The sequence below is a fragment of the Lichenostomus cassidix genome, chromosome 3 (genome assembly GCF_008360975.1).
Source record: "Lichenostomus cassidix isolate B80296 chromosome 3, HeHo_3.0, whole genome shotgun sequence".
NCBI classification, from domain to species: domain Eukaryota; kingdom Metazoa; phylum Chordata; class Aves; order Passeriformes; family Meliphagidae; genus Lichenostomus; species Lichenostomus cassidix.
In genome coordinates this window covers 33,021,328-33,093,416 of record NC_139483.1, presented here as the reverse complement: position 1 = coordinate 33,093,416, position 72,089 = coordinate 33,021,328, and the positions used below count along the sequence as shown (strand labels likewise).

The 72,089-nt window shown below is 38.7% G+C and overlaps 1 long non-coding RNA gene across 1 annotated transcript; it reads right to left on the bottom strand.

Annotated features, from left to right (window-relative positions):
- Nucleotides 1–26,529: 26,529 nt before the first annotated feature.
- LOC146439425 (uncharacterized) lies at nt 26,530–60,724 on the bottom strand. The gene is made up of 3 exons (XR_014850795.1): nt 60,440–60,724; nt 32,053–32,132; nt 26,530–29,875 (listed from the first exon to the last, which is right to left on the bottom strand). It is a non-coding gene; the product is annotated as an uncharacterized LOC146439425 (long non-coding RNA).
- Nucleotides 60,725–72,089: the final 11,365 nt, after the last annotated feature.

Below are 72,089 nucleotides of genomic sequence, written 5' to 3'. Positions count from 1 at the left end.
AGAATCAAGTGTCCTTCTCTATCATTTCAGAGCATGGAAAAGTCATCAATACATTTAAGAACTGCCTCTCATCCCCTTTGCAGCACTGAAGGAAATGGATTCTCTTGAATTCTATATGCACTGTTTTCTACATCCAGATTTCTACAAGTTTGATAATAAGAATTTCCTTGGTGTGTGGAGAAAAAAAAAAAAAGCCAAACAAAAAGGGAAAACACCACTGCCACAAAAAAATGACACAAACAAAACAGAACCACAAGCCACCTTCCACAGAGGCCTTTTTCTGGCCTCTCAAATTGGGTAGTCAGAGATTGAGGCATACAAAATTGTTAGTAATTTCTGAAAACACTGACTCACTGAGCTAGTAATGAGCAGTTGCATTGCTGAGTGACTATTGAAACAAAAGACATAATTCACCTCCCTCAGTGATACTTAGTAGCAATAAATCTATTCTCTATGGAAAGAGAAAAGGCAAAATCCAGCCCTATTCTGTATTTATAGTGTTGCCAAATGAACATTTAATGTAGTATCATCAGAATTAATAAACAGAAAACCATGGAGCTCATCCAGACATATGACTTGCTCTCCAAATCATTAGTTGTTCAGGAACAATGGATGTAGTAAGCGTCTTGTGATTTTTGCCACGATACATTTTCTCTTAACAGGCTGACAAATTCTCAGTACTTCCACTGACTTTCCAAAACAGAAAAAAATTCTCGTGAGATCTGAAAAAGTATAAAAATTTCACTATTTATCCAGTTTACATTTATATTTATCTATTTTAAAATACATCTTTTTCAGGTTTCCTTTGTCACTTGGGCTCATTACCAATAGCAAGTCTGCTAGAGTTCCAGCATTTCTTCTGAAGCTTTTCTGTCTTTCTCTACCTTTTGCTGCTGCTTTTATCCCAGGCTGAAATTCAAGGTCCTCCTCAAGCCTGATGAAATGAAGGCAGTTCAGTGTTCGGAGAACAAGCCAATGTGGATTAGAGCACCATGATTGTCTGCTTTATAGCAGTAGGTGTAGGAAGCCCAAAGTAACTACTAATTTCAATTGAGATCATTATTTGCACAGGGCCTGGACAACTTCAGTTTCTAATATCCAGCTTACATTGAACAAAGTCAGTGGAAAAAAAAGAGGTAGAGCTCTGAAAATACAAGAGCTTTTTTTGCTGGCAGAGTCTCCACACAAAAACAAGATAGCAGCACATTGTATCTCAAAGCTTCTGGCATTGTTTTAACTTATATATCATATGCTAAAGCCATTATTATGGTATTTTTACTGCACTAGTAGATCAAAATAAAGCAAATTGGGAAAGTTCTCATGGGAATAAAAGTGATTTTAAAACAGAAAGAGAAATTTTTCACCTCAAAGTAAAAGCTTTTACCTTTAACTTAGTGCCAGAGAATTTTTGATGGTGGGAGAATTTGTGAAATTTTGTAATATGCAAAATAATAAACTCTCCAAAAGTAAAATGTATGAAGCAAAGATTGTTGAGGAAAATTGGTTTAAAACACACTGGCAGTATGCATGCTTGCACATAATAAGCACACAGACTCACAGTCTAAAGCCTAGCACACAAAGACCTATTGATACAACTCTTTCTTAAAAGCATGAAAAGGGGATGTTTCACAGTTTCTCAAAAACTTCATCAGTTGTGTGGAATCAGAGCACTTCAGAGGTGGCATCAAAACATAGGGTCCAAGTCTGGAATCAAGTAGAAATAAATACAGGAAACATTCCTGTAAGTCCAGAAGCCACAAAATAATATGAAAAAAATTAAATTCTCCTCTTCTTAACAACTAAATGAGTGAACACTTCAGAATAAACTCTGTTAGTTCTGCTGTTACTGCTCCAGTGAACAGCTTCATGGCTGGATTGGGGAAGTAATGGTTTCTGAGACACCAAGTGCTACTGACTCATTCTAGAAAGGTGTTTGCACCTTGTTTCCAGTTTTTCCTCAGACTCATCCATTTCCAAAGCAAGATACTGGTACCAAGAACAGGTTTTACATGCAAAATCACTCACAATAACACTGTGATAAATGGGCAAAGCCTTGCTCCAAAGTGCTTGGTTGTTTCTTCCCTCTTTCCTAACTAGATCAGATCAACCCTATTGCTTTCTACCATGTGATCTTGCCCCCTACTCTTGGACAGCCTTTGCAATGCTGAAATCAACAAAATATTACATCTGCAGTTCATTACGAAGCCTGGTTGCAGCAGTTGTGCTGGGAGGGAATAGGTCTGGTTTTCTTCCCTTCCCAATTTAGACACACATAGGCAGCCAGGCACAGCCCAGGCCAGACTACACAACATCATATTTTACCTGAGCTAATGGGCTATAGCTAATGCCACATGTGTTTTGTAGTAGGGCCAGATGCATTCAAACAAAATACATTTTGGTCTCTGGTGCTGCTTGTTTAATCAGAGTTGTTTTTCTCACTTCTCTAAAAACAATTTAGTCAAAACATTATTTTATCCTGTATCTAGTCAACCTCTGCTACGCCATAATCAAAATATACCAAATCAATACCTCTGAAACTTTCATTTTATTTGTTTAGCCTATAACAGGCTCATCAAGCTCCCCTATATCAAATCCAATGACTGGATTAACAAATTAATCATCATCATCACACAACATCCAGCATAGCACAACACTATTATCCTGCTTTCTTTCAGCGAGCAAAACAGAAATCCACATGATCACATAATGAAGCACAAGTGAGATACAAAGCACTGAGCATATTATTTGATATTATTCTGCAGAGAGCATGTGTGTTCAGTTGTCTTCCAAGCAACGAAGCAGGGTTTTTGTGTCTGACTTGTTATCCTATCACATTGCATAATTCTAACAGGAAACTTGAGATTAAAATAGGCAAGCAAGGAACTGGACCATTTCCCAGAATGTTCTCTGAAGGCAATCTATCCTTCTTAGCAACTAGTTAGCAACCAAGGGATGATTACTGTGGATTAAAGAGTTAGCTAATAAAGCAAAAGTCTAATAAAAAACACTATTACCAGCATTTTACTGACACAGGGTCCATATGAATAAATTTTTTTTTTAAAGCTCTAAAATTATTTTCATTTAGTCACAAAGTTAATGCAAGGAATAGAAAAAGAGAAGCACGACAAAGATGGAAGAAATACAAACTACTGAAAATCTTTCAAGGAAAAAGTAGAAAAGATCAGTACTTTTTAGCAGTTTAATGGCTTGGCTAAATTTAAACCAGTCAACTGCATTTTGCATTTGTGGACACTGTAACAACTCGCTCATTTAGAAGAGCTGGGAAAAATTCAGACCTAGTTCAAGCAAGCAAAATTCTCTTTAAGTTAGAAGATCCTCGTTCCCTTTCACTGAGGACAAATCCAGCCTGTTGGCCTCACAAAAGCCAGAAAAAGTGAGTTACAGATTACATTTTGAACCCTAAAATCTTAGATTCTACCCTAGTTTTCTAGGCAACTGGCAGTGTCATCATAGGAATATATTAGGTGAGCCATGTAATCCAGTGCAGAAGACCAAAGGAATCACAGGAATAAAATGCATTTATGCAGATCCTATAACACCTATGCTACTCTCCATTATTCCACTCCATTCAGTGGAGCAACAAAGGGCAGGATGTCAGTCCAGAAACTCTGACCCTGGGTTCAAATGGGATAAATACTTGAAATTTCTTGGTAGACCAAATTTTAGTCTCTGATGAAAGGAAAATTTCAAAACGGTGTCAAAATTCAAGAAGCACCTAATCAAATAGTCTTAAGGCTAAAGAATTTGTCTGGCACCCTCTAAACTTCATGGGATGCCAGCATCCCATGAAAGCTCCAGAAGCTTTCTTTGAAGTTTTCCTTCACTGATTCTTACTCCCATGGGAAAAATAGAAATTTAATTACTGACAAATTAAGAAGGCTAAACAATCAAACCAATAGAGTTCGGGGAATTCCAGACAATAGGTTAACCAAACTTCCACAGTGCCCCTATATGTGTGTGTTTGCACACAGTTCATAATGTACAGTGACCACAAACTCATACCAATCAACCTGCATTAGATTTCAGGGGGGTTATGCAAACATATAGGCTTCCAAGGAATTTTACCACTTGTTTATTCCGTTTTAATAGGTGGTTGAATAATAGTCATTACAAACCCAACATTCTCTTTTGGTCTTTCAAAGTATTTTTATTTTAAACATTTCCTTTCAGCTTCATCTTAAAAGGGATTATATAATCACAATTAGTTCAGACTATTACATACACAATCTGACATATCAGCTATTTGCATCCCTTTGGATACTAAATATTGTAACTAAAAAAGGAATAATTTATTTTAGCATAATTACTTCTGTCTTATTTCCATTAAGAACATCAGGCTTCCAGTATGTTACTATTTCTTCTAGACTAACTGTGATATTAGCTAGAGTTTTTTAACAGTCCTAAATTACCAGGTAGGAGGTCAATAGCTACATATTTCATTCATCTTTAAAATTCTTAGGAAAATTGGAAATTGAATGAAATATACAGCTTAAAATTACAAAACATGCTATCACTACAACAATGTAGGACACGTGAGTTTATTAGTCTGTTGACAGACAGTACTAAGTTCTGGCTAAGAACTGCAATATCAAGAACTATCACAAAACAAAGATTTTTCCGAAAGACGAATCCCTTTCCCAAGGTCAACACAGACTTAATGAAGTTTATGAAGGTCAACAGAGACTTAGTGAAAAGTTTATGGGATTGACTTCACAAAAATAAATAGAAAAATTAATTTTAAAAAAACCAACCAAACAACAGCAACCAAAAAAGCCTTCCAACTTGAAACTCTATCCAAAGTTGAAAATTACAAGCCAAGATCTTCACATTCTAAGTTTAATCTTAAGTCTAAGAAACTTAACAACCCTAAATTTTTTAAGGGTTTTCCCTTCAGGCAGAATAAACATGTTAAATTTTTCTAACCAATACAGATTTGTGATCACTCTTAATGCTTTGAAACTAAAGCACCGAAAATGCTTATGTTCTCCAGCACCAAGGAAGCGCCATTAGTTCAGCAAGTTAAGAACAAATATAACTGCACAAGTAGGCCAATTACTTTTATCATATACAAAAATTAAATTTCCTATTATTTTTGCAGCTAATATGTTATCTATGCTAATTTTCCAAAGTAAATCTGGAAAATTTGGGTTTTTTCTTACCCATTTTTCAAAGTTTTGTTAGTAGCTCAGCATTTTCCCATATTAACTCATGCATTCACAAAGTCTTCTGCATTTAGCATCATCTGCATATTTAACTAATACGTTGTTTACTTGACTTCTTATATCCTTAATAAATACGTTAAGCAAAATGCATTTAATGTTTATTTCCAGAGGATTATTGGACATCTCTCCACAATCCACTGCTTTTTCACCTATCAATTTTAAAGGATTCCTTTTCTGTGCAATCCAATTTGGAGTTGGGATCCTAGTGAAAACCCAAATTTTCATTCAGAATGCACATGACTGACTACAGCATGTTTCATTTGAGTTGCCCTAATTCATCTGTAATAGGACCATATTGTAGAGATTATATTAAATGTTGTGTCCACTGCTCTTCATGAAATTTATTCTTGATTACTTCAGAGAGTTGCTCAAGAATACTTTCATGAATTCATTAAGGTAGATTAAGATCTCTGAAATTTAAAGTTGGCAAGTTGGGAGGAGAACAGAAGTGGAAACCCCAATATCACTCATTCACCTGTAGAATACATCAGAACAAGCACAGATTGGGCAAAAGCATTTAGATTTCTTCTTGGGTATGAAAACAATGAGAACATAAGAGTGAGTAAGCACACAAGAGGTATTGCAATGACTTTTCCTGCACAGAAAATAACTAACATGAAAATACAAGCAGCCCAGGTAAAGAGATGCAGGAAAAATCTAAACTGATGTTCTCCCAGGTTTGGGCCATCATATGTTAAGAAACTTCTACTCAGCCCAGAGGCAAATCCATCAGATAGCAGGAAGACAGTTCTGAAACACAGAAAATCTCATTTTCAGTGGTTATTTCCTATGGTCCTGATATATTACGGTACAGTGTTTCCAATTAAAATAATGAAGACAAATGATTTACAGAGACACCTGAGAGCTACGAAAGAAGTAATGATTTTAACACCTACACTTTTACATTGACTTCTGTCAGTTGTGTGTCACATGCACACAACCAGCCTTACTGAAAACTATCTGATAGAATGCAAAAAAGGAATTCTATGCCTAGGTGCCAGATACTTTGTTGTAAAATTCTGGAATTTTAATTAATAGAAAATATTTGCCAAGATTCAGAAGGCTAAAGAACCAGAGTCACATTTAAAACACAGCCCTTAAAAATTGATCCATTATGGGCTGACCTGGCTCTGAATGTTCTTTTCCATGTACTAATTAAAACATGTTGAGAGCTTATGGTGAGCAAGGCACTGGAAAAGCACTAAAAACTGCTAATCTCTCAATACCTACAAAAAGTTAGCAAATTATCTTAATTGACTGCTACCCCAAAGCTATGTTGGTATTTTCAATGAGAGCACAAATGCTATTCCTATAACACAGTTTAGCAGAACCACATGCCATTGGCATCATCCCAAATAATTTGAGATAATCACACTTTGGGACGATTAGAGAAGTAGCAGAAGATATAGCTCCTCTGGTCAAGTTCACACCTAAACCTCATCCCAAGGCAAATAAAGACACAAATTAGCCCTTATGCACTCTGCTTTTCTCCCCAGTGCAACACAAACCACACACAAAAAAAGAGATCCACAGCAACAGCTGAAGGATAATCATGCCAAGATGATAAAAAAATAGTTCATACTAGAAGCAGCCAAGCTATTTCAGCCAGAAGCCACTCCATGGGGAGAAGCACTCAGCCATGCAGCTTCCATGAAGCCAGTATGCCTCTAGCAGTAAAAGCATCCCAGAGCAGCTCTGGAAGGCTCACACCAGAGAGATTACAGTGCATGCAACTGCACTCACATACATCTCAGTCTACTGGCCGAAGGGGAAGAATAAGCAACCTGTCAACTTGTCTTTCAAACAGTTTGTAATTAGCCATTACCCACACTCTAGAGGCCTTTTTGCTTTTCACTGCCTCCTCTCCATAGTGCAAACAGAGAAAGAAGGATGAAGGCTCCTATCTCCCTTTCTGAGCCAAGCCTAGCGAATGCCCTAGAACTCTCTTCTCAGCAACCAGACAAGAGCAAGTGAACAAGACCAAAGACTTTGTTCAGACATCTCTGTCACAAACTAAACTGTTAATTCATTTTGTATCAAAAGTGGTAAACTTCAGAACACTCTCTGACAGGAGACTTGCCAGAAAATCATTAGATTCAACAACATACAAGAGAGTGCATTACAGCTTTCAACTATTACCCAAGAGCCTCAAAGAGCACAGTACCATCGGGATGGCCACAATGACAAGTCTCTTCCCTGAGTACTCCCTTTATCATGGCCATAGCAGCTCAGCCACAAGTTTAATTCTGTACATACAGCAGGTAGGTTTCACATGTACCCCCTCCAATGAGTAGAAATACTAAAACTTATTAGCTTCCTTCCTCTGCACACAGAGATAAACTAGTAGGACTTTCTGAGATCGTAGGTGGATATATTTAGAAACAATATCCTTCTGAATAGCAGAAATAAGAACAACAGTTATAGTTCCCTTGGGGCAGCCTCTTACCCATCACATCAAACTGGGTTTTACAAAAACACAATCAGGTCTGTCATAATGTAATGGTACAGGACAAATTCAGGGACTTTTGTCATACATAAGATAGCCCTAAGCAGCATAAGAGATTCTCAGCAATGGAAAAATAGGGTAAAAATACACTTCCCTTGCTCAGAGGGGCTCTACCACTGGAAATCATCTCCAGCAAAACAAGAAGTTAACTGCAGGGCTGGAGTTGGCTTTATATGACAGAACATCAGAAAAAATACCCAGGTGACAATCAAGAGAAAGGTGTCAGGGTTTTGGAGTAACATACCGTTGACTGGCACAAACTTTTTGGAGAAGGTAAAATTGTACATTCAGCCTATCTGTACTTTAGAAAAACGTGACGTAGTACCACATGAGATCAGCTAAAATATACGAGAGAGGAATTAGTGTGGTGTAGCAGGGACTGACTGTGAGGAGTTGTGCTGAAAAGCAGAAGTAAAAGGCTGGAAGTGGATTAGCAATGTACTTTGCTCAGGCCCAGTCTTGGAACTGATATTGTTCACTATATTCACTGGCAACCTTAAAGAATCAATCTTGCCACAACCCACACACGTTTCTTTCTCAAGCAAATGTTTGAATAAAATCTTTTGTGTGTGCCCGAAAACTCAGCAAAATTTCCCTTCAGAACACCAAAAAAAAAAAAAAGCAATACTAAAAAATATGTGTTCCTGTCCCCATCTAGAAAGCTATCACTTATTTGCCTATTTTGGAAAGCAAACTCTAGCTAAAATGTTTGTCAAGCACAGCAGGAAGTTCCAAACTCTGAACTCCCCAAGGTCTTCAAGATTAAGCCTAACTGAATATTAACCATTCAATCAAAGCTAAAAGGATTTAGAATTACAACTGAAAAGTTTTAAAAGTCTTTAAATTTTAACACATTTCCACAAGTTAAACAAAAGTGTTTGTGATTCTGTGAAAGGAAGTGCAAGTCCCAATGTCATTGAAAAACTTTCCTACCTGAAAACTAAAGCTTATCACAAAAATGTCAACAGAACTTTAATTGAACAACCCCAGTCACTGCAGCGATAAACAAATTCATCAGCTATCATATGTCATTTCACAGGTAACGGTTTCCAAATATATATATGTTGTTTTCACATTTAGAGGCAAACAGGAAAGCAGATAAAAATGCAGAGAGAATTGTATCTGATATCAAGGATGCCAAAACAAGCTATTAAAAGCTGCAAAAAGAGCAAAGCTGGAGAAGCTTGAACTGGTCTGCAGCACATAAGCTCTACAAAGAAAACACTGCAGGCTAAATTAAGTGATTTAATTCTTTTCTTGTATATCAAGTGAACAAAGGCAAGTGAACTATTAATTCCCCAAATATATTCTTATTTTTCCTTATTGTTCAAAACCATACATGTCAATCTCACAGGTGAGGCCAAATCATTAATTTATGATCAGGAAAAAAAATATTTCAAAGAAGTGTTACTACATTTATACAAGCAAATTCAATTTATTATGAAAGACACAGAGAGTAGGAATAATAGATAAGGAAGAAGCTTTTAAAGTCAAAGACACTACTTTAAAGAATAAGTCTTAACTTAGATCTACTGACAAGTCATATGTTAAAGACAATTATCTCTTTTACATCCTCCTTTATTTACTTAAAACTTTTAAGCGGACTTGACCTTTTCCTTTTCCCACAGAATAAATGAAACACATTTTTCCTATCACTTAACAAAATAGTTAAGCAATCAGAAACTCAGCAGTATGTTTTTTCTGGCAAATGTGGCTGTTAACACACAGAGCTAAGTTATCCTAAGTGCATGGACAAAGAATTATGGGACACGTTCTCACATCGCTTCTACAAGCAGAGTTGTTAGGAATATTCCCTAACTGACACACTCTGCTTAAGACCACAAGTGTTAGCAAAATTAATCCACGTACTTGTATGATGACACTGTAGATTTACACAGCTCCTGCTCCAGCAAGGACATGCAGTTGCTTTTTTTGGTGAGCAAGTTGAAATCTGGGATTCCTTTACTCCAAGAGCTGAAAATATAGACTCAGTAAAGTTCAAGTGAAGCACACAGACAATACCTAATCCAGAAGTCCTGGTACATATTATAGACTTACCCATTCAAATTTTTGAATAGTTGAATTGGCAGAACAAGTTAATGACATAAGTGCTTTTCATTATGTAGCTCCACTGTTTTGATCCTTAGTAGGTACCCTTAATCCAGACTTAATTTATCTGGGAAAGACAGTCTTGGGACGATATCCCACAGAATTTAGAATGATCTTGGGCAAGCTCAATTTTAGCCCAAAACCCTGCAACAGCAATTTTCTCCATCAAACATGCTTTTTCTTTTCTGTGCCAGATAGACCGTGAGGAAGGCAGAATGGAATTTTCCATCAGTGCTGGGAACATCACGATTCTTCCTCAAAACCTAGATCTCCTACCCACTCTACCAACAGCTCAACTGTCCGGTTGTGTAGATTCTGTTCGCCAAAAAATGTTCTCTAAAGTCCATTGGTTCACATGTTTCACAGCAGCACAAAACTGGATCTTAAGCCTTTCTGACTTTTGTCCAAAATCAGTGTCTCAGAGAATCCTGCAGTTTCCAGTCCTGTCATGCTGCACATATGACCAACCAGCTAACACCATGTTCAGCACCTTTGGGAAAAGAGAGAATTGAACTGCTGGGAGCACAAAACAGAAACTGTTCAAAGCTTATCAGTGAAGAACTCCCACTGCTCTTCTTCCCACTGGGAAGTCTCCTGCACCAGGCTGGTAAAGTCATTTTTGCCATTCTGCCCTACAGTTAGTCTTCAAGACAAAAGACTGGAGCAGAATGAGAGTGAGAATCCTTGTGCATCTGTGATGTACCATCATGAGCTGTCCTGGCAGCACAGACTCATTGGGCTGCAGCCAGTTCCTCTGACTCCCTCCAATTTCACACTGCAGGATAACCCAGGATGGTTGTCTGACTTGAGTTGTACCAAAAGATTTTCCATCGAAACTTATAATTTTATCTTTTATTTTCAAATCCAGAAATTTCCAGTGCAAAGGAGTTCTCAAGGTTTAGTCATATTCCAGATTATGCATCTCAAATCTCCTTATATATAATTAACTATTATTTTCTGCTAGTTAAAAATAAATTGGCCATGTATTCCACTTAGAGTAGTTCAGTAGCTGTGTAATTTACATAATTTTAAATTATACAACCAATAACATACTAATTATTGTACTTTTCTGTTATATTTGAATTTGCAATACAAAGGTCAAAGGCTGTAATTAGTATAAAATCAAGTCTTTCAACTGCAGGTTTAGAACATGGTATAATTATGATAAAATCAAACTACATAATACTTTCAAAAGGTGGTTAGGTTATATTAAAGTAGATTTATAAAAGCTATGCTGATTTAATTGCAAGTGAACAAAATTTTATTAATATGGACATATTAAGAATCCATGTACTCTCTGGAGGGAGAAATATATTTTATGGTTTAATAGAAACTTTTGGCAACAGTACTTCAAACAGTACGTTTATAAAATAAATTCACTTGGCACAGGAAAATGTTTGCTGTCTCAGAGACTGACATTGCTTTTTTCAGCTCCCAAATGATCCAGAGCTGAATCCAGGGCTGGTACAAGCAGCTGATCTTCTTGTACAATACATATCCTTGGCATCTCTTCTAAAAGCTCTCCCAGGGACAGGCATAGCTTAGCAAATTATTTTCATGACAGTTCTCATGCCAATACTCCCTCTCACTCCTAAGTTTCCATCTACATTTATATAGTTTAAAAAAAATAATAATTTTTTAAAATAGTATGTCAGTGAGTGGCCTGGGCTAGTTGATGGCTCAACAGACCCACGAGAGAAGCACAGCCAAAGGTCACTCTCAGGCAGCAATACCTGTCAGTCCTCCTTACACAAACAGGGAATGCCAATGAACGACACAGGGTAGGAACCCCAAAGCAAAGAGCTCCCATGATTTTGGCAAACAGTTCTCTGTGTTCAACTGAGAGTTTATTATATTATTTCTGTAGTTATTATTATATTCTGATTTATTATTTCTGAATTTATACAAGTTTAAGACCATGCCTTTTACACTCACAATTTTGGCATTACCCAGATTTCCAGCCAGCTGATTACTCCTAATTTTTGTATTTTTCCCGTTTCTTTGAAATTCTGTTACATCTATGTGTCAAAAACATGCATAATGCTTTTGCCTCTTTCTCTGTACCCCTGTTACACTTGGCTGGTAAGCCTTGCAAAGATGTTAGTCTCTGCAGGAACAGCCAGACTTGTTTTTCCTAAAAGTGTTGATAGCAGCTACCCCTCAAACATATTCAAAAGCTCAGAGACAAGGAAGGAAGGTTTTCTGCACAGCAACAATCTAACAATTGTGCTTATTTTAATTATTTATGTTTGAGTAAGAGGGGTTTATTAGTACTGGAACAGGTAATTTTATTCATTTCTAAGCCACTTCTCAGCAGTAGCAATTAATGCTGTGAAGTACATTCTGAAACGGCTTCTAAAAATGTTTTAACCAATTTTACTAGCAAAATTTGGAACAGCCCTACCAAAACAAACAGACAAAAAGCAATCCTGTGCAGACAAGTCTTAAAATATTTGTCCCCTCACTCCAAAATATTCCTTTTAGCCACTTTCCAACATTTGCATTGTGTGGATACACACAGATTGCAGTACTGTTTACAGCTCTATAACCATAATGATGTAATTCTAACTTAGAAAAATATATTCATCCATTAAGGTAATTGCTTTTCTTGTCAGCAAGCCTTATTCTAGCCCAATGAGTGGTTATAAAATAGTAGTATACGCTGAAGTTAAGCTCCATCATCAACTGCAGACTCATTTACCTAGGCAAAATGTACAGCCAGGAATGATGAACTTCCTTCTGCAGCACTGAAAGGAAGAGTATTCATTCCCCATAAATGTAAGCATCCCAATCACCATGAACACCCAATGACCATAACCTCCTAAGGAGAACTTGGCTCTCAGTAAAAGACTAAACCTATCAGTATTATGAACCATGACAAGAGACTAAAAAACCCACACCATTAGTGTCCCTAGTCTGGTCCCATGCAGTAGCAAAGAATTTATTAGGTGAATATCACAGCTATCCCAAGTGTCATCAATGCAACTACTTACAGTAGTTTTAATTCAGCTTAAGAGTTCAAGAGCTTAAGGCACAAAATCAGGTCATATTCAAAGTGTTCAAAAGAGCAATAGTCTAATTTGTGAGTTTATTTATTTCACAAACTTCCTGGCGTTCTATATAAAGAATGCTCACACCTAGCATAGGAGGAAACACCTGCAGATGACAGGAGACCACATAGCTTCACAATCGTTAAGATGATATACTCCGTTGCAACTGAGAAAGTGAAGAACTCAGCCTCATCTTTGGAAATTCTGCCTTACAAGAAATTTCATATGTGACTTTTCTGAGCAATCCTGCTGTGTCCCTGAGGTTTAAGAAGATAAATTACAAAGTAGGAGAGCTAAAGATTATCTTCATGGGGACAAATATTTACAGACTGAATGATACTATGTCAGGCTGATATCCACATAATTAGCCTCCTAAAAACAAAAGCTCTTTTTTGCTCAGTAGTGCACTTCATGTTTTCTTCTTCAAGAGGTACAAAGAAAGTTTAATCATCCTACCAGCTGAAAATAAAGATTTTCAAACACTGGAGAAACACCACAGAGCTGACTAATCTCCTTAGAGAAGGAGAATCTCTTCAATAATACATCACAATTAATGCTTGCCATTCTTAACCTCAGTAATCTGACAAGGGAAACTAATACCTTTTACCTTCATGACTCCTTTTTTTATCATCTCTCCTAAAGCATTTGAGCTCCTTACTGCAAAATAATGCCAGTATCTCATCCAAGCTACTCAGAAACAGTTTTCAAATGTGAGAGAGAAAAGAATTCTCTTTGGATAGCCAAGACCAAAAAAGCCCACAAAGGGGGCAGGTGGCGGGTAGGAAGGAGTAAAAAGAAATAAATCTCCAAGGCAGATATCCATTGGTCACCAGCATCATCTTTTTTAAAAAATAATTTGGGTAATTACTGAAACTCTTGCTTTTCTACAAGTTGCAGACATACCATCCTAACTACCAAAGTAGGCACTTTCACTGGATGTTTCTGAAAGCACCAAAGAGCACTTGCACTATAATAATGCACAGAACACATCTGCTTGATAAAGAGGGAAAGCAGTAGTAATCAAGGTCACACGTAATCCTTTTCCAAAGCTGCCTAGTCTTCGGGATGGGTAGTACCACTGAGAACACCTTCAGTCTCCCAGCTACTTGGGCAGAGAAGTGCAGAAGCATGAGTCACAGCTGCCACAAATTTTTAAGAGTCCTTTTTAGAAGAGCACAGAAAATATTATCCTCTTTTTTTCTTTTTTTTTTTCACAGCTGCCCTTAGAGCTAAGCAAATCTTTTACAAGAAGGTCTCTTTGACCTGCACTAATGCTTTCAAGGGCATTCTGGGAATTTAACATTAGTCCTTGGTCCGTAGGCACAGAAGATGCCCTAACCAGAAAATCACAATGAGAAAGCAAGTTTCGTGACAGAGCAGCAACCTGGGTCTCATTAAAACAAATGAGAACTTTTGTTTAATTAGTTTGAGACACTGACTATTTAGGTGATGTGAGACTATGAAGATATGTAGTAATCACTTCCTCTCTCTGCCCCCATCAACTTGTCACTCTGGCTTAATAGTTCAGTATAACCCACACATTGCTTTCCCAAGAGTTTCCAAATAAACAAACTCTACTGGGTTTCACATAGCACTTCTTACACTGACTTGTAACTCACATGCCTCGACAATCTTGATTAAATTCTCACCTGCCCTTCTCAAATCCAATTTTAGACTATATCATGGCTATCCATCTGTAACAGACATAAGAGGTTCAACTCAGCATTACAGAATTACCAATATGTAAGATAGAATTTAAAGGAAAAAAGGGAAACTAAGAACAAAAGAACATTTGATGAACAAAAATCAGTGAGAGGTCAGGACCCCAAAAAACACACCACGTGCTCTCTGGACACAAAGGAGTGTTCACACTGTAGTTATGCTGTCCAGAACATGCATATCCTTCTGCCATTTATTCAGTTCTGCAAGAGCACACACTTTTAGTCTAAAAGCAAAACTCTAATACACAGCAGAAATGTATTTCCTTTCTGTTAAGACCAGAAATACTTTCAGCCTCTCCCACTTTACCTCCCTTATGGTTATCTGAGCTTTGGATTATATTTCCTCAAACCTTCACATACTTTTTTACCAAGTGGAGTATGATACTTCTAATTTGTGTCTTTATTAACTCTTTGTCATTCTCTTCCTACTTTCATCAATGCATGTGATTCATTTCAATTAAATATTATTTCTTAATGCCATTACTCTCTGCTTACACCCACTCTCAGGTAATTAAGAAAGATAAGTTACTGAAAACATTAAGACATCAGGAATACAAACAAAACATAGACATCAGTGATTGAGGAGGAAGAGTCCAAGCCTGCTCCGAGGCTAGGTTCCATCACAGTAATTATTATTGTGACCATTACATCATCTCATTTTATCCTCATAGGGAAGTTATATAAAAACAGAACTAACTTTATGCATCTTTTAAAGGCTTAGCTGTAGAGAAATCAATACTTTTATTTCCAATTTCTGAGGAAATTTTTGGTCTGATGCTCAGATCTCTGTCAGATATCCACCTAAATTTAAATTAATCAAGCAAATATCACTTTATGAAACACTGTATCAAGTGATGCACTGAAATCCTAATATTGTAATAGCTACAATATACCAATCTTTGCCTTCCCTTCAGTTTTCACAGTTTTATCTAGGAATATAACCTAGATTGCCTGCCAACGTTAGTTCCTTTCATAAACAGACACTGATTGTCACTAATAGGACCATTATCTTCTGGAACAGACTTGTTTATGAAATGGCCCTAGGTTAGAGAAAGACAGTGCATCTCACTGTCAGTGCATGCAGTGCTAGGACGGCATTTGCACTTGTGTACAGAACATGACCTCTGCAGGTCCAGCACCTCATTCAAGTGGACAGGGACATCAAGTCATTCAGTCTTAAACAGGAGTGTTAAAATTTCCAAGAATGGAAGCTGCACAACTTCTTTGGGCCTTTTGGGCCTTTTTGGCCCTTTTGACCACTCTCCTGGTAGTAAAACAATCATAAGCCAACAAGCACCTCTTACTATCCAAGTGGAAAGTACTTTCCTGTGATGCAACTTAAGCCTGTCGCCTTTTGTCCTAACACTGCATATCCACGACAAGTTTCTGGTTCTGTCTTCTCACTCTTGTGAGCTTTTTGGGGGGTTTTTTGGTTGATTTTTTTTTATGTGCATTTTTTTGTTGTTGTTAAAGCAGCTATTTCTGCCTGGTGAGCACAGACAAGGGCAGAAATCAGGCCATTTATTAACCCTTTGCAGATTTTGCAGTTGCAAGAGATTAATAGAGCCAATTACTAGTAGGTCAGTCAGGGTAACTACAAACATATGATTTACACATTCATTTGGTGTTTCAGCAGAATTACAAAGAATTAAACAGCTAGACTGAAAACATTTTCTCTCTCTCTCTCCCTGGAAAGAGTCGTCTTTTTAAGAAACATTTAGTATTAATAACAACTTTTGCCACTATTTTTCATAATTGTAGTTGCTAAATGTCTAGACTCCTACTCCACTCGATGTCTTCTAAAATTTAAAAAAAAAAAATCCCAAATTCTCAAATTTTTACTTATAATTCATACTTTTCTGAAGTCCTTCAAATACCCAGTGACCCAAAGAGTAACCTACCCACCATCGGATCCTCCATGCTTCCCCTGTTAACATTTCCCAAATTCCCACTGTAACTTAAATCCACCCAAACTCTTACCCAGTCTTCTCAACTCTACTGCACTTATACTTACACTATGGGAAAACTGTTAAGGAGCCACAACAGTCCCCAGCTGAAAATAACACAGCTTTTCACACATAGCAGATGTATATAATACTTGATGTGTGATGTAGTAGAGAGCTTTTATAGTTCCTTGTCCCACTCTACTTGCCTAAATCCCTTAGGCCTTGACCCACTTTTAGGTATGTAAGACAACTATTCCCAAAGTTATGCTGAACAAACTTTTATCAAGCAACCTTTGACATCAATGGGAATACAATCATTTAGGCCAGCCACAAATTTCCCATGATACATTTGCACTGCACTTTTTCTAGTATTTTTGCATTCAAATATAAGTCGTGTGTGTTTAGTTTTTTTTTTAGCTCAGCTGTTTAATTAGTCCCAGTTTGTATATTTAGAGAGAAAGACAGTTGTCATTGTCAAACTAATAAATGTATTGGTGCCACATCTAAGCCAATGGTACTAAATACATTCTTTTTTTAAGAATAGATTAAGCGGCCCTTTTAAGAGGCTATCTGCATCAAAAATACTACTGCACAAAGAAAGTGTCTTCCATTCCAAATTCCTACTTCAAGATTTCTGTTATTGGAGTAGAACCACTTCTTATTTGACACTGTTGTTACTAAGTTTCCATTTATCTGATGGAATACTCACACTTCAGTTACTACACATTTAGCGCAGCTGATTAAACTCCATTTATATTGTCTCACATAATAGCAGTTAAGTTTTCTATTATATATCCTTTTTTTTTTTTTTTTAACTCCTCAGTGAGGTCACCAAGATTTATAAATATGCCTGAAAGTAGTACAAACCTACTTCCAATCATTTTTTTCTTTTTTAAATTTTTCTTCATGTCCCTAATCTTTTGCAATAACTATGCAAGTTCTGGTCTTCAGGTCAGAAAAATTATGCTTACTTGCTTCTGTTCAGCATTTGCCACAGATTTCTGTCAGGCTTCTAACTATAACAGTAGAACAAATCTCCTGTCACAAGATATGTACATCTATTTATGCAGTTAAAATGAAATTTTCCAAATTATTTCAGTTATAAGTACTTTACAAAAATTAAATCCACTACCACTATATTAAAAGGCCATTTTGTGCAATACAACAAATGTATATAACAAATGATGGGTAGTGAAAAGGAAGTAAAAATATCTCATTTTCTCTTGAAATTACAATAAACTCAACTCAAATATTGTGCTTTTCCACCCATCAGTGCACTCAATTTGAGTAAATTCATCTCAATACCCAAACTCTCTTTATAACTCCAGTCACACCAAGAAGCTTCTTAATCACTTTTAGCCTACATCCCAGCCTCTATCCATTTCTTTTTGCTAAAGGAAAGCAACCATTTATCACCCCTTTTTTAAACTTAAAACACAGTTGTAATTCATTGGGCAATCCTCCTAGAGACAGCAGACACAGAATTGCTTCAAAAGCAGCGAGACCCTCCTGTCCTTCACATCAGGCAGTGACACTGAAGTCTTTACAAGCCACAGAGCCTCCAGCACACTGAGCAGAGAGGCAACAGGAAACGTGCAGGTGACGCACCCTGAGCACAACACCAAGCCACTTCTATGGGTCATATAAATAGAGAAGACAAAACTGAGCAATACACAAAAACAGCTAATAGCATTTTAGGAAGAGTGGCAAGTTTTGGCAAACATCTCCAGCTCTACTATGCCACTGATTTTTTTTCTCTGACTTGACCAAGACCCTCAATAGGCCTCCTCAACAGTCAATTGTTTGACTGCCATCAAACTTCTGTTTTCTACAGGGTTTCCTGCTTCTAACACCTTCACCATTGTCCTGTGTAGCTTTCAGATGGGCTGTTTTCTCACTCCTTTAAAAAGTGTTGATGTTCAACGGCAAGAATGCAAAAGAGAATTTTTGCTGCTTTATCGAAAGATTATTGCAAGATTATTCTTCAAATCAAGAGGGCATTCTGTTTTAATCAGCACAGACACTTCAAGAACAAGTGTCAAGCTGATAGAACAGCCTGTAGCACCAAGTGAGTTATGGGAGGAAGGCACCTCTCCAGATTACAGTTCCACTATAAATTCCTAGCTGGGCTGGCATCCTCTCTGAAACAGTATTAGATGACAGAGACAGCAAAAAATTGTAACTTCAGCTCCTTCCATCTTCATTATAAAGGTCTCTCATAATACATTTTTTTGACATGGTGATAAGCTTCACCCTGCTCCCCTGCATGTTTCACACTTCATTATATTTTGGGTGTAACACCTTCTGATCACAGCCTAGATATTTGAAGGATTGTGTTGCTCTTTTTGGTCCTGGAAGGCAAGCTTGACCTAATCATGCACTCCCTCTCCGATTAGCAAAAGCATCAGATGAAGACATTTGTCAGTGTAAATCTTATACATTGCATTATATAGCTGACAGAAAAGATCATTCATTCTTTTTTTCACTTAAACAGAAAAGGTTTGTGGCTTTTTTTTTCCTCTCCACACCATTAGCTGGAAAATTCAAAGAGCAAACTCACAATAAGTTAGACTATGAGCCTCAAAAATTGTTAACACACTCCTTTTCATCACAGGATTTCTTGTCTCTTTTGCAGGTGAAAGATTACAAGACTCAATAAGAAATGAGGGGATGAATAAAAAGATTAAAGACAACAGCGTTGCAGCCTCCTGGTCTCCCTTGATCTACTTTAACATGAATCTTAGAACCACAGAGCTGAAGACTCAGCTAAGGAGCTGGGTAGCACACCATAGCAGACAGAATATAATCTCAAGCAACCTCCCTCAAGCAGAAATTTTATTCTAAGGATAGATTACATGAAGTAGAAAATTATTAGAAAGACTAATCCTAGCTCTCAGCACCAGTGTTAGAGAAAGCCCAGTGAAACAGAATATAGCTTAAAAAGGCAATTACCAGACGACTTTCAGCATCACTGAGTTTCTGTGAGCTTTTTCCCTGGTGGCCAACATTTAAAAATAGGCACCTGAAGCAGAAGCCCTAGACCAAGACTAGGTCTCCTAAATTTTTTGCAGACTCAGCTAACAGTCTGGAAACTAGCACTGAAATACTGGAGCTGCATAAGCCTGTTGTTGGATATATATTTCATATATATGAAGGTTGAGAGCAAAGTGTAAGGTGCAGACTAAGAAGGAATTGCAAACCTGGACCCAATTGCAAACGTTCATTGGTTACATCTGTATCACTGAGAAATTCAACACAACAGAAAAAAATGGTAATAGATGGAAGCAGTCAGGGCTATGACCCCTCTTCAATGCCTGTCTGAGGATCCCATGGGCAATGCAGTCCATGCACTTCTTCAGTACCTAAGCTCTGAGCTAAACACAGGAGTTCATACAGAGTACTCTGAGGAAACATGGGGTGACTGCTTCCGCCAGCAAGCACCAAAACCACTCTGCAAACCAAACTGACAAGCAGGGAATATAGAGAAAAACAGATTTGCTTAAGAAACAAACAAAAAAATCTGAAGAGTTTGTGAAAGTTCAAGGCTTATGACCATATCTAGTGTCAAGTTAATGGCTTGAAAGTACAGCAGGTTCCCACTGGCACCTATGAAGTGTGAATTCTAAAATTACTGTGAAATTTTATAAAAGCAGTAGAGCACTTTAACTTCATTTCTTTAAATGTTTCCCCTCCTTCAGATGAATTCTCACGAGAAAGACTGTTCTTTCCAGAATAGTTGTCAGATACAGGACACAAGTTCATGCATTAAAATTTTATGTGCAGCTGACACAAGCCCCTCCTGTGTCCTCCCCATAACTCATTCAGTAATGTTGAAGCAAAGACCCAGTCAGATGCAACTGAAATTAACTTCATGAAATCATTTGGATTGGTTTTCCCTTTGGAGCTTTAGAATAATGCAAAAAATATCATTGCAGTGGATAGCTGAGACACACCTTTTAATTTTGAAACTGTAACCATGCAGAAATGTTTGAACTCACTTTATAATATCTACATATGTGAGGCTAATTTCTCAGTGAAGTACGTTTTATGGCAGGCAGCTGCCTATCACTGACTTTCAATGGGACCAAAATATTTAACTTCCTCTGAAGCTTTTAAAAAACCTACTTTTGAAATCCACACTGTAAAACTTCCTAGAAGCTATTCTATTCACTGCTAGCAGAATACTATTATCCTCACCTAAGTTGCTTAGTAGTGCACAAATCTACTGTTAAAAAGTCAGATTTGGTTTAAAGACAAGCCTGGACAAAGATTTGTGGGAATTAATAGACCTTATGTTCACCAGCCTTTTCTTGGTCCTTAACCTCATTTTCCAGCTCCTCTATCCAATAATCATTCAGTCATTTTAGACCAGCCTCCTCAGATTGGTGTGCAGCAGCATGAAAATGTCTATGCACAGCTTCAGGCTATTGAACCCAAGTCTGATGATCAAGTATGGTGAATCCATGCCCAAATCTTCTACTGCCATGTACAGCAGTCCCATTCAGGATTAGGTGACATGCTAGTGCTAACAATTCATTTACTTCCTTTATCTCCACAGTAAGGCAGTAACCAGTTTCCCTAGCTGTCCTTTGACAAACATATTAAGACATATAAATTATCTTTTAAATTCAAGCCCTCAAAAAAACACTAACCTGCAACTCTAATGTAAAAAGCAAGTTATGAGCACACTTCCACTCACTACAGGCTCTGTCTCGAATTCTGAAGCAAGAGGAATGAGGTGTCCCTGCTTATGAGAAATGGGAGTCCAGAGAAGGGCAACAAAGCTAGGGAAGGGTCTGGAGCACAAGTCTGATGAGGAGCAGCCTCATTTAGCCTGGAGAAAAGGAGGGTCAGAAAAAACCTTATTGCTCTCCAGAACTTCCTGAAAGGAGGGGGTGGTCAGTCTTTTCTCCCAGGAAACATGTGATAAGACCAGAGGAAATGGCCTAAAGCTGGGCCAGAGGATGTTTGGCTTGGACATTAAAAATAATTTCTTTATTAAAAGGCGGCCAGGCATTGGAACAGGCTCCTGAGTAAGTGGTGGAATCACCATCCCTGGAAGTGTTGAAAATTAATCTGGATGTGGCATTTGGTAATACGGTTACTGGTGAGCATGGTGGTGGCTGTTAACAATGGTTCAACTCAATCTTAGAGGTCTTTTCCAACCTTAACAACCTTAACAAAATTCAAGCCAAACAATTCTATGACAGTCATTGTGTCTTTAGTCAGCTTTCTTTGAATGGAAGTGTGATTAGGACATAGAAACAAACAGCAGCCAGGGAGTTCTATGTCCACAAGGTGCTGCATGAGATGTCAGGCTCCCTGTGGCAGAATAACTATTCAATGATCCAAAGAGGCTGGAGCTCAAGCCCTGGATTCCAATGCTCAGGCGATACACACTTTTAAGGAGGTTTAAACCACATCCTCGAGGGTGAACATGGCAAGCAGCTAAAGCAGAATGCAATATCCTCCAGGGACCAAGCCCTGAGCCCTCTTTATGTTCGATCCTGGCTGCAAAGCTTTGCTTTTCTGACATCTGTTTTGGATGGGCCAACTCTGCCTACCCTTCAACTGTTCATTTTTACTCTCCAGTATTATTTGACTATTTCAACAAGGCAGGCATGCATGCCATCTTATCTTCCAGCTGCCAATCTCCATCTCCATTTGCTACTTTATCTACATCAACCTAATTTCTAGCATCCAACTTGCTTTATCTTATCTTTAGTGTGACTTGTCTTCTATTTGTCACAAACTCCTTCTCAGGTCCCAGACAGATGCCCACATCCATCATATCTACTTCCTTTTATCCTCATTGCATTCAGCTTCCCCTTTGGAAGCTACACACTGAGTTTAATCACTGTAAAAATCAAGCAGCTACAAAATTGGGCATCATAAATATTAACTGCATACTAAAACAATTGCAAAGCAATGAAAATAATCAACCACTGCTGAAATGTATTTACATACCAGGGAATTCATTCAACTGGCAGCTTGGAAAACAGCATGCTAGTTTTCCTGTGGTTCTTTCCTTCAGAAAGAACTCAGTGCTACATGTTCAGGTGCCCTACAGATAGGGTTACTGATGTGCCACTGCTTCTGGCTGCTACTATCTGTCAGCTTACTTGTAGAGGTTATAGGCTAGAAATTTCTATCTGCATAAGTTTCCCACTAATTCACACTTGCATGCTTTTGATGCTGCTTTCCCACTCTCTTTTGGAAATAAATCGGCCACATTTTTTTTTATTTCTGTAAGTGTTTTAAAACTACAGTTAAGTGGCTAAGCTCTTGTGAGGATGAACTCACAACAGACTTCTATGGTTCCAACAATGTGGCAATTGAGACAGAGGTTTTGTAATAATATTTTGTGCATAAAGTAGCAAGACTGACCTCTTCAAAGTTTCCACAAATAAAACATTCTAGAACCTTTAGTCTTCTGCAATATGTGAAAATGAAATGGAATTGTAAAAATTTTGCTTATAGTCTGTTTAGTATGAAGATAGTGTTGAGAAGAGTTCACCACTTCCATAAACTTTTAAAGTTTAGAAAATATCCTATTGTTCCAGACTACACTGAGTATTACCTTTTCTTAGCTGTGAAGCATTCATAAATACTTTTTAAATTTTATACACACAACTGATGAAACAGAAACTTAGAACTTGATCTAGACACCACTAGCAGGAGTGAAGTCTTGATCATATTCTTGATAAAACCAGACTTTAGCACAGCCAGAAGATCTTTATTGGCTAGAATATATATTTGCTCCAGCTTTAGTGTATAATAAATGCAATTTCTTTTTCTGATCACACAAGCTTGAAAAAAAAAGTTGCTTTTCAAATTTTTATACATATAAGCCTACATTCTGGGACCATTTGACTAACAACAGCTTTTTTAATATCTTTTTGCGTGCTGTATTCATATTTTTTTAGCATCAGAAAGCCTCCTGTACTCCTGCTCTAAAGGTGTATTAAGAGCAAAGTTAACAGAAGACTTGTAGAGAAAGGAGAAAAAAAGCTAATACAGTGTCAGAAATTAAGGGGGAAAGACACAAAAAACACAAACACCATCATGTGTGCACTCCTAGCCAATAATCACAGCTGTGACTAGAGGTCAAAGAAATAAAACTCAGCTGTCTGCACTGTTTAAACTTAAGTCTGAGGGCAGGAGTGGTGTGTTCAAGCCACACTTCCACAACCAGGGCAGGCCAGAAGATACAGTGCCTCAGGGACAGCCTTGAGCATCACAATTCCAATTCCTCTTCTTCCACCAGGCTATGTAGCAAAGTGAGCAGTGCACAACTCATGTTCTCTGGTATCCCTATGCCCCAATCCAGGTAACAGCCTAATGACAGCACAGAGGAAGACTTTTATTTTTGCTTGACCCACTCTTGCTCACAATCCATCTCTTTCTCTTACCACAGAGATTCAAAAAAATTCTGAAGAGTCTTTAATACTAAAGATGTTTAGTTACAATTTTCTCATTAATATTTTAGTTCTCACAAAACTTTGATGTATTTGATATTTGCCAACCAGCAATATAAATAACAAACAACCATTGCTTTGTTGAATAGATATTGCACTCTGTTAAAATTCAGACACATTTTATTCTTTTGAATATGCAACCTCTGTTGCAGAACCAACTTTTGCCTTCATCCAAATGAAAAGTAGAGTCTCTGAGTCTTTCTGGATTCTTATTCTGTCTTCTGAACTAAGCAGTATGAATGAACGATAGCACAGAAAGATGATGATGGAAGCAATGAGGCAGCAAAGCAACTGCCTCTGCCAGGTTTTTGTTAATATGTATTTATTCCAGCACACTTATTGTGGCACGCACACCTGAGCATGCAAAGCAATTCTTCTGATTAAACAAAGAGAACATATCTCCACAATTACTAGGCCAAAAGGTGACTTCAGGTTAGGTTTCCCCTAATTTCTCTCTAATGCTGGTTGAAAGAGATGGCAAATGATTTAATGAGTTTGCATGCTGGAGGAAAGGCCCCTTCAGAGCAGGAGTGGAGGGGAGTAGGAAGGCCACCAAAGAGTAACCTGGCCAGGAGCACACACTACACTTCAAATGGTACAGCCAAGCCACTGCACTACCATGCCTTTGTTTGGAGTTAAGCAAGGGTTTTAGTGAGGTGCATGAAGCTGTGAAACAGAATCCTGAAATCTTTACCTCTCCAGAGACCATACACACATGCTCAGCTCACCAGCCATTTTGAGTGCTTCTCATGGCCAAAACCAGAGATGTGTATAGCCTTCTCCTGTATAACCATTTCCTCTCATGGATTTCCCTCCTCCTCCTTTTTCTCTTAATCTAAGAAAAACGTAATTCAAAGCCCAAGTTGGTGGCTGTCCTTTGCACATCTGATCGACCCTCTTTGTGTGTGTGAGAGCATAAGGTTGCAAGCTGGCATGAACCTAGAATTTTATAAATCTATTTTTTAAACCTATTTATTAATCCTTCCTGTGAACCTAGAATCTGACCTCTTACCACATGCCTCACTGCTCAGCTGACAATAGCTACAAGCTCAGGGAAGTAAAGTAGTGACGGGCATGTGTAAAAAGGGGAACTTATTTTCACCACCTAATGCATCCAACGAAAAGCATCATTTTGAATATAACTGGTCTAACCTTCTCCCAGAGAAGCTACTCCTGCCATCCCACCATTACCAAAGCCTTGTTACATGCACCCAATACAGGGCCCAAAAGGGTTCTAAGGGCAAATGACATCTAATATTTCAAATGTCCTGTAGTGATTAATTTCCCAGGTAAACTTTTCACTAATAATCTCATTAAAGAGGGCACAGAAGTCCTATGAATGCAAAAGGAGAGACATTCAGATGAACACAAAATATCAGAACCAGCATACACTGCTGATTTGAAAGGATAACGTTCAACATAAACTGAGCTATTTGTGGAAACCACCACCATGCTCCAAAAATAACTAAGATACACATTATGTTCTATTGATCTTGCCTCTTGCATGACAAGCAAATACAAAGGCCACAAGTTTAATGCTTTAAGAAGAAGCTGTATGCCACAGAAAAGAAAAACAGAAGCAAAAAAGTGACAAAAGCTTGAAAAATAAATAGAATAATGCAGCTATTTTTAAGACGGACTTTTTCCCACAATCTAGAAGCCTGTGACTGTTCTTTCTCTCTAGAAATATTTATTATCCTATCCACACAAAACTTAATGTCATCATTTAACCCCAGCCAGCAACTAAGCATCACACAACCACTTGCTCTCTCCCTACCCTGAGAGTGGGAGCAAGTCAGAAAAAGGTAGGCTTCATGGGTTTAGATAAGTTTATTAATTGAAACAAAACATAATAAATTACTAATAGTAATAATTGTAATGAAAAGGAGACAAAGCAGTAAAACACAAAAAAGCAAGTGATGCACTACACAATTGCTCACCAGCCCACGCTGACTGATATCCAGCCAGTTCCTGAGCAGCAATTAGCTCCCTCCCAACCAGCTCCCCACAGGCTGTATACTGAACATTATGTTCTTTTTAAGAGAATATCCCCTTAGCCAGTTCAAGTCAGCTGTCTTGGCCATGCTCCCTCACAGCTTCTTGTTCATCTGCTCACCAGCAGGCATGGCAAAATAAGGAGTTTTTAATTTGGAATAAGCACTACTTAGCAAAAACTAAAACAGTGTTATCCACATTATTCCCATACTAAATCCAAAACACAGCACTGCACCAGTTACTAGGAAGAAAGTTCCTATCCTCAGCTGAAACCAGACCACTCAAAGGAAGAAGAGGTCCAGGTAGATATATGACTGCTACTATAAGGAAATGTAGTCCCCAAAATAATCTTTGTTAACTTGGGTAAAGCAGAACTAGGAAAAGCATTAATCCTTCCAAACACCTCTCACAATGCTGGTTGCACTCAGCCTCTCAGTGATGAATGCTGTTCAAGGTGCAATGCAGCTGTGTGCAAGAGGGCAGCTGTGACACACTTGGTCCTGTAGTTGGGTTAAGGCTCACCATCCCTTCTCTACAGCCCAGAAAACCAAACATATCCTGGGTTACATTAAAAGTGTGACAAGCAGGTCAAGGGAGACTATTCTGCCATTCTACTCTACTCTCCTCAGACCCCATCTGAGATGCTGCATCTGGCTCCAGAGTCACCAACACAAAAACAACATGGACCTGTTGGAACGAGCTCAGAGGAGGTCCATTAAGGTGCTCAGAGGGCCAAAGAACCTCTCCTATGGAGACAGGCTGAGAAAGTTGGTGTTGTTCAGCCTGGAGAAGAGAAGGCTCTGGGGAGACCTTACAGCAGTACCTAACTCCCACACAAGAGCTGGAAACGGACTTTTTACAGGAGCATGTAGAGATGGGACAAGGAGGAAAGGCTTCAAACTGAAATGAGTCAGTTTAGGTTAGATAATATGAGCAAACTCTTTACTGTGTGGGTGGTGAAGCACTGGAACAGGTTAGCCAGTGAAACTGTGGATGTCCCACCCCTTGAAGTGTCGAAGGTCACGTTGGATGGGGCTTTAAGCAATCTGGTCTAGTGAAATGTGTCCCTGTTCATCAAAGGGCGTTGAAATTGGATGAGCTTTAAGGTCTGTTTCAACTCAAACCATTCTACAATTTCTCCATTGTAGCCTCTTGTTAGTAGGAACCAACCCAAACCTCTGAAATCCTCTGGCCATCCATGCCCATGAAAGACTAATTTGATTATTAAAATAATAGTTAAACAGTAAGAAAAGAAAATAGATTATATCAGTTGGAATGCACCTACAGTGATCATCTAGTCCAACTGCCTGAGTAATTCAGGGCTGGCCAAGTTAAAGCTTGTTATAAAGGGCATTGTCCAAATGTCTCTTAAATGCTGACAGGCTTGGTGCATTGACCACCTCTCCAGGAAGCCTGTTCCAAAGTTTGACCCCTCTCTCGGTAAAGAAATGCTTCCTAGCATCCAGTCTAAACCTCCCCTGGCACAGCTTTGACCAATCCCACCTTTCCCATCACTGGATACCAGGGAGAAGAGCTCAGCACCTCCCTCTCCCCTTCCCCTCCTTAGAAAGCTGTAGAAAGCAGTGAGGTCACCCCTCAGCCTCCTCTGCTCCAAAATACACAAGCCCAAAATCTTCAGCTGCTCTACTAAAAAAATCGTTTAAAAACAATCATTACAGCCCTTTCACAGGCTTTGTTGCCCTCTTCTGGACATAGGGAAGAAAGTCCATGGGGTTGACATGTAAAGAACAATGATCTCACACCCACCCATAAACACTTTAACAATTATTCTTAATTTGACAAAGCTCTGGAATGGAGTAACTACCAGCTTATAGACTCTTTCCCTTGAAAGCACAAACCAAAAACTTACTCTGGAATTACAGAGTCAATCTGGGTTACTCTGAATTTATCAGAACTGCACAATTAGAACAGTACAGTTTGCTGATAAGTTTCTCTCCCCTCAGAGCTCTGATTCTACTGAAAGCTCATTTTGTATTCATCTTGAGGGTTTTTTGTTTTGTTTTACATTCTCCTCTGGCTATACTAAATCTTCCTTTCAAGGTCAATTTGCTTTCCCAACAATAACTAATTTAGCATCACAATATCACAGTGAGCTATGCAAAAATTATCTTCTCTATACTTCAGATTAGGATTCAGAAGCACAAAGAAACTTTCTCATGTTCACACAGGGAGTCATCAGGGAACACAAACCATACATCTTCAGCCCCATTAGCTGCAAGACCACCCTTTATCCATTTTCCAGTTAAGAATACTAGACTGTACAAGAAGACTTCTGCAGTCAAGAATACCTCTGCATTTATTTCACTCATGAAACAAATTATTATGGTATTATTAATAATCTGATTCTCCTTCTTGATCTCTATCACTTAATTTCTAATTTTATTACTGTCAAGTGGAAATATTTTTAATTAAACATGTCCCATAATCAAGGTATTTTTATGGATTAGACACTCTATTGTCTAAAAGGGCTCAAGTATCTCTCTAGACTTATTTTCATATTTGGAAACTGCAAGATTTTTTTCCCTATTCTTTACATCCGGTAGCATTAGTGAATTCTGCATCCTTTCTTCCAAGAGAAAGACTAATAGAACCAATATATTCATTTGGCTTTTATGAAGCTCATGGTAGCTTTGTGTTTTATGTCTCAAAATTTGAGAGAGCCCAAGGGTCCAAAAGTTGCTAGGTGGAGTTCATATCTACACCCCTACAAAGAGCTCAGTTATAAACCCCTTTGCCCTATAAAGTCTAAAAAAACATGTTTTCAATGAAGTTGCTCCTCTACCCACGACCAAATCTTCTCTGGTGCTAAGACTGTCATTCATTCAGTTTTAGAAGCACATGAAGTCAAAGTCTGCAAATGCAATGCCAACTTGCACTTTCCACTCCTCTTAAAATAAGGCAATGCCTCCACTTCGGCAATTTTTGTTTTGTCTATCCTAAATGGACTTGTATCCTTACAAGGAGTTTGTTAAATCTTCTTAAGAGACAGTTGAGCATTAATTGTTCAGGCTCTCCCTCTATCCATACCTAATACTAGGAGGCCATGGAAGCAAAACCAAGTTTTCATTTATTATTTGAAACTACTTAAATAGGGGGAGGAAAGAAAAACACACACACAACACAATCCACCCCCCCCCCCCCAAAAAAAATTTAAAAAAAAAAACCCAGAGTAATTCCCTTAAAATTACTACTCCTCAGTGCCCACTTCTCTGGAACTACATTAGGATGGATAATGACTCATATGCATAAATACTACGAATTGAAATCTGCTACCAAAACGGAAGAATAATTAGCCCAGAAAAAGAAAAACAACATTTCTTTTGTACCATTAGTTCATTTTTTCACATCACAAAAAGCAACACTTCCATGTTCCTGGGGACTGTAGGAGAAAAAAATAGTGATGGAGAAAATGCTGATTTTCCCTGTGCCCTTGTGATTTTGACATTGAGAGAGTAAGTGCTGATGTACACACATTAATACCACATTGCAAAGGTCATAAGGATAGAGTTGCCATTTAAGTTTTCCAGGTACATCCTATTTTCACACTGAAAAATTTGTCCCCTGCTGACAGCCAGAGAGAGCACCAGCTATGATGAAATGGTTCTATCAACAGCACACAAACTGTAGAACTACTGGACAAACATCTATCCCTATTTTAACAGAGTATCCCATCTCTTGCAGACAGCTATGCAACTCTGCAAAGTGCTTGGTGGTACTTGTTGCTTTTCCATTTGCCCATCATGGACACTCAGATGGCTCCTGTTGCAGTAGTCAGTTGGCATTCCATACATTGAGATTTTTCAAGGCTGGATTTCCAAACAGAGATAAAATGAAAGATTAAGATATGAGTGAGCTTGCATCTGAACCTGGAGCAGAACAAATTCTATACTTTAACTGTCCCAGAAACCTGGAATGTTCAGGATTCTAATTATGTGACCCATGTTCATGTTCTCTCAAAATAGAATTTAAAGGTGATGGGGGGGAGGAGGAGGCGAACATCCATATCATATAAAATGAAAAGAGGCAAGGAGAGAAAAACATACAGGAAAAAAAAAGGTGACTTAGGAGGACAGACAGGTATAAAGTCTGAACTGTTCAAGGAGAATTACCCAACACCATGTGCAGGCTTTTGTGTATTAGGTGAGGAGCACTAACTTGCACTATTCCAACACAACTGCATGAGACGGTCAGAGCCTGCTGCCATGATGGCAAATGTTGTTTATCTTCCTCTCAAGGTAAAACTGCACTAAAATTATTAAGATATTTTAATAAAATAGAATTTAAAAAATAATTTTACATAAATGTTACCTATTGCAATCCATTTCCTTTTTTCCTTCTAGTTTATGGAACCAGTATGTTCTCTCCTCTAAAACATTTTTACCCTTTTCCCTCAATGGAAACTCCTTTCCACCTAGCTGCATACTCATGTGTGACTAGATATGTAAAATAATGGGTTGTCTTCATGCCCATATTTTTATTATTTATTTTAAGAGTTGTCACATGGTAATGGTGCTTTAAATCAAAAGATGGTGTATTTCTGACAACCCTTGGCTGACATATATCACCCTTTATCACATTAAAATGGACAAGAACATAGCAGAACATGATTTATTGCTGCCAGGATTGGCATTCTGAAGAATGGCTCCATGAAAACTTTCAAAAACATCACTATGTTGATGGCATTTGCTTCCAGTTTTGGGGATTTTTAAGGGCTTATTTTCCTCTCACAATCTGAAAAAAGTTAAATATCAAGACACCAGAGTGTCTGCCAGTCAATCAACTGTCATAAGTATCCACAGCTTCAGCTGCATCTAAAATTCCCAAGGGTATGCCCAGTAAGAGAAAGTTTTTTGAGATGCAGGAATGTTTCACACCTGAAGACCTGTTATTAAAAATTTTCATTTTCAAGAAGCTGTATCAAATGCACAATTACCAACATCACTAATAGCTCATAAGAATAAGTGACCAATGAAATTTTTTACATGTGTGGCCTTATTTTACACACACACAACCTTCTCCTTCCAGGCATAGAATGAATTATTGAACAGATAACCCGGAGCACTCTCTTCTAGAAAGACAAAAAGAAGATGAGAATAAATCAGCCACCCCACAGGGTATCAGTGAGGATGAAAACCCACTGATTTTTGAGAGCTCTGCCAGTACAGATAGTCTCTGGAGCTGTAATGCACTGATTCCAGCTAAAGCAAACCAAAATGTTCTTTTTGCACACTTTGAATTATAAAAGGTTCATAGGCTAACCTAAACACAAGACTGGAATTTGACATGTTTCTGCTTCCATTGGTGTCTTGTGGGAAAAATTCTTGGAGTAAGAGCCAACATAATTTGCTAGCCTGGCTATTCCCACTTAAGCATTTACTTCTACTGGGTGGATTCAATTCTCCATCTTTGGCATTGTATGAAAAAATGAGCATAGAATGACTATCAGCTACATGTCAATAGCTGAAATGTTGACCACAATACACTTAACACAGTACTTTGACAACATACAGTAGATGTTCAGGAGGCACTCTAAGAATTGGACAAGTATAAAATAATACTTGCCTGGATAACCACTTGAATCAAGAAGGTAGAAGAATTTGTGAACCTTCTAAATCATAGAAGCACTAGAATTGCATTAAAAGGTTTGTCATCATGGATTTCCTTATATTTATATAATGAATTTACCTTTGAACCCATGTCAAGATGGAGGATTAACAATATCCTCTACAAATTGTGGCAAGTAATTCCTCGTGATAGCTTAGACACTTGCTGTTTAATCTGTTGCTCATTCTTATAAAAGAATGAGTAGGCAGGATTATTTTCTCCATGCCTCCCATTATAAGATTAGATAGAAAATATAGATTAAATAGACTTTTTTCTCAAGGCAGAAGAAACCATTTAACCATTCCTTTATCAAAGCTATTCCACGTAAATCCAAGTATCCATAATAAGCTGAATATCTGTTTGTGGAAAAAGCCAATGCCTGTGAGATCTTTTCACCCCTGCTTTGTTGCAGGACAGTTTCCATTTTCTCCTGGTGATGTTTGCTCTTGAGGCAGGAATCTGAAAAGGAATAGGTCATCTTGCACAAGAGAGCTTTGTGTTTCAGAGCTGATGGGCTCACGCCAGCCTCAACTTCTGTTGCTTTAGCAATGACCCCCCAACACCTACAAACATGGTGAAAGCAGTTTCTCTGGGGACAGACACTGTAAAATGTTGTTCCCTTCCTTCCAGTAAGCTGTGATCCATTTAGGCAAGTTAGGCTTTACTTTCAGTACCTACCTAGGAAATATCTGATGGCATGTTATGGCCCAGTGAAGGGAACTGAAAGGAAAATACTTAGCACACTATTAAAACTGCCCCACAAAAGTGTCAACACATTAGACTTCCTTTTTTTTACCTAAGGAATTTGCCTAATTTGTAAAGAACAAACATTCCCTTGCTGTTATTTTTTTGCACTCTTTTATATGTTCTGGGGATAGCTTGTGAACAGGTACAATAATTCTCATTGGTTCAGATCACATTTCCAAGTACACATTTCCTGTATGTTTTCAAAGCCATTTTGGTCCTTCAACATCCAAATATATTTCATAACTGAGAAATCTCACACCTCCAAAATGTACTTGTCTATTTCCTGAATTGCTGACAGATACCCAACTGTATTGGGAATATGTATGTGTGAATTGAGTCTGCCAGGATCCAAAATCTGCTATTTCAGTGAATTCCATTAATTGAGTCAAAACACACTAGAAATTTCAATTTTTCTGAATCCTTCTGGCATAAGTTGTTTCCGTAAGAAACCACTCAAGGACTTAAAGCTGCCTCCCACAGAGAGAGGCAGAAGCTAATAGTCCAATTCAGCAAGGCTGATCCTGCACTGATTGCTAGCATTTCCTCTGCTCTAAGAGAAGTCAATGCATATATCAAGGACAGAAGGAAGGGATACAACTAGACAGAAATCAACTTTCATCCCACATAAAATCTCTACATCTTTTAATCCCATCTAGCTAAGCTTTCCGCTGTGAATATGCTCCAAGAAGATTCAAAACTCTTTCTGTGCAAGGACACAGAATTTGTGTTCCAATTGAGTAGGGACAGGAGGATATAAATGAGTTCTGAGGTGTGCTTCAAGCAGTGGAAGAATCTTATCAATGCATGGAAATAACTGATGGGAGGGAATGAAGAAGAATGAGACAGACTCATATCAGTGATGCTCACTGAGAAAACAAGAGACAATGGCCACAGATTGGAATGCAAAGTTCTATCTGAATAGAACAAAACCCTTTTTGTACCATTTGGGTGGTCAAACACAAGTTGCCCATAGAGAATGGGAGGTCCCCATCAACAGGTACAGTCCAAAGTCCTGGGCAACCTGTGGTAGCTGACCCTGCTTCAACAACAGGGTTGGACCAGACTGTCTCCAGAGGTCTCTTACAATCTCAACCATTCTTTGCTTCTGTAGTGAAGAGACAGGAGGAAAAAGATAGCTCTGCTGTAAAAGCCATAATTAAGCTGCACTGGCAGCCTGTAGCCAAGTTCCAAAGATCTCAGTGGTGGGACAGACGACTTTGATTTGATAACCCTTGCTGCCAAGCAGGACCATTCTAAGCAGGATTCAGTGCTGCATCAGCATGACCACACAGCCATAAATTAGCACAGTCTGGCCAGAGATCACCTGTGTCTGTCTATAAAATATAATGGACATACCTCTCAAAAGAAAGTCAGCTAGGAAGAAAAAAACCAATTTCCTCCCTCCCCTTTGTTTTTTTGGGGTTTTTGTTGTTGTTGTTGTTTGTCTTGGTTGTTTGGGGTTGGGGGTTTTTTTGGTTGTTTTTTTGCAGTGGGAGGGGTTATTTATATTGGTTTTTTTTAATATATCCATCAGTAGAAACAACAAGTCCTGCTGCACTCCCCTGGGAGTTTCACTGGGAAGGTGCTCCTGGTTCAAGAGTGCTCAGTTCAAAGGCTATTTTGCCCAGCTAGCTATAGCCTCCTCAGCAGATTGTGCCACTGCAGAGCTTTACTGCATTTTTTCTGTTCTTCTGCAATTTGCTGAAGAGAATCAGCAACACAATCAATGATTTAAAATAAAAATGAGCTAGAGCTAATTTATAGCATGTTTCACTCCTCCCCAAAGAGACATGAAATGGAGAAAAGCAGTTTATAATACCATATAATTTCTTAATATCAGAAGCTATAGTACCTCAGAAAATGAGGTTGTTTTGTTTTAGTCTGAAAATTTATCCCTTCCAAATAGCAAGGAATAACTTGAAATAAAAGTATTCCATTGATCTTTTTCATACGCTAATTTCAAGCACACACCTTTAACTGTTTAGATATATTATTATTCTTCTATACTTAAGGATTCATTCTCTATTACTCAGCAATCAGCTTCCAAACATTTTTTGACCTAAATTAAAGCTCCAATTCACTCACTGGTCCTCTTTTAATATATATATATACCAAGTATAGTTCCCACTCACAAAAAAACTCAGATATAAACATTTTAGGTCCATGAGTAGTTGTTCCATTGTGCTTATAATGTTTCTCAGCACAAATATTTCCAAGCAAATATAAAATAAAATTTGTATGTTATTAGCAGAAAGCAAACAAACAGCAACAACAAAAAAGCAATATATACACAAATAAAGAATGCCACTGCTCTACTTTCTGGGTGACTTCAGAGCAGAAACTTTTTTTTTTCCCTTCAGAAATCTATGAGTAAACCTCAATTTAAACACTATTGCATTGCAAATTATCACTTAGCATGGCTAAGTCAGTTTGCATCATACAGGCTACATAGAGGTTTCACTCTGGGATTCCACACCTGGCCCTACAGCCACTGACCTCTGTTTTAAGCCTGCCATGCCTCAGAAAACTGTGTGTGTTATTTGGTCTTGCTACAAGGGATAGACAAAAGGACCACACAAGTTCCCATTCTAAGATGCCATCCACCCAGTTTTATTTAACTGTTACAGTTATTTTCATGCTCAGATTGCAACAGCAACACTAGTTTTAAATTGGCTAAAATTTGGTCTCTAAAAAATTACATGTTGCGCCTTAAAATCTTTGAAGAGCTCTTGATCTACTCCCTTAAAATTTGTCTTAACCTTCTGCTACTATCCAGAAAATAAGAGATGCTTACATTTGTTTGCATCACATTTATTATTGCATGTATTAAACACATACCCTAAGGATGCTGACACACTCTACCACATCACATCACACACACGGATACAATTTGGCAACCATAGAGAGGTAAACGGGGTTAACCTTCCTCTGAAACACTGGAAACTGGCCAAGATTAAAAATATGACAGGTGAAGTGTGCTAATCCTATCAGAGGCATCGAAGCCTGTCAAGCATTAATATAATCGTCAGCTTTTGGATCACGAATGGGAGAGTCTGAGGCAAAGCAACTAAATAACCACTGAGCTCAGGTAAAGGCGATAGACAAAAAGCTTGTTGACCTGTTGAGGTGGAGGAAATGCAAGGGACAGAGGAGTATGTAACTTCTGAAAACCTAGCAGACCAGAGAAGGTACTGGGAGATGAGGAATGCTTTCAAGCAGAACAATGATAAGGCAAAGACAATTCCAGAGCTCTACCACACAACCTGCCAGCAAGTCAGTTCCCTCAACCATAGTAAAGCTCTGGCATTATGAGCTCAGTTTTTCCACTTTCTGGAATGCTACTTTACCACAAATAATCTCTGGACTTGAAAAGCAGCAGCCTTCTTCCAAGCTGCCCTGCAACTGATCAGAAGTGAACAGGCTGAGTGCCTGCACAACTACAGGCAGAATGGTTTTAATTGCACCTATTACAGAAACCGAGCATGTGAGTTCCTACGTACACTAAGTAACATGTATAAACACATTGCCTTGAGATGTTTGGTTGTTTCCTATGACATGAAGACCTTATTGACAATAAATAGGGGATTTTAGTAGGGAAAGGACCAACACTGGGTGATACAGCTTCCAGAATCAAGACTACATCATGAAGCCAGGTTTCACGTAAAAAAAAAAAAAAAGGTAGCAATTCTGGGCAGGTATTCCTTATTTTGTAGAAATTTTAATCAATCCATCTTAAAAAAGCTCATAAGGTTCCCTCCTGATTTTCCACATGCTGGGGAGCCAGAACCCTGTCTTACAATTTACACTGTTCTAAGACTTCATGCCACAAGTGAGCTCTGCATGTAATTTTAAACAGTCACCTACTAAAACCTTTATATTATATGTATTGCCATGAGGGTCTCCCCACTAGTGAACGTGCTTTTCTGTATTCAGGTGCACAGATGCTTAAACATATCTGTACATACTGGTTCAGAACTTTGTATGCTTTTTATTCTGTGTGCTTCTCCCTGGATGGCTGAGTCAAGCATGATGGATTAGAGTAGTTGTTCAACTACAAAGTCATTCAATGACAGTCTGACAGAGGGCATTCACCTAGAAAAGTACTCTGCAAGCTGGCATTTAGGGTATTACTGTCTCATATCAAATCAACTAAAGCGTTTTCTCTAGTTTTTCTCAATGATATTTTGTTAAAATTTCTACGTACCCTCTTAAAAGTCATCTTGATTAAATGCTGTACCCTATGCCTGAAATTGAGGAATAGTTGAGAAAAAGAAGCAGAGTGCTATGTATCAAGGCCAAACTCTTGAATGTTATTTCTCTTAGTTAGCTATAAGCCCAGCATAACCACATCCTCCTTTATATGCTTTGCTCATAGAGCACAAAAAACCCTGACCATGACAGCTGTTAGCTCCATAAAACTCCCTGTGTTTTCAACTACCAAGATAAGGGCTTGAGGAAGCAAGCTGAACAGCCAGCCAGAAATTATACCTATATCTGATATAGCTTTTGGTGATTATCTGTCTGCATTGCTTTCAGCTGTTTCCAAGAAGAAAGAAGTGCTCTTTCATTTGCATAGATATTCTTTTCCATTCTGTTTCAGACAAATAGCTACTAACAGTTACTCACTGCTTTTGGAATCAGGTCCTCAGATGTAAGGCAGCTCTTCAGCAAGGCTGACTCTGACAAGAACTATTCAAAATATTTTTTAATCTGAAACACAATGTACCTTTTGCAATCCCCAATGGTATGCCAACACACACCTTAATTATTGTCATTGACAAAAAGCCACAGTTTGTCTGATTTTCAAGAGTATTATAGAGGGAAAAATCCCACAATGCTGTAGTAGCACAACATATGAAAGAATAGCACAGGACTCCAGGGTCTCTTTTTTAGAAGCCTACTCCCTTACCATTTTTCATTTTGAATTTTGCTGAGTTTCCTAAACATATATATTTTTAAATCACCTCAAAAACCAATGTGGGCCATGCTTATGAAATCATGGCAATCTTCCAAACAATCCCAAGACTAACAAGTAAAAAAAAAAACCAAACAAACAAAAAAACCCCCTAAATGTTTCAACTGCAAGCAACCAAATTAAGAGCATTTGGGGGGGTGGGGTAGAGAATTCTTTCTCTTAGGGTTCTCCCTCGCCCCCACAAAAAAAAATAAAGTGATTTGGAGAAGCAACCACATATTCATAAAGTAATCCTGCATTGCCAAATCTTCTGTGGTAAAAAAGGCTCTCAATAAATAAAATTCATTCAGCCCTAAATATAATTAGCAACTATGTTTCTTGCAAGTGCACAAGCTTTACCCAAAGTGTGTTTTAAGGGTAAATATATTAGAATCAGAAAGGCTCTAGGAATATGGGATTTTCAATGACCTATTTGTTTTCATGGCATCTCACGTCCCGGAAAAAAAAAAATTTAAAAAACCCACACAAAAAAAACAGTCCCAGGAATCTAACAACACTTTTCCTATGGAGAATCTGACAGAACCTAACATGGTCCTCCTTTCCCTCCCCAAGTCAAATGTTCCTCTTTCTTGGAAAGGATGTGGGAAGTTGCTAACCACTGAAATAACGAAGAGTAACTTGAGGACGCATAAGCAAATTCAGTAATTTGAGGTGAGATTAATGCCATCATTTAAAATACACTTTACTAAACACTTTTTAAAAACATCTTGGGACAATTTTGAGGTCACCAAGGTAAAGACTGCAATTCAGAACTGCATGGATACAGCTCCTGATTTGATTTCCTGGAAGCCCAAGTGCCAGGCTTCATATGGTTTAATAGCCTTCACTGACAGCAGCTCAGTCACCAACATGCTTGTGGCAACAGTGAGTTTTAAGTGCACAGAATTCAGCTCCATATATTCAGTGCGTGAAATACGAATATCCACTGTGACGAAGAAACACTTGGAGCAATTCAAGGAAAATGTTTTCACTTTAATGTCCACAATTGGCTAAATGGGGAACATTCCTTCCTGCATGAACAATTGCTGGCCATCTGCCAAAGCCTCCAAGATGAATAAATTACCTAAAATTAGCTAAGAAAAATTACCTTGATATTCTTACAGGCTATAAGGTGGGAATGTGAGTGGCAGCCAGGTCAGTGGAACTTAAACCTCTGCTAGGAAAACAAGATCACCACATGATTAGCAGTGCTACAAGAATCACCAGCACCTTCCACAAATCCCAACTACCTCTTGGACATTGAAAAAATAGAGAAAACAACTGCCTGATTAATAATTGTCCTAATATCTTGAATGGGGCAAGCAACAAACAAGTGTCTATTGAATCTGACACCTGAAGAAGCCACATGAGACCAGTGTCTCCTCCAGCTTCAAATACATGTGTGATTGTAGGTCCTATTCTGGCCATACTTATTTGGGCAGATATTAGAGGTTTCATTCTGCTATTTGAGATCACATTCTGGCCACACTTACTTGTGCAGAGGTTACAGAAGCTCTTAAACCTTTTGCAAAGATATTATTAGAGCAGTGAGCAGTGCTACATCATCCCTTCAACAAGGGCAATGGATAAATGCTTCCTACTTTTTCTCTGGGAACAGGAGGAATACACTGTTTCCACTCTTTACTGATTTACTGTTTTAATATGAGGGATTTTTATGTCTCACCAGCCCTAAAGGCCAGAAATCAGGTCTCCAGGGCAGGTGAGCAGAACTCACAGTGACACAAGGGGCAACAGTCTGATGTTCTTTGCACAGCCACTGCCTGAAGATTTGGCTTTGACTTTCCCAGGGCTCACATGAAAGATTTTCCTTCTGCCTTCTCTATGTCTCAGCTTAGCCACAAGATAATAGACAAAGCACTGAAATCAGGTTTCTAACTGGCATCATGCAAGTATTCCATTTTCCTTTCTCTGAGAGATGAGAGTATAGAATCTGCTGGTCAGTCCTTGGGTGACCACAGAAAAGCCAACCTTGTAGGTTGGTCAAGAGGTGGCAAACGGCCACAGATCAAAATATATCAATGCCTGATAGCTCCAGTTTGAACAAGGCTGCCAATACAAATGGGAATTGTCACAATATCTCTCAGGTTTGACTAGGGATCATTTAACACATTTCAGCTACTTAAAGGCAGGATGTCCTGTCAGAATCACATTACAAGGTGCCAGTATCATGGAAGCACTCAGTATTTAATCAGCTGTCAGCAATTTGGAGTTTTCCAGAGAAAACTAGCCCTTAATTCCAAATTACCTTTCATACTGTATTCAGGGAAGATGTCCAGATCAAATGTTGTACTTTGTGTCTCATAATGTGGTATAAGAGATTGAAGCAGGATGTAATTTAGGGATTGTATTTCTTTTTCCTCTAATTAAAAAATATTTTAGTTTCCACTTTATACTAATGCAAATGTCATTACTACAGGCCCAGGAAATTTTACCGTTGAGTATGGGCAAATGTAATGGGCTGAAACAAAGTATCATGGAAAAACTATGCAAATCACCATGTACAGTAAATCAAGCTAATAGGCAGACTTCATCTTTCTTCCACAAAGGTCAAACATAGCCTGCGGTCAGGAAGGAAAGAAAGGGAGGGAGGAAAAAAAAAAAAGAAAAAAAGAGGGAAAAAAAGCTCTAGTGCCCAGCAAGGAAATTTAATGTTAATCAATTCATAGAACGTAAGTACAAAGACACAAAATAGTGGTGATAGATTTGCCTTTGCAGATGGCCTAAGTAAGAATCTTACCAAAAATCCCTTTGACACTCTTTTATGCACCTACTCTGCCCATTTCTGGTGTCTCCACTTTGGCATACTGACAAAAGTCAGAGTTTAAAGAAGGGGAAAAAACAGAATCATGCAAAGCAGACAGCTAAGTTCAATGCAAAATATGTATCAAAAAGCAGACCAAAAGGTTACTGAATCAAGATATTGTCAGTGCCTACACCATGAAGTGATTTCTGACAATAGAAGGCCCTTTACCACAAGCAAAAAAAATACAGCAAAACACCATGTGTAGAAGCTGAAGCTAGACTGTTTCAGACAAGAAATACACTTTCCCTGAAGACAACAAAAAAATATATTGTGCCTTTGAATAGCTTTAACTCAAAAAAAAAAAAAAGACAAAAGACACCTTCCCAAGAAGGCATGTTACATCTGATTTAGACACCAAAGACTATTTTTTAGATTGCCAAATGAAATTCAAGAGAGGCATCCACAGTTAGTAATACTAAACTGTTATACAGTATGTTATAATTCTAGAATAAAAGACTCCTCATTTTCCATGTTTTGCACAAGTTAAACATCACTCCTAAACCACACAGGAGAATACTTTTTCTTAAGAGTGTGATTCTTTTCATGTTTGTCTACACCAAAGCTTTGACCTGTCTTTTCCTTGCCTTCAGCACTACAAATCCCCATCCAGAGTCCAGTTTCTTCTGTAGCTGCAGAGCACAAACTGGTAGGTATCCTGTTCCTTGAGCTCCACCAAGCAAACGTTCACAGACAGACTTCCACAGAGTATCAACGAGACTACCATCCCTGGATATTAGTCATGGAATCAATTGCTGTGGTCCCCTCTGTTTTGCCTTGGGCAGCTTTTCTTTTATGTACTTTACAGAAAAATGTCCTTTTGTTTAGGTCAGGCTTCACTCCTTCTTTAATCATGGCCCATCAGCTGCCATCAAAGGCGGGAAGCTTCCACATGCTCACAACTCCAAACCTCCTCAACTCAATGTCTACATAAAAAAGTGAGATGTGTAGAATAGACTCCAAACTACCTGGACAGAGTGTGTAGGTTGAGTTTTTTAAGGACTTGGCTATCTGCCCTGGTGCATTCATATCTGGTTAGCCTACAGTCATATGTCATTTAATTATTTAGATTAAAATAACTGTACAACCTTCTTTTATTTTAAAATCGTATCATATACAGACCTCACCTCTTGACATTCCAAAGAAGTTATTTCATAGAGTGCAGATACCAAAATGCATGTTATACTAACAGTTTCAGTTACTTATAAAGACTAAATGATAGAAATACTCTACAACTTTTTATTCCAAAAGAATCACAGCAATTTGAGTGTCACTGGGTAATAGGTTGAGCTAATTAAAGACAGCTATGAAAGGTAAGAATTTTCTTCCATTTTCACTGAAGCCAGTGGGAATCAGGGAGAAAAAGCTACACATCAACACCAGATTATACTTGAATTCTCCTCTTATCTCTGTTCATGTTGTCTGACTAAAAAAATGTGATATGCTATTGTTCAGTGATCAATTTTCAGATTAAAGTGTTAAAGCAATCTATCCCTTCCATTTCTAAGCACCAGCTATAACTATGCTACATAAAATGCATCTGCTTCTGTATGATTCTTTTTAAAGTTAACATTGCTTAGACTCGGACAGCAGGTTTTCACCTCAAGCAATACCATCATTCAGTTATCTTGTGCTTCCTTTCCCCACTATGTTATTCTTTCTCTAGTCTCTTCATCCCTTGGATGAAGAGCTTTCAAGCAAGAGCTAATCTTTGCTCTGTGTGGCACAGTTCACAGACTAACGTGGTTCAACCTTCCCTCCAAAAATCAATGTAATTTCTCAGACATGTTATTCCTGCTTTTTCCCCTCTGAATACTTTCAACAAGGTGGAAGGAATGCTTTGTCCATACTGGAATAAAAAGAAAAGTGCTATTCCCTGTTGTCTCAATTTCATAGTCTATACATAATAAAAATCTAAGATCAATGATATTTTATAGACAGTTTTAGGAGCCATTGAATGCTGAAAAATAATTTAATTAAATTCCTAATAACAGGAAGAAAACCCATCTCATTATAAAAAACTCACAAACTCTAGTGTTCTCCTAAAAGCTGTACAAAGGATAAGATTCCAATCACTGTTTCCCACAGAAATTTAGAAAGGCTATAGATTGCTCTTTATCTCCATTATGGGGAAGCAGACACAGCAGATTAGTAGAAGATGAGTATTAAGTCTAGGTAAGTACATCTGTGGCTCAGAAGGAAGGTGTCTTTTAGTAAGCTTACCAAAGGACAGGTGTTTAACAACAATCAATATTGATTTTATTTTCATGGCCCCATGGAAATCAGTAGAATTTTTTGGGGTTTTGCACACTAAAACTTAATGCTAAATGCCTCCAAAATTCTCTTTAAATATGCATGAAGAATTTCAAAAGGTCATTGGGAGAGTCAGATGCATTAGGGTAAAGCATGTAGCTGTACTGAAGTTTCATTCTGCAAAACATTTTCAGATTTTGTTTGGAATGCTATGTCATCCTTTTGTTCTATTTTTTTTCTTTTAGAAGAAAGCTCTTTGGAAATACAGGGCAAGCACCACAGTGCTCCAAATCATCTCTCTTCTGGTTTTCCTTTTTCCCCCCAATTAAATTACATTCTTAATTCTCTGAGCTGTCATAAAGTGCCCTAGGGGCAGCTCCAGCCAGAGTGTAAACTGCAGCAGTCTTTGGAGACATGACATTGTCACACCACACTTTGTCTTCCTGGACAAAACCTCAAAGAGTTTAACAGGAGCCAGGATGCAATACGTCCCATCCATGGCCAAAAAACTTCAAGCTGTCTATAAATACCTCTTTCCCCTATCACACCCACTAACAACAAGATGCATATTCATCAGTGCTGCTCTTCCTCCTCAAATATGCTTAAGGATAGGTGTAAGCCTTAATTTAGTAACATACCAGGTTTTAAAAGCATGCTTAAAGGAATCCATCCTTACAGGTTAGCAGCTATAGGAAGATCGGTGGTGGGTGCATCCCACAGGCTGAATATTGCAAATCTAATCTATTCTAAAAATCCAAGGCTTTTGTTTTACCTATTAAACTGTCTTTATCTCAACCCACAAGTTCTCACTATTAACCTTCTGATTCTCTCCCCATCCCACCAGGGGGGAAGGAATGAACAGCTGTGAGGTGCTTAGCTGCTGGCCAGGGTTAAACCACAACCCTGAGGAATTATAAATACCTAAATAAATATAACTATTATCACTAACATTGAGGACACACTGAGGAAGATTAAGAGTTTGGTTCCATGGTATTGCAAAGCACAAGCTATAGAGCAACACTGAAAAATTACTTTATTTACCAAGAATCAATCTTAAACTAAAATATAATTCCCACTTGGAAGCACTAGGTCAGTAGTATGTATTTATAGAATTGTAGCCTAATTAACTGCTGGTAATTAAATCTATAAATAAATGGGAAAAGAATAGAACACATTTTGTTTAATTGCCTTAATTAAAACCTGGAAGCTAGCAAGTGAGACACATTGCCTGCTTTCAGTGAGTTAACATTGATAAAGCTTGCTATGAAGTTCATATTCTCGATTCTGGCACATTACCATGCTGTTGTTATTCATGAGGAAGAGACGCCCTTCAGGCAGCTATCATGACATTATTCATAACACATTAATCATCTTCTAGGTGCTTAACAGAAATTGCCAATTCAGCAGAGTGCAGTTTATTTAGGTAATCTGGAACAGAGCTGGGAGGGGAAAATTCATAGGATTTGGATTTCAGAGATTGAATGCTGCAAGCTTTGTCTTTAATATACTCCCATCAGGTAAACTCCAATTGCTTAGAGGTGGGACAGCAAAAATTTGAAGACACACACTTGCATTCTTAACCAGTAACCCTAAAACATAAATTATGTTCAAGCCAATTTCTAATGTCTTGGACAATCAACACTCAGCCAGTCTTAAAGAAAAATAAAGAAGCTTCCAATCAACTTAAGCTTTCTGGTGTTATAATTTAAAGTTATTTTGTTTGCTTTAAATGGAAAAGCTGTGCTGGATAAGGTTAGATACTACAGCAAAACTACTGCACATCACAGCCTTTTCAAACATGCACAAAAGTATTGTTTTTATGACCTAATGTTCAAGCTGGAATATGGCCCCAGAGATACTCAGCTGTCATGAAAGCTCTGCATGCCATTATGAGAAGAGAGAAAAGCAAATGAACCAGTCATTTGAAGGGTAGATACAGTGGGAAATGACTGAACACCCATTAAACAAAGGAAGAGAAAGAATCTAATGAGTGTTTGGTTGTAACAGTCACTGCAGAAGTTCATAAGAGTGAGGAGAGGAAACAACAGGTCAAGAAAAAACAGGGGGGAACTTACTCAGCTGGCAAGCTCTGAGGTGCTATAGCTGCAAGACAGCAGCTAGAGAGGCAAAGCGTGTCTTTATTTTCCTTTCAAAATGAAAACATCTGAATTAGGATACAGAATTGAAAAAAGCAGCCAACTTGTCAATTGTAAAGCACAGCCCCACACAGCTAATAACTGTGCATGTCACGCACACAGTCAGGAGTCAAAGGAATATGCTATTTTCCATGACTCATCAGCAGTGGGCACAGAGATGCTTGTAAACATCATCAAGCAGAATTTTATTCATTCTGAACTATACTTTAGGGAGTTTAGTGGACGCTGTTAAAATTCTTCAAGCAGCAGTCTGGAAAATCATGCTAACAAATAACCTACCTTTGTAATCTGCTGTGCATTGAACATAACAATAAGTCACAACAGGCTGTGCATCAATAGGCTGTTGGCACATGCTTTTGAAGGCATTCTGAGGACCCAAGCAGAAGGTTGAGTGCCACCATCCATCGAAGAGGAGCACCAGCAGCCTACTAATGTACACCCTGGCCTAGCTAATTGTTATAGCAACAAGGCTCATAAATCTCAAATTTTGGGTTTTCAAAAATATCTCTCAAAACACCTAGAGTTAACATTCACCCCTCTCTAAAGACAGCAGGTAAAAGAAAAAAATAGGTACCTTTTAAATGTATGATTTCTCTTGAGGGATGATTTTCAAAAGGTAGCATTAGTTTAGATACTGTTATTACAGGAAACACTTCAGAGCCCATGCACTTACAGCCTGAGACTGATAAGGGCCACTATAGAGGCAGGAGTTTTATTTGGTGGGTTTTTTCACCTCTGATAGGGAACAAAACACAAAGAGCTGAGCTGACTTTCCCAAGGTCACAGAATAGCCTAGCAACAGGACAGAGATGAACCTGCTTCTCCACATAACCAGTGAAAAATATAATGGGGGTAGACCAGCAGAGGTTTCCTAAACCTTTTATATCCCTTGTGTCTTCCCCATGCTGCTAATTTCCTACTGAAACTGAAAACTGAGAAAACAATTTCTGGTGACAAAATCAGGACAGCTTAGTAAGGAGAGGATACTGCTGGCAGAGACAGTAACTGTTCACTGCAGAACTATTAATTTTCATAATCCTTAAATCCTGACTAAAATGTTGTATTTCCATTAGGAACATAAAGAGCTCCTTGATTCTGCATCTAAGGAACACAATGGGAGAACAAGATTAAAGGCAAAGGATCGCAGAAAATGCAAGAGATCAAGCTGTTTGCTCCAAAGAGATTCATATACAAGCAAGGAAAAAGCAGCATCCAGTTATTGTAACAGAGAGAATTACTGCACATATACACTGATGAGGTACATTTGAAACTGGGAATTCTCAGAAACCTCACTAATTCTCCATTTTCCTACAACACAAAACACAAAAACTCTGCCACATACAGGCTTGGTCTAGAAGTGGTAGCTATTCACCCACCTTACCTTCTCACTGAGGACCTGAATCTGCTAGGTATCCTTTCTTTGGGGAAACAAGGGTTTCCACTGAAAATAATCCCCACAAGCAAATTTACTTAGAGGAAGGTGGGCGAACTCAAGAAAGGGATGCACATCAGAGGCCTTTATATTCCTAGGGGGTTTTAATGGGAAAGTTTATGGTAACATCAGAGCTGACATTTGTTTAATAACATCATCTAGGGTAATAAGATAATACTCCTTTCAGGAGTTCCTAGCTCTCAGAAGAGTGCTGGTTTTACTTTAGGATATTTTACTTAAAAGAAATGGGGCAAATGTTACTGGATGAAAAATATAATTAGTTAAAGAAAATCTTGATACCAAACAGAAACAAGAACATGTATTAATACATCAGCTGATGTTATAAAGAATATTAAAGCAACTTTAGCTATTAATCACAAGACTTGAAAAAAAGAAACAGAGGCCCTAAAAGCACTAGGAAGAGTTGAGATTAAGCATTAGGAACTTCTCACCACCACCACCACAAACAGACAATAAGACAAGCTACTAAGGAAAATGCTGGAATTGGTTATGAGCAACAGACCGGGCACTTGTTCTTAAACAGCTTAAGAATAGTCCTGCTTTGCCACAACCACAGAGAGCTAATCACATGGCCTCTCTGTCTCAACAACACTACACACAATTGCCTTCCCCAGAACTCATCTACTGAATGAAGTCTTTTATAAAACACTGGGTTCCTCTGTTTAAATTAAATTTAAATTACGTTTTTAAAAAGGTGACCCAAATAAAAGTAACACCAAAAAAAGATTGCACAGTGTCAGCACCTCACAGAAGTGTGCCATCGGGCAGAGCAATGTCACGTTTCACTAAGACCCTTCAAACCAAAACACCAAGCACTGTAATTACACTGCTTGCTTTGAATTATGCTAGGGAACTGCTCTCCTGCATCAGGGAACACTTCAAAGGACACAAGTGAAAAGCTGTCAGCACTAGGCAACAGCGTTAGGTTATCTCTCCAACCACCCAAGAGTGCTCCCATACACAGAGCAGCCCAATGCTACAATTACAGCTGAATATATCCATCCATTCAGCTCTCATTCTGAGAGCACCACAATATTGCTGGTGGCCCTCTGCCACCCACAGGAGTTTCCATACAGCTGGCTAAGATGGAAGCGGTGGGATGGACTGGAGATGCCAAATGTTCACCAAAACATAGAAACTATGCTTCTGCATCACAGCTTAATGTCTTCCAGATTTCCTTCTAACAACACTCCATCAGTTTGCTATTTGCTCATCCAACCATGCACATTCTTCATTTAGTTTTCTGGCTGGGTACTTTTTTGGGCATTGCCCTCATTTGACTCCATGACAGACTACATAGTCTCTTTAAGCAGTCTATCAAGCTGTAAGATCTGTGAAAAATTGCCTACAAAACAAGTTGCAGAAATAAAATGCATTCTGTTCCTCTCACCGGACCAGTTGGACCATTACTGCAATTCACAGAATCTGATCAGATGTTCCACTCCATTGCCAATTGCATATTTCATTGCTAGCACAAGCTCAGCTCTACATCAAGCAAGCTGGTGAGGTAGAAAACTCTCCTCCTGACCTTGTCCAGTTTACCAAAAAGTCACTCCAGAGGTGTGGAGTGGAAGCCAGCTGACCACAGACACAAAAAAAGAAAACCACAAGGTAGATGGGAACCACTTTCACGGCTCAGTATCACTCACAAACTTTACATAGGTAACACAAAAGGAATAAGGAGAAGTCAATTGAGATCTCTCACCTACTATATTTCCATCATCATCTCTTTGTCTTTCTTTCTCTTATTTCCCTCACAGTTAACTTCTCATTTTCTTTTTCGCTTGCTGCATCTTCCAGCAGCAAGGGGTTTGGTCTTCAACATGCAAACTGAAGCTACACTAAAAGTTTCAGATGCATATATCGTTATGCTACATTGGTGAACCTGGGGGAAAAAACCAAACAAACAAACAAAAAAAAAAACCACTAAAACAAAGCAAAAATCTCTGAAAAGACTTTGGTGTCTTTTACTTGCAGCAGAAAGTTTCTCCAGCATTTAAAAAAAAAAAAAAAGAAAAATCCACTTCTGGGGGAGCCCAAGAGTCAACTCCTATGAGTCTATGACTCTACAGCTTCACAGGCAGGATGGAGAAGACTACAAAGTGGGTCAACTACAAGCAGTCTTGGTAAGAATAGATACTACCGAATGAAGCTTGTAGCAGAATTAGAGGTGTGGCATGAGGGAGGAGGCATTTGGGGGGTGAAAGATGTGCCCTCCCCAGGCATAAAGCCACCCAGACCCTTTACTGGGAGAAAGCAAGATAGAGGAGTTCACTATCATTGCCTTGAAACACACAGAGAATTAAGTAGCAACAGCATCTTGGAGTGCACCCACTAGAGATTATTATCCTTCATAATTTTGTTGATACATCTGGTAATTCTCTTTTGGATAAAAAGAAAAATTAAGTATTTTAAGTAAAGTGCCCCAAATTAACCACTTTTGAGAATGAAAATAGTACGAACATCTTCAAAGAGAAAAGTTGCCCCAATGTACACTGCAAATCTTTCTCCCCACTGTAAAAGCATTCATGATGAAAAAAATAAATCAGCCCTTTAGTGAAGAGATTATGACTATTTAATCCCAGGCAGCTGCTGCAACTCTGAAATTACAGCAGCAGCCACTTCTATAATAGGATTGATTACCTCATTTCTTCATCTGACAGTACAGAACTTTCACTCAAACCTGTTAGATGGCTCTAGGCCTACCAATGCTTTCTAAAATGACACTCCCTCATCTCTTGAGTTTAAAAACCCTATAGCTTCCCTCTCTGCCTAGAGAGCCTAAGGCAGGTGTAATGCAGTCTTAGTTTTGCTTTAAGGCAACATCATTCTAGTCTTTGCCATGGAACACCAGCATTCATTATTCATTCACCCACTGCATATGAAAGGACATGGAATTACTGCCTGTGAACCTTAAGGGCATCAGGGAGCAATACAAATTTAACTCTCATTAAGCTATAAGTACCAAAACAAGTTCAGACTTTCTCCACCAATTAGCCTTCTCAAAGCCTGCAGACAAATCAACACATCTCATTTCAGCTGTGTCCTGGAAAGAGAAAAGGTCTCCTTTGGAAGACCTGATGCTCCCAAGCTAAGGTCTCCATACAATATGTCTGCTCATTCTGCTGACCTGCCTACCCTTCAGAAAGATAGCAAGGATGCTGACTTCTAGGCTTAAAGAAGACTGATCTGTTTAAGCTCTCTTGTGGCAATTGTCATACTCAAAAGGAATCCACTGTTTCATGGAAGGGGAACAGTTCTTGACCATTCCTACCTACCTATGCTGTATTTGATAGCAATCCAGCTGGAGCTGGGAGCTGATGAGTCATGCACATAAATTCTACAGTCACACATCAGAGGATACAATGAGCAGGCAGAGGAGCACAAGTGATGGGGAAAGCATCCGGTCAGAATCAGCCTGTGCTGCTACCAAGCAGAGCCGTGCACAAGGTGGAGCATGTACAGCTCTCACAGCAGCAGTCCCACGTGGGTAAATGCCGTCAAGTGCACAAGCAACATTCTCAGACAAGCCTGCATAACTCCACTGCCCCCTTGTTCACATTTTAAACATTTCCTAGTGTTCCTTCCAGCACTCCTTTACTCACAGAAGATGAGCACGTTACAAATGCAGTACTACTAAGCACTGCAAAAGTGATTCTACAGACTGAGTTTGTGGTGAAGGTGAATTGCAGCACACAGATGAGACACATTGACAAGAACATGATCTCACACAGCTACCAAATTCCATCACAGTTACTAAAACAGGGGTTGACAAGGAATATACCTATGTAATACTGACACATCACTAACAAGATGTCTGCCTGCAATTTTGCTGCCACCACGCTTAAGGAAACAGGGAATGGAAAACTTGATAAAAAATTAAACAACTGTCAGGTCACTTCCTACACAAGCCTTTTCTTTGAGCTCAGGTGGGCATGTCAATAGTTTTGTTCTTATACAATCTCTTTTTGTGACCATAATCATCATCCTGATAGACTTGGACCTCGTATGCTACCAAAATGCCATGCCAGCAATTTCTGAGGCCACTTCAGTATCTCCCATTAAGCTCCTGAGGAAATGGATACCAGCCTTTTTTCTCTCTTTTCCCATATCCTCTGCTGGGACCCCCTTATTTTTGTCAGGGTTCAGACATACTCAGAGATAGCCTTTTCAAGTAAACTTCTAAATGGGCAATGCTCTAATCTGAAGTTTAATCCTAAACAGGGAAGTTATTATTCTCAGTAATTCAACTTAAAAAGTTTTGCTCTTGCCAAAGAACTGAACGGCAGTTTCTTTCTTTCATGCCAAAAGCCAATTACAGCAACCTTTTAGTAATACAATTTAAGCCTCCATGCCCCCTTTATGTTTTTCATGCTGGGAATATCATTTGTTTTGATAGTTTTGTATTATGCAGTTTTTCACGGCTGGAGATTTCAAACACTGTGATTGTCCTGCCAGGAATCACACAGGGGGTTTTCCTTTAGAAATTCAGCCTCTGTGATTGCCCTGCTAGGACTCATATAGCAGTGTCCTGATGTGGAATGCCCTATAATTTTACCATGCTAAGAATTTAACTCGTATGTTTACCATGAGAGGACCAGCAGTGAATTATTTCACTCTGACTTGTCCAAGTTCCAGGATGTGATTTTACCTCACTTTGCAGGGTTTGTACCAATTGCCAGGCACTGAGGGACCTCTTTCTGGATAGGAACATAACAGCTCAGAGGGGATTCAGTTTGGTTTTCTGAGTCAGTTATTTATGTGAAATTCTCTTGCAGCCCCTCAAGCTTCAGCTCCCTTCTCAGGGCAGCCAAGGTGTTTGCCTGAGCAAAGGACCTGTGTATATGACTGAATCACATTTCTTTTGTTCCTCTGACTGCAGGTGCCACCCCATCCTGGGACATAAGGAGCTCGTGCCAAGCAAGCTGGGCTGCAGAAAGGAGTACCTGTGCTGAGAGCCCTCTTGCCACAGCAGCAGACCAACAGGCTTCACCCTACTCTCTCCTTCCAGCACAGAGCAGCATTTTATGGAAAAGCTGCAGTTTGTAGAGCTGGATGCAGTGCCTTTGCCATGGGGAACAAAGAGAAGCAGAAACCAAGGGAAGAGTAGTTATTGTTGCAATGCACGCCAACTTCTGATTACTATGGGAAGGGAAACATATTCCTGAATCAAAGTAGACAGACTGTTAGGAGACTCACTTTTCAATCCATTGCATTTTGGGAGCAAGAGAAACATCTCACATGAACAGCTCCCACCACCAAAAAAGCAACTCAAAAGGTTTTGTATATACTTTCATTCTAGAAACTCATTGTAAAAAGAGACTGCAATTACTCTGTCTGTATCCACACCATGGGATGCCTCCACTCCATCTGCTCTTTGAAGATAGAGTGTTGATTTGAGCCAGCGAGAGGGAATTCCCACCTAGAAAAAAGACATCTGCCCACCAGTTAGTCTACTGTCCCTTTTACAGTCTGCTTCACACAGACTGGACACATCTGCTTTTTTTCTGATGCAATATATCCATGGGAGCAGAAAACCCTGACATTTTCCATTTCAAATGAACTCACTAAGTCCATATAAAACAAAGCATACCAAGTAACAAAACAGCAAACATTTATACTGCAAGACAAAATTTACACTTGCTGCTGGAAGTTGCAAGTAAACAAAAAAAAACCACAAGTAAAACAAATTTAAATACAACCTAAGTCAGTCTTATTGGTATGAGTTTTTTCCACCTTTGGGTGCCCTTCCTCTAGCTCTTCTAGAACAAAAGATTATACCACCACATCCCACCCGGCTGTGCACTCAGCTTCCCTGTAAAATCCTCAGGAAGACTAAAGTGTTAGATTTCACATCCAAATTCAAATTTCCAAGGCAACCTTTGGAAACCAAACACCATAGATACCACAAATAAACTTCTTAGGCCCAGCCACTGGGTACTGGAAGGGTCAGCCATAGATGGCTCTTTTGGAAATCAGTTACCACTGACGACTAAGGAGGATTTTCTTCCTGCTCCTGATTATCCCACCAGTAGCTGCCTCTGTTACTCACAGGGATATTCACAGGGAGTTGTGGCTACCAACTCATTCATACAAAATATTATACAAAACATATACAAATGTATTGTTAACTTCATGATTCCTGAGGTGCTGGTTGATTTTTACACATAGTACATGCAACACCACAACCAGCACAGAAATTGAAGCTACATTGCCAGAGGCAGTTCCCCACTTCCTTATCTTCCTATAAAATTCAAAACTGTGAGCTTGGCTACAGTTTTTACTATAGCATATCAACCTTATGCCTCATCTTCTGCATCTCCTTGCTTTTTAACTTGCTTTCAGGTCTACCTGACAGACAGCTGCTTGCTCTGCCTGGAGGCCTCCAAGTGCTACATTGCACAGTCAACTGGGAGTGCAGAACCTCAGGAGGAGTTTGTCTGTGGGAGATAAAGCTTAGCAAGAAAGAGGATTTAAGCCATGAAATTTTTTACAGTCATTAAAGACAGCATGATTTTCATACTTTTTACAGTATTTTTTTAACTCTGTTTTTCTTTATCCCAAAGATTTCTTTTTCCCTTGTCAGAAAAGGTCATTAATTATGAAACAGACTTAAAACCAAATCTCTATCTACGTTCATCGCTAGTTCAAAGTTGCAACAAGTTTTCTGACATGCAACCAGCAGCTCAGCATACACTTTTGTTATTGACTGAAGCTGTTTAGAAACCTCCCCTGTTATGGCAGTATCATCAATTTATTGATAGCATACATGCACAACAGGACATTTGAGTGTGGGATAAGATAAAGACATTATTTAAAGTCCTTTTAAATACAGTGGGTTTTTTTGTTTCCCCTCCAACACACATAAACAAGTGAAAATACTTTGTCTTATTTGCATGGCAGTACTTTCAAGATTCTTTCATCAGTATTCTCCTCTGCAAGCTTTCTCATCTAGCAGGTTCATGCAGATCCCACCATCCTCAAGAGTTTTCCAGTTCTAAGTGAGGTAATGTATTTTTCTATGCTGGTCTATACTGATAAAGACTTTTGCTTTCAAGACACCCTTCAGTGTGACTAGCATGGAAAGTTTAAGTTATCCTATATAAATCTTTAAATGTGGAACCTTAGAGAAAAATATTTTGGCTAAGGATTTTCAAATCCCTCACCTGCATAATTACATTTGCATCTTATTTACAAAAATGCAATTAAATGCCATCCAGGTTACTTCTAGGTATTGTACAACCTATTAGAAACAGAAAGCAGATAATGTAATTTTCTTCAGTAGAGGTATGCATGCCATAAAATGCCTCCTAGCTCTTCAGCCCCAGTCATTTCACTCAGCAGTGAAACAATGTCTGAAGGACATGCAAAAATGCCACTTCAGTCCCAATTATTCAAGCCTTGCTCTAAAGCACTGTATGTCATTCAGAGGGGCATAGCTCCCAGAATGTCAGGAGGCAGTGGGGGAGATTCCTTCAGGGCAGCAAAAAGGTGATACAACAGTGCTCCTGCAAGGTAACATCAGGGTGCTGATGATATCCCTCATGTCTGGGGTCAGTGTCACTGCACTGCCTCAGTCCCTGGGCACCTGGCAACCTTCACAAGCACACAACCCACGGTGCTGCTGTTTGTGCACATATTATAAGGTTATGTAACTCAGGTAATGCTATTCAAAGACCAATTTCAAGATTATACAACAGCAGATTCAGGATGTGCCTGCTATTATCTGTAATAAGAACACACATTCTTGCCTGTAGCACTGAGCAATCATCTCTTTCAATTATTTGGCAAATTACAAGAACATAGCTCATCACTAAGCTTAATGATTGAAAGAGACAATTTGTGCTGCTTTTCCTGTAGTATATTTCCCAGCATCATGCTGTCTAGCTTCTTCTGTGGGGACCTGAGTGATAATCTCTCCTACTTCAGGTATGTGTGTTGCACTGTGCATTTATTTCTGATCACACAGGTACCCTATATGTAGAGATACGACCACACGTTTATTTAGACCCCAAACAAAACTAAGCTGGTTTGAAAACTTTACTGAAGTTCACACCATTCTTCATTGAAGATTTGCATTTGAGCTTCCCAGCTTTCAATTTCCTCTTAGCTGTGCTCAGTCTTTTAGATTCTATGCCAAATACAGCATTCAAGAGTTTTTGCACCAAAATCATCTTGTACAACACTGGCTCCCCACACCTCTGAGCTATCACTAAACTACAGCAATGAAGGGGAGCAATGAAGCAGCAGATAAATACTCTTACTGTTGCAAATCTTACTTTTCAACAGTCCCAAGCAACACAGAGTCCGTGGTCTGCCCTTAGGCTAAGAAGAAAAATTGGAAAAATTAAATAATTATCTCTAAGTTTGTAGTCAATAAGATAATTAAGCAGCATAACACCCAAACAAACCTATGAGATACATACTTAGAATTAGCAACAATTATTAAGTTTTTCAAATAAGGCTATTTATCTCAAAAGGTCTTGTTATCAGGAATAGCCCATCTCATGCAAAACATTGTATACATACTTTAGAAGTTACTACCTTTGTATATTGCTGACATCTAATAATAAACAGAAGAACTGCAATAATATTGTAAATGCATAAATGCCAGCACTTTTGAGAAAGTGGATTAAAAAAAAAACCCCTAACCTTCTTGTCTGAGTCAGCTCTCTCATTTTCAGAGGAAGTTTTTTTAACATTAGTCCTATGAGAAGTCAAATTCACTGCCTTCATAATAACGCAGACAGAGCCAAGCTCCTCTTTTTATCTGCCTGGAGGCACAAGAACTTTCCTAGGGGCATAAATTATGGGACAGCTGGGTTCTTTCATCTATCATCTTTCATCACAGTACCATCAGTTGAAAACTTCACCATTATCCTTTTATGCTCCAACTCTTCCTCAGTTCCTTTTTCCTCACAAGGCAAAGTGCATGACTTTTTTTCAGCCAAATAATGGTGAAAGACTTTTTTCTGCTGCTATAATTGCAACCTCTTGCATATCTTCCAATTTGATCTTTACCTCTAAGTTTATTTTACACACTCTCTTGCTGAAGGTGGCCAACATAGCCTCCTCAATCTCAGATTTGTCATAGTCTTTTCTAAGACATTGTTTTATTTCACGCTGTGTTGAGGGGGGAAACTCATTGCTCATTTTCCTATCTGTTCCAGTGCCTAGGGCTCTTCCTTCAGTGCTGACATCACTTTTTCTAGCACAGGGAGTTGCACCCCAAATAAAAGGAATTAACATAGGTCCAGATTAATTGCATTCAGGCTGGCAGTTTGCTCATCACCTTCATCAGGGCGGCAGATGAGGGTGCAGAAATGCTCTGGCACTGAGAACATCTTTTCCTTTGTCCTTGCTGTACACTCTGGCCTCATGCTCAGAAACTGTAACATGAGAGGATTTGTGGTGGTTTTCAGTCTTGCAGTCTTGCCTGCTCTTATTTGCCATAGCACACACTACTGAGGTTTCTACTGTTTCTCTTTTCTGCCTTTACACCCTTACCCTGCACTATTTGGCATTCTCTGCAGCTCACATTTTATGAAAAAAGCTGTCTCTAGTGTACACTAATTTACTCTTCTGCTTAGTTAATAACAGTGGTAACTGCTATTAGCTCTTGGTCTTTACACAGCTGTATTTGGGTAAGTGGCCCCAAAACCCTGCCAGGATATAATTTCTTTCCATGGCTCAGGTAGTCCAGATATTTTTCAGTACACACAGATTTGGTTCAATTTGCATAATCAGTCAAATAAGAAACTCTATAATTTGAAAATGCTTGTAATAAGATATTAATGCTATTTATTCACAGCAAGTAGCATCTGGCCCAGGGGACTGAAGATTCCCATGTATGACTTCAGAGATAGGGAGGAAAGAAGGATTTTTACTGCAAAATTCAAATGTCAGTATAAGCTTCCAACAAGCCTCTAAAGGTAGAATTTCTCTGCCTTAAACCTAAAGTTTTACAGCTCTCCACATCTATTTTATTCTCTCCAGATAACTTGCTTCCCTATTTAGTAGATTTTCTAGAACAATTAAGGTCTTGTAATTAAACTCACTGGGCCATGATTCCCATGTCCCCTTTTTCTTTCCTAGAAGTATATTTGTCCTTTTGAAACCTCACCTGTCCTCTACAAGTTCTCCAAATTAACAGAAAATGGATCCAATTAACCAGTTCACTGAGCACACCATGTTAAATTTCATCTGTCTGCTGATTTGAATATGCTCAGATTCTCCAGAAATTCTTTAACAAGCACTTTCCTGATCTGTGACTTTCCCTTTTTTCCTGTCAGCTTTATCTAAGCTCCTGCTGTGTTCATTACTAAAGTGAACATTGAGGCAAAAATAACAGTTAAGCCCTGCAACCTTCAGAAGCTTCTTCCAAAGGACGAACTGGACAGCACTTTCACCAGCACTAAAATTAGTGTACTGCTTACATAAAATTCATCCATTCATTCTTCACTATCCTCCACAAACAGTGGATGAGGAATAAACACAACTGTTGTGTATCATCAGTTTTGGTTTAGTGGAATTACCAGATTTCAAAGCCTAGTTTGCCATGATAGTGACCCTTCAGTGAAATAGGAAATACCTCATAAGGCTGCTGCTGGTTAGCTGACACATCAACCTGTTCATTGCATGAGGCCCTCAGATGATTTCCTGGAGCTATTAATTTAAGCCTCTGAACCAGGGCTTAAATATAGCTGAGATCTGTATCTTTTTCAGTTTCCTTTTTATGTACTCCTTTCCCGTTTATACTTTCCTTAGTCCAAAGGACTGATGGACCATGATTATGCTTAATTGTAAAAAATACCATCAGTTTACTAAAACGATTCACTGTTGTGATCTTATCAGCACTTCCTCGCTTAAGAATGTCTCACAAACTTATTTCAAAGATAAATATATCAAAATACAAGCACAGCCATAATCTCAGTAAAGCGCTGTACATCAAAAGAATAGCACTATCCTGTCAAAAAAACAATCTCATCAAAATTCTGTCAAACCACTTTGATAAAGGAGAAAAAAGTACATCACGTTTTCAAAGTGTAAGTACATTTGTATTTCAAATGACAGCACACGTCCTGAACAGTATAAGCAGGAGTACTGCAGTAAGCAATCTTTCTGTTGCACAAAAAAACCTACTGCTTACTGAAAGCTGGACACCACAAAAACCAAGAGCCCTGAAATCTCTTCTCCTTTAAGAGGAAAATTTTGCTAATAGCTTATTGAGAATTCAAATACAGTTACAGTCATGCAATCACAAATTATACAGTCCAAAACTGATGGCTATTAAAAGAACAAGACAGTGCTGCAGTAAATGGAGGTATGACTGAATGTCATAAGCACCAGCAAAGTATTCCAGCCATACAACTTTTTCTCTGAAAAGCTTAATCCTTGCAGACAAGTGAACAGGAATAGAAATGCTAATGAAAAAAAGCCAGCATGAAATACTGACAAACTTTTGGGTTGAGTAGTTTTAGAAATGTCTGGGAAACTACACAAATTGCACTTCTCTAACTTTTTTTCCTCTCAGAACACCTACGTTGCACCACCACGTTTTTCCTTTATTTTTGATAGTTGGAGCTACAAGGAAAGCAACAGCCAAAGATTACTAAACTGACTGAAAGTAAACTCTCATACTTGAATTAAGAAACTGAGAAGACAATGTTTGATTAGGTTGTTCCTGTGGAGCACATGCTTCAGCACAAACTACTGGATTTGTAGCTCCTCACCTCATGACAAAACAGATGCATCTACTCAGTTTGCACTTCATTGCTACAATGTTGAGATTGCTCTCCTTGGAAAACATCCTACCAATAAAAAAACCCTACTAACTGTAGCAAAAAATTTATTTCTCTTTATACAGAGATGTCAACTTTCCTATAATGCCAGACTCCATTTTCATGCAACATGTTGTTCCAACTTTGCCATTTATTAACAACTAAATACCCAAATTACCATTTCTCCAACCAAGAGCCAAGATACAGAGCACAGTTACATTTCATTAATATGGTACAGTATTTAACAAAATACTTTCACATCAGTACTTATTCTTACTCTGCATGCATGTGCTTATATGCTTTCTAGCACAGGATTGTATTAAACTTGGAGGAGCAGAGGGGGGAAGGAGGTGTGTAATGGTGTTCAATGAAAAATTATAAATATCTATTAAATGAAACCCCTACTTTAGATGCATATTTAGAAATAACTGTTTAAAACCCTGGTTAGATTGTCATTTCTCTTTATGGCCTCTGCTTATGCTTATTATTTCCCACATATTAGCCCTCACAGTTTGTCATTATCAATACACCATTTTACTATATTAATAAGGGACATGAAATTCCCCTTCCTCATAACACAGAGCTCTTTTTTCCCCTTCGTGTATCAGCTAACTAAACAGTCTGTTAACCAGCTGCTAATCTCCTGTGACAGCACGGCAATCTCCCACAAGAGAGCTGCCGAGGTGTGCATACAGTATGACTAATTACACTGCAGTGCTAATGGGATGGAGGGAGAGGAAACACACTTCAGAGGCTGAGCAACCTGTGAAGATGATGTGCTGCGATTCCTAGAGCCCTGCTGTACAAAACACTGAGTACACAGGGCATTAGGCAGACATCAGGTAATCTCTTCAGCAATACAGCCACTTGTATGAATTTATGAGTGGGAAGTCGGAGCTGCAGCAGTCACACACAAAGATTGCAGAAAGCTACAGTGACCTGTGTATTTTCAGAGATCATCTTTCTAAAGCTCTCTGGATAGTTTTCCTAGGTCAAGAGTTTCATTACAAAGGACAACTCTGCCAGCCCTAACCGGCAGTGCCTCTGAATAAGCATGGATAGATGCTCCAGGGAAAGGGCGAGTTGCTTATAATCTCCCATTATTCATGGGTGCTTTACCAGCTGGCAGCAATGGATTAACATGCATTCACTGCTAACACTGATCTTTAGGATTCACTGAGGTGAAAACAAAGGGATCAGCCATGGATTTCTGACTCCCCACATCTAAAAGTTAAATATATTTAATAGCAGCTGTGCTAACATACCGAGAGCAGCTACAGCCTCCCTCATTGCACTTGGTCATGACCAGTCGTTCAGATGCAATAATTGAAAGGTTTGATTGTAAAGAGCAGTGGCTAACAAAGGGCTTTAGGTCATGGCTTGTATAAAAGATAAAGGTTAAAGCACATGAGAGAAGTGTAGCAAGTAGATCTCTGTATTTTATACTAGAACTATTGTTTGAAAATGACAGCCACTCTCTACCAACCCAGACACAAGCCCTGACACACTGGAAGGAGAACTGCATTTGCTCTTAAACTCTGCTTTGGGCTCAGCGGAGGGGAAAAAAATCCATCTCACACAGTTCTAAACATGCCATTACAGAACATCAACATTCAAATTCCCATAGACCAAGTTTGGACTCAGCACAGTTCAGTCCCATCCAGAGTGGGAACTCTAATTAGTGAGGGAAAAAAAAAAAAAACAAGAAAGACACAGATTTGATAAGGCAGATTTTTTGCACCACTTGACAGAAAAACACTTAAAACAAGGGAAGTAATCTTTATATAGTGTATAAATTAGCTTGTTTTCAAGAATGAAAACAGTAAGCTTTATTCCTCAATTATGCTCTTTGCCAAGGCCAGTCCCCAAGAAACATTTAAACATGGATCTGTGGTAGAAAGACAGCATACTGTAGAGGTACTATATTAATTAGGATTTTCATTGCTAAATTGCTAATTGACATGGGATAAGAATGGGAATTGTAATATATTTGACCATAGCAGTCTTGCAAAACAACCGCTGAATGTTTTGAATCCCTAGTTAATTAAGAATAAAGTTTAAAAAAATTACAATAAAAGAAACTACTACTTTATGTTATTCACACATGAGAGCCTGACCATTAACCCATAGAGAATGGAACTATGGCAAAAATTGTGGTATAAACAAAAATCATTTCAGGTATAATCAAAGATAATTTCAGGCACTCACAAAATTATAAGTAGACCCCAAAATAACTACTACATTAGCTTTCAACTCCTGAGACATTTCAACCTGCACAATTTAGGATATTTTTCATGGTGTGATAGCACAGAAGGACTGAGACTGAGTTTTTAAGTTGTTACTTTGAGAAAAATTCTTTATGAATGAAGTCTCAGATCCCCTAGCCTTCACTATGAGTGTTTTTGCATTACACCCTGGGACAAGACTCAGGCATTTTGGTCAAATTGGAGCTCCTGTAAGTATGATCAAATTTGCATCCCCAGTGGCCATTTCACAGGCTTCTATTTTGGCACTTTCAAAAAGCTGACCAGGCATATGACTTTCAAGTGCCATAAACCCTGCTGAGCTTCATCAGCAGTCACACAACTCTGTGAGCACTTACCCAGCATAACCCCGGGAGCTGCTCCTGCAGCTGGTGGGAATTCTGCCATGAGCCTCGGTGACAACAGAGTCCTGCTCCACTCTCCTCATCTTCTCAGCAGAATCCCTCTTTTCACAAGCAAAATGGAGACACTCAAACTCAGCAGCATGCAATCCCATCTCAGGCTCTCCAGAAGTTCCCCAACAAGGCCCAAGCCTTCAGCTCTTTGAAATCCATGGATTTGTTGAGGAGCACAACCTCACAGCCCCTACCAGCCTCCACACAGGCTCCAGCCCCGGCAGAGCTCACTTCAGCCTTTTTTCAAAGGCAGCCTTGTTTAAGCTGAACAAAGGGAAATGAGGAGCAGCAGGACACTGGTTATCCCTCACCAAGCAGTGCACACACACCTGTTGTGCCTAATGCTCAACTGGGCTCAGCTGATACAAGCACCTGCAGCAGGCAGGGTCCCTTTGCCAACAGCACTTCAACATAAATGCAATAAAACCACCCAATGAACAATACTCATAAAATGATACATGGATCACCTACTTTGTCCTCATTTGCTATATATTATCATCATCTATGGAAAAAATGAGCATTGAGTCTCGACTGTTAGTGCATGGAAGATTGAAGCAGAACAGGGAGAGCTGAGCAGCAGAGGGAATGGAAGCATTTGCATTTCATCTCATCTCAAAGAATTTGTTAACAAAATAGAACATGAAGGTCGGTATTCCATATTTCATAAGAGTACCCTTAACAAAATCTTCATAAATAATAGTATTAACGAAATTGCAGACCACTGACCAGAAGAAATTAAGGATTGATCTGGCATGGATAAAGAAGTGCTTCTAATCTTCACAGACTGTAATTCCATCAGGCCACACTCCCTAAAATATTACTTGGAACATATGATATGAAGGACAAAAGAAATTGCCTCCTCCCCTCTAGTGTCCATGCAAAATTATTTCTTACAGCATATTCTCCATAGTTTTAAATTAATGTGGCAACGGAGTACAGAGCTTTACAGCCCTCACTGATAAAAAGAAAAATAAAGGAAGTGGACTTAAATTTCCCTTTGCTCAATTTCATCTCCTGATATCAGCCTTTCTCTATCAATGAAGTAGTTATCAAGAAGACAGAGACAAGACTCCTTCCAGAAATGCATTGCAGGAGGATGGCAGGCAAAGGACATATCTTGAAAGAATGAAGGGCCAGAGTACATATAAGGCTGTGCAGTCTGCATCCTTGGAGACAACCAAGACCCTGCTGAACACCTGGTCTGACTCTGCCTTGAGTGGGGTGAAGGGGACTGGAGACCTTCCTTGGGTCCCTCCCAGCCTGAATTATCATGTGATCTCATTACATCTTGCTTTGTTTATGGACAGTCTGAAATAATTCTACTTACTTGTTTTTTGCATTTTTTAAGTATCCTGTAGGCAGGGGCAGGGGCAGTGACAGAGAGAGAGATCTGTGTAGATTTGCAAAATTCAGGTGGCAGAACACATCAGAATGACCCATTCCATTTGTTCACCAGCCTGGTTTCTAGCTTCCCTACAGACAATATTGCAGCAAGGCTGACTATTCATTCTGGTAATCTTCTGTGGCTGAAGTGAGTCTTTGTCAGAAATGAGTAAGACATGTTCAGTGTTCCCAACTCTCACACCAGATTTGAAGCCTGAACCCCTAAAGGCACTTGAGAGTCTTAATGTCTTAACTCTTTTCTTTTTAGAAAAAATTTCCATTCCTCTTTGAATAACACATATGTAAGACCAGAAAGCTCTAACATGTTTCAAATATAAAATATCAGCTCAGACCCCTTAAGACATATCCAGCATGCACCAACTTCATTTGGCATTTTAGGATTTTGGTGCTGACTCATAAATACCTAGGGTTAGCAGTAGTGACATTTCCCATACATTTTGGGCTAGGAGTCCCACCTAACATAATATATACAGGTAGAAATGGGAAGTGGAACAGACAGAAAGGAAAGAAACTCAGGCAGTAACAACTATGCATAACTGCAGACAGACAGGGGAGGTATAATTCATATACAAAATGTAACATTATAGCAACTTAATTTGACTTTGAGTTTATAAGGCAATAAACAAGCCCTGAAAAACTCTTCTGAGAAGCATCACCACTCCCTTGGGCTGAGGTCCTGCCATTTATTTGCCAGAGGACTTTATTATGTCATAAAGCAAAAGCCTAGTGAAGCACAAGCAAAGTATTTCTTGCTCTGTAAAACTGTAATATCACACACAGTTATTTACTGCATGGTAGCCCCATTATTTTTGGTCTCCTCCCAGTGCTAGATGTTGGCATTTGAGGAAAAGAGCATTGCTGTCCCAATTAAACTGCCTTTTTTCCTTCACAAAAAAGAATTTTCCCTTAGGAGCTTCTGGCTGCTACACAGTTTTAACATTCTGGCCACTTTGTTTAGGTGTTGTGAGTGGAGAACAGAGAAGACAATACTACCTGTTTTCAAACTTTGATATAATGAGAAATCAAGCACATTGAATATGATAGATTAATTCAATAGCATGATCAAGCTAAGGAGATTAAGTGCTCTGTCTGGGTAGAGAAACCAGTTATTAAGTCAAAATCACAGTCTCAGGCAAAGATACTAATTATGAGAATTACATAATCAGAATAAAATTTAATTGACTGACTCTAGAACAGGACATGCTTGGTATACAAGTTTGTACAACACTTTGGGGTTTTTTCCAAGAGCACCACTGGGTTCATATTTGTTTTAGTGTATTAGTATTGATGTATTAATAAATGCTTTTTAATCTTCTAGGACTGATAATGAGGCATCCATCCGCATAAGCAGACAAGAGGGCTGTCTTTTAGTTTTAATAATTAAAATTTTCTCAATTAAGGAATTGTGATTTTAGTTCCATCTTCCTCTCATTCTGTGCTTGTGTGCATGCACACCTGAGAGAGAGGGTCGGATAACTGTTCCGTCAACATGAAGCACATGAATTCATTTCAAGAAAATCTCAGATTTTGGAGGCCATATGATGGAAAGAAAATACAGGAATGGATGTGAAATTAAAGCAGAAACACAGGAAAAAAGGGAAATGTGAAGAAGGAATGACTGAAAGAACACAGATGATAAAGAGTGTGTCAAAGGAACAAACACCATCATTAGGGAAGGCTGTGTTCCAGGCAACAGGCCTTGCTGGAGCCAGCCTGGTTTCCCATATGTGCAGAATCCATGAAAGACAGCTCTGTTCCAAAATAACAGTGCAACTGAAGCAGTCTGCTGGACCTGTGTTCCCATAACAACAGCAATTCACTTCTCTAAATTCTGTGAGTTCGGCACTGTGATGAGAAATATTCTATTCTTTCATTAATACTGGGTGAAGTACAGTAAGATACTAAAATACATCTGATCAATTTACTTCAAAAATAGTCACTTGCATTTTTCTTTGGGAAATAAAGAGAACTTCTGTATTGATCAATATCAGTGAATTCTTCTTGGCACTGTTATAAATTCACACAAACAAATCTATGTAGCATGGACTATGGAAATTCATTCTTACTAATAGTTTCTGGACAGAAGATACCAACAAATAAAAGAAAGAAGAATGATGTTATCTCCATTTCACACATAGAAAGCCTCTCCTGAGAGAAGAGTTTCCAGTTTTCAGTTGTGAGTTTTTTATCTCCCCTGAAAGGTTTGCATTTTACTTGAGCCTTTCAGCTTCTGTAGCTATCCTAAATACAGAATATTAATTCTAAAACTCCAGTTTAACATCTGGTCCTAACCACACACTATTTTTCCCTTGCAGTATCTCTGTGCCAGTAGTCTCTTAGTAATTTATTCCTGTAGCTCATATCACATCAACAAAGCTTCTGGCATATTAACTGAGAAACTATACACCTTTTTTCAATAGGCACATAAATAACTCTTTCATATGAAGCCATAGCAAAAAGTACATACCTCCCACTTTATGAGCACAGAACAACTGTAAAATAAAATGGATAAAATTTTAGCCACATTGGTGTCAGTGCCAAAACTTCTTACTGATTTCAATATGGCTAGGATTTGATCTAAGTTCTCGGATTTTCACAGGAGAATTGTTTGCAGGTGAAGGCTTCCAGGCTGTGGTCCCTAACCCACAGGGCCAGGTCTGTGGAGAGGACATGGAGGGGACATGGAGAGTTCTCTTTACTTTCGCATAACAAACTGCTTGAAATTCTTACACCTTCCTTTCATCTTCCTCCTCCAGAAAAAGAGTGAATCACCTTCTTTTCTATGCAATACCATTTACTTTCCTGGGCAGCCAATGCCAGTAATGGAGCAACCTGTCATCAGTAAAGTACAGATTTTATGACTCTTCAGAAATTAGATTTTAGCTCCGCAAGTTTTGACAAGAAATAGATCTTCATCTCTGTTTCTGTATTTTTCCAGAAAACTCCCCCAAGTTATCACGTTAACCTTTACTTGTGTCAGCTACGTGCAGTTTAAGGACTCAGGGTGTTCTGTGTTTTTGCACTTTGGTATTCAGGACTAGAGAGAGGGAAGGAGAGAAAGGGACAGAATTAAAAAGAAAATAATTCCAGATTTTAACACAACCTAAAAAAGTGTAAGTGAAAATAACTTTTATCTGTAAACATGGATTTTAAAATAACATTTCATTATAGTAAGTCAAAACAGTCTGAGCAGTTCTAATGGCAAGTAAATGGGGCCAGATCAGATTCCTCCCACTCCTTTCCTTCCCCTTCTACCCCCAGCTAATTTGCTTAACAATGTGAGCAAAGTATTAGGCAAATAGACCTTCCTGTTTGGGGCTGAGGAGAGTACCAGGACATTTTGATCTCAGGAAGATATAATGCAGTGCAACCTACTTCTTGGGGTGCCTAGTATGGAATGATTCACATAGAAGAGAACTAAGTTCTCACAGAAATACAACACAGGAAAGGACCTGCAGGGTTTCTGAGTCTTGTTTCCTGATGTTGTATATCTTCTAGTAGTAAATTTATTAAGATCCATCACAAACATTTAACATTTCTATTATGAAAGGTTCAAGTGATGCCTCTCAACATCACTGCACTTTTACTAAGAATTGGTCACAAAAATCTTCAGAAAAAAAAAAAGCATTCACTAGTGTTCAGGCAGATAGACACTCTCCTAGATTATGTGCAAAATAAAACAAATTCAACATCACAGTTTTAATCAATAAGGGGGGGAAAAGGTAATTTACAGTTTTTATAACGGTGTATAGATAAGTAGGATACCCAATAAGAGAAAAGCAGATTTTAATGGCATAAATTTCTTGCAGAAATTATTTGTGTACCCATGGCAGTTGAAGTACATAAGCAAGGCTGATGAGCAGAGGTTGCATCTTCTTTAGACCAACTAAAATACGGTGGAAATTAATAAACCATCAGATACCCTTCACTGGGCCTGAAAAAACAATTTATTAAGTAAATAAAAACTGCATAAAGTTTATAAGTGGGAAAAAATGTGAAAAGGCAATCAGGCATTCCAATCTTGGTAGCACCTCTTCAAAAGTGCAAGTAGCATCAGAAAGTAAATTGTAAACCAGCATGTTTACTATGCAATCTTCTGTAAGGGTTTTCCTCAACAGATCCATGGTGTTTAAAAAGAATCTATGGGAATTCAAGAAGAAATGTGGGGACCTGCCAGGCAGCCAAATTTATTTTGTTACTGGGACAAGGGAAAACAAGAATAGAAAGCAAACATCCTTAGATTTGGACTAGATGTAAGGAAGAAGTTTTGACAATGATAGTGGTGAAACACTGGAGCAACTGAACAACAACTGAAACACTGCCTGGAGAAGTCATGGATGCCTCATCCCTGCAAGTTTTCAAAGCCAGGTCAGATGGGGCTCTGAGCCACCTTGTCTTGTTGAAGGTGTCCCTGCTCATTGCAGGGGCAGTTGGAATATATTAATTCAATGGTTCCTTCCAACCCAAAATATTCTATGATTCTATTAACTTCTCTCTTTTTTTCATCTAAACACCAGTAGGGAAAGGCTCTGGGCTTGGTTACAGTTGTACCTGCCACTGCAAGAGGCAAAGTACAACATCTTTTGTCCCACTGTTGCACGAGCTCTGCAGCAGCAAGAGGGAGAAGGGATCTTCCAGGAGACAGTTCATATCTTAGATTACCTGAATCACACTGTACTGCTTTCAATTCCTGGAGGGCTTTTCCTGCCATTGGAAGACAAGTTTTACCATTTCTTGGTAAGAATTCATCTTCAAGCTATAGATTATATTTCTGCCATTTCAAACATATATGTAAACTTTGCCTGTACGTTTCGCCTTTGATTACCTGAATGTTGTATGCCTTGACAAGCTGCAACTGCTTAAAGAAAAGTACTTGAAATTAAATCCTAATTTCATACATCTACCACAGACACATTTAGTGAGATCAAGATTCCTTTCCTCTTGTATATTCCTCTCTATATTCAGAACAATTATTATCGCTTGAACAATGTCCGTAGACACACTTTTTCACCTTCCATTGTATTGAAGTTTGGAGCCTGGTTGGGTGACCTGAGATCTGCTCATCCCTTTGGTATTATTTTAACCTGAATAAACAGCTACCTTAATACTGCTGGCATCAAAGGCATATTCATTCTATTATACTGCACACAGACATAACACAAGCATGTCACAAACTGCCCTGTGAGAGAAGAAAACAAAGCAGAATAAAACATGGCTGAATTGATTTAGGATTTAGGACCAGAGTGTGTATCAGTGATAAGAAGGATGATTTTACTGCTGTATAAATATTTTAATATGCACAATCAATTAACAATTTCCAATATTTTCTTGGAGAGCTGATAAAAATTATTGAGCTTCAGGTTCATTTCAGCAATTTTTAAATGAAGGTGGAAACCTACAGCATGAATCAATCTACTGGCATAGTTGCCTAGGATTTAGGAATATAATTCAAGTAATTTTTTTCTTATCTTACAGAGAGCACTGTAGAAGGTATTTCAATTTATTGTGGATAACAGTCTATCAAAATAAACCTGCTCAGGACATACCCTGAATACAAATGAGGCAGCAAGAAAACATAAATCAAACATGAATTTTAATTAACCCTGTGATGGTTCACAGATTTCGAAGCTCTCAGTCTGAAAGCAAAGATCTTCTAAAGTTAAAACTCAATTTATGTGCTTCTATAACATAAAGTATCAGAGCTATTAAAACACACCACAGGGTATATGTAGGTTAGGAAAGTTTAGAGGTGAAACTCTTCTGGTACAGAGTAGAGCTACAAATTCCTGGATGGATAATACCAGCTCAAACCAGGTATTGCATTCCACTACCTCAAGCCATCACTCAAGGTACAACTCCAGCTGCCTCTCTACCACACCAGGTTTAAATATCCCACTCTGAACCTAATATCCTGCCATGAAGCAGCTTGGTTTGGCCACAGGCTACTTAGTGGTTTGCTTTCAGATCCACCATCCCTCTGCTAAAGTGAGAACCACCAGCTCTCATACCCTAGGGTGGCAGAGACAGCATGTCCATCTTGCAGCCACCAGTTTTTCACATGCAAAAGGCTGGAGCCTATGACCAGAAGTCAAGGAAATCAGTAATTTCTCAGTGTCTGTGCTCTGATGAAAAGATTTCCTTTAGTCAACCAAAAGGACTCATAGAAGCAGCACAGCAAGACAGAGGCTTAGGTGCAAGCAGGAGGCAGAAAAAAGGTTGCCAGAAAGTTGAACAACTCTCTGTAGTGTGTGCAGCTTATAGGGCCCTAGAACCACTGATACAGGCATCATTAATGCATTGCCTTTGTTCTTCATTTCCAAACAGAAGTACTTTGGGAAGGGCCCTGAGATCCCCTTCTGGAAGCTTGACTGCCTCTGCTCAGGGCCAACCTGCAGACAGGACTACCCCTTCCTGCTGCTGTTTCTGGAGGGGCTCCAGAAAGTGCTGCAGGAAGGCCTCCTTCCCTCAGGAGCTGCTTTAATCTGAGCCTCTGCCCCTTGGTCCCCAGTGGTTCTGCAGCCCCCACAGTAGCACAGCCACAATTGTGCCTGCCATGGGCACCATGGGGGCAGACAGGGACCCTCACCTGTGAGCCCACACCCAGCCTCAGCCTCAGCCCAGCATCACTGTCAGGCAAGTGTCCAACGTGTGCCCTGCTCCTAGCTGGGATGGTGGGAGAGCCATGACCTGGCTGCCCAGCCTGGCTCTGACAGAGTCCCCATAGCATCTGGTCCCTGGGCACCCAACCCAGTGAGGCAGTAGCCCTGCAGGACCCTGACAGTGAGTATTTTGCAAAGATTGGCAGAGAAACCTGTTCATAAATCATCAGGTATTTAGGCTCCTTCTCTGTATGTTAGCAACAGTAATCCCCTGAAGAATGAAAGACTTTTAAACAGTAAATTAATTAGCTGATAAATAGGTGGTAGCAAACTATTATTTCTGGCTAAAATTAATGTAGCTGCAGTATTTTGATAAATTCTAATAGGAAAAATTTTGAAGCCTCTTCATAGTATTTAATATAAGGAAAATTAAAGTGCTGGCATTTTTATGGTGTTCTAGTTAATGAGAATCTAAGAGTGGAATTCTCATACAAATACAGTACGTATTGTGTGACAACCCTATTAATACCAGAGAAGCTAATTATGATTAGTGCTATTACACTGAGTGCTAAATGAATTAACAATAATGAGGCACTCCGAATACTATCATCACATTTGCGCATACATTTTAATGGATAGGTTTCACCCTGATTAGAGCTGATAAATTATTAGCAGCAAACAAAATTATCTCCTCCATTCATCACTTTTTCTTTGCCCTGTATTCAGAAATCAAAGCTCATTTCTGAGAAAGAACTGTTACTCATGGATACCAAACATATTTCCAGCCTTTATCAAACTGTTCTCACAACTGTTCATTAGAAGATGCTTCAATCACGTGGCACTATTTCTACTCCTAAACATTTTAACCAGCTATAGCAACTTGTTTGAGCTCATTTTCTAGGGTGCCAGATATCCAGAGCCTTCCTGTAATTCACTGGGCAAAAGATAACCACATTGCCATCACTTAGGGACCTGAATTGTTAAAAGTAAACGCAACGAAGTGAACTTACTGGAAAACTTGAAAGATTAAGCGGTCAGCTTCAGACATGGTGACAAGCAAGCCTTAGGTTAAGAAGTCACCATAGCAGTCAGAAAGGACCCTGGTTGGACTTAGACTCTTCTGTCTCTAGTCCCCAGAAGTGGGTATGCCCATACTGCAGGCTCACAAAGTCAGCTAGTTTCATGTGATCATGAGATATCCTTCGGATTCTCTCACTTCTGTACTGCTCTCAGAAACTCAATAGCCAGAGTACAACTAAGTGCTTCTTTAAAATCAGTTTCCAATCAATGTAAGTGTTTTGTGATAATTTAGTGCATTGGTTTAGGGAAGAAAAAAAATTGTTTCTTATGGTGAGTATTCAAAATCTATCCACTAACTCTCTGGAGCTACAAATGCTCTTTGAGAAGAGGTTCTCTTCCAAATGCTATTACAGCATGCCAGTTAGAAAAGCAGGACTTGCATGGCAGTACCTAATAGATAAAAGTACAAAAAAATTCATGCAGAGTAGATTTGTTGGGTTTTGGTGTGGGTTTGTTTGGGGTTTTTTATACTGAGAAGTTGTTGGATAGTATTCTTGCATGGTCTGTGTTTCTGATTTATATTGACAAAGGTGATCAGGACACAGATTTTGCTGTTCACTATGAAATACTGCTCTTGCTAACTCCCAATTTCAGCCATGTTCATGCCTTACAAAACAGTGGAATACAATCTAATTAAAACTTCCAGTGTTTTAATTTGCAAAGATGTTAAAGGAAATAAATTTTAAAGTGTAATCAGGAAGTAGCAGGGCTGGTTTTCACCTCACCTATACTGGCAGCTCAGTGGAAATAATAGTGCTCTGCTAGTGTAATGACAACCCTTGACAGAAAGCCTGATTGTTCAGAAGACTTGGTCCAAGGTCACAATCTTCAAATAGTGCCTTACTTCTTGAATAAACCTGTTCATTTCAGTGGCCGTCCCAGTAAAGAAAAAAACTCCTGTAGTAACACGAATACAGCTGTCAGAACACAGTCCTTAAATGGTATATTCTGCAGTCAACATTTGACCAACCTATTTCACCGTACTGTCCACTTCTAACAGATGGCCAGTTTTGGTTTGCAAGACAGGCAAATCATTAAAAAAATGCAGAAAGGATTTGTTCAATAGCTCATCATTACACATTGCAGTTATGATCAGAAATTTATGATCAAACCTAGCAGCATAGGTTCAGGTAAAACTTAGGGTGTTCTTTGCATTGGTGGGGAGACCTACTCAGCATTCAGACAGAGCTTGAAATTAATGCATGCAGAGCTTGAAATTAATGCATTATTTTAAAGACAGCAGCCAACAGAAGAAATGAAAGCAGTATGTCCTTTAGCAACATGCTTTCAGAGGGGAAGAAGAACGGTTACCCTGGAACAAATCTATAATTTTCTGTTTGTCTTACAGCACTTACCATTAAATACCTGTGAAAACCTCTTCCCCAGCACACCCAGCTACTTAAGTGCCTGCTAGTGTACAATTCCTGTGAGGGATTGATCTGCTGCTGTACAGGCTGATGTCTCAGGTTCAGCCTTTCTTAAACACTCCTGATACTGTTTCTAGTATTTTTTTCTTCACCTTGTTTCCTGCTAAGCTAAACAGCAATTTTCAAGTACCTCCTCCCATTATTCATTGCTCCTGAACACTTTCCAAAAGGAATTACCTTTGATAAAGAAAGGCAGAAGCACAGGTAGCTAGAGATGTGGGAGAAGCTAAATAATTTAGGTACACAATTACCAAAAAACCCCATTTTTTTAAATTAAACACCAGAAAGATTGAATGTTTCTGCATGGAGAATTTCAGTAACAAAAGATATTATCAACATTGACTGATAACAAAGGCAAAGTCCACACTGAGAAAATCACGTACAGTACAGTCTTTTAAGATGACTGATTCTTAAGCCTAAGAATTTATTAAGTTAATTACAGCATTACTCTTGCTGGTTCAACCAAGCCCATGCTGTTGAGACATTATGTCCAGTCTGGATTTCCAGTTTTTAAGGTAGAGGTTGAAAAAGAGTTTTAGACTCTGGCAAGACACAAAAGAGTGATTCAAAGACTGTAAAATCTTATTTGAAAAGTGAACAACTGTCAGAAACTTTGAATGTTTCATTTTTCTCTGAGAAATTTAGAAGAATGATGAGATCACAGTCTTGCATGAAGACACAGTATGTGCATAGAGAAGAGTTTAGCACAGAGCTGTTAAGAACAGGACATGATTTAATCTTTTACAAAAAGGCATGGAAGGATGTAGACAGAGGTAACAAATTATTTTAACAGATTATTAACAAAACAACCTATTTTATAGATCACTTCAATCTCATATATAAAAGTTCAATTCTTTTCCAAAATATGCTGTTGATAATATGGATGATACAACATACCCTGCACTGTACAGGAAGTACAGTTTCCCAAATGTCCCTTCTAACCTTCAAAGCAAATAGTGAACTTAATTCTTCAGTGGGAACAAGAGAAGCCTCCTTATAATAAAAAATATTATAGAGTCCCAATCCAGCACAGCAAATAAATATGCACTTAACAGCAGAGTTTAAATTATCTCAGTCAAAACA